Source organism: Pieris rapae, chromosome 22 (assembly GCF_905147795.1).
Source record: "Pieris rapae chromosome 22, ilPieRapa1.1, whole genome shotgun sequence".
NCBI classification, from domain to species: Eukaryota; Metazoa; Arthropoda; class Insecta; order Lepidoptera; family Pieridae; genus Pieris; species Pieris rapae.
In genome coordinates, this window is record NC_059530.1 from 3,310,064 (window position 1) to 3,364,442 (window position 54,379).

Consider the following 54,379-nt stretch of genomic DNA (forward strand, 5'->3'; position numbering starts at 1 on the left):
TTACTAAATGCAATAGCTGTTTCAATTTCTTGTATGCTCTCATAAATATAACGAAAGTTATTCAGAATCTGGTATAGACTATTCATAATACGAATAACATTACTAATTTTAACTTCTTTTTCAACCACTTTATCAAATTCATTTGATTTGAAATGTAAATTTTCTATATTATGATTCATTATCTCGGAGATATTGGCTAAAGTAGTAAATGCTTTTTGCATAGAAGATACTTTAATTTCCTTTACTTATCTTACTAATTTGCTCATTAAATCTAACAGCATCTTCCTCATCTAAATTTCCAGTTATTACTTTTACTATAGAACCTAAAGGACTAAAAATAATACGTTTCCTCATACTATATAGAAGTAACTGATGAAACTTATTCTCTACTTTTTTAATTAATGTATCTATTTGAACTCTTATTACAACTAATTCCTTATCTAAATGATTAACCATCATTAATTCATTAAATTTATTATATAGTTCTATATTATTATTTGTTTGTATACCTAAAGATTTCATGTCAACCGTTTTAAAAACTGTCCAATAACTACTCTTCATCACTGCTACTCCAAATTTCATTGGGATGATTCCTGGGTTCTGGTCTAACTTTCGAAGTTCCAGGCTTTGGACTTGGTTCCCTAGTATCAGGAGTACTAGCCACGACCTGAGGAGGACGTTTTATATTTTTAGCGGCTACTCTAGTTTTTCTTTTATTTAACTCTACCGGTACAATATTATGTTTTGATTTTCCCACTTCTTTTGCTTTCTCAAAACGCGGCATTTCTTTAGCTTTTCTCGTTCTAGTAGTTTTCATGAAAATAGTATCACCTTCTTTAATATTAGGTATTTCTTCATCACCTGTCATTTTAAATGATTTATACTTAACTAGCTGACCTGGCAAACGTCGTCTTGCCAAACTACTACCTTTAACTCAGCGCCATCTGTTAGAATTGTATCAAATAATAAACAAATGTTAATGTTATCGTAATTTTAGTAAGGATGCCTATTTTTTTGAAAATGAAATATAGCCTATGTCACTCAGGAATGATGTAGCTTTCCAACAGTGAAAGAATTTTTCAAATCTGCCAAGTAGTTTCGGAGCCTATTCAATTCATACAAACAAACAAACAAAAAATCAAACCTTTCCTCTTTATAATATTAGTATAGATATCACACCACACCAGTAATTACTCCTTTTTTTTTTACCTCCTCCCTTTTTCTCCTTTTTTTTTTTTCATTTATATACAGTCGTGGTCAACTAATTAGGGACACTATCACAAAAAGAGCAAGAGCTTCCTTCGACATCAATAAATGTTTCTAATCACGAAGCTTTGAAGTTTTATCATTATGAACAAGTTAAGGGATATTAATTTTAAATATTTAGTGGCCAAGAAAAGGAAAAGCTACTTGCCGCCACAAGTTTTTCTACCTAAACTACACTGCTACTTTCTCATACTGATTAATGACTGGCCAACTAATTAGGGACAGGAGGAAATTTGACTATTAATTTAAAAATAACGAGAAAATATTAAGTTTTAATAATGCAAAAAGTATACAAACAAAATTTTTATAACAAAGAAAATAAAAAACATAAGTTTTAATAACCTTTATGGTTGCCATTATTGGTAATCACCATTTGACAACGGCGAGGCATTGACGTAATTAAATTGTTGCATGTTTCTATTGAAATATTATTGCACACCTCTGTAAATCTCTCGTAGAGCTGATTTTGAGTGCCGGTACGTTGAGCCGCAACTTTTTTTTTAACTTCGTACCACAAATGCTCGATTGGGTTTAAATCTGGGCTGTTTGCAGGCCAATCTAGTACCGTCACAGACTGTTGTGCCAGGAAATATTTCACTGATTGAGCTGTATGTTTTGGGTCATTATCGTGTTGGAACGTCCAGGTCACCGGTAAAACTTCTTCAGCATATGGTATCATATTTTCTTCTAAGATTTGCTTATACTGATACTGATCCAGTTTGCCTTCAATTTTTTTTACGGGCCCTACTCCATGTCCAGAAAAACAGCCCCAGACTTGAATATTTCCGCCCCCATGTTTTACTTGTTTCTTGGTGTATTTAGGATTCATTTCTGTTTTTATAGGACGTCGCACGTATTGTCGGCCATCTGATGAAATTAAATTTATCTTAGTTTCATCTGAAAATAATACATTTTTCCACTGAGCTGGAGTCCAATGTCCATACTTTCGAGCAAACGCCAGCCTTGCTTGTTTGTGTTCCTTCTTCAGCAACGGAACTTTTCGTGCAACTCGTCCAAAAAGCTTTGCTTTAACTAGACGCCTTCTAACGGTTCTTGCTGATACGCCGACATTCGGTTCAGGTCCAAAAACTTCAGCCTTAATAACTGTAGAACCTTTAAAATCAGTCATCTTGTGGGGTAGTTTTTTTTGGCCTCTTCTTTCTAGGAACACTTTCAGTTGTATTGTGGGTTTTATAATGGCTCACTGCATTGCATATCATATTTTTGGAACAGTTCAGATGATCAGCTATTTTCCTGTAAGTTTTAATCCACGTTGATAAAAATTAATTATCACTTTTCTCATTGTTGCGTCACAACTCTTGGTTCGACCCATATTTTAAAAATTACTGTTATTGTATTGTACGTACGAAACTAATGTTACGATTGAGAATGGCGCCAAAATCAATTTTACGCAGAAAAAAAAGTTTTTTATTTTTATTTTTTTAAATTTAGAACATGGTAATTTTACTGTCCCTAATTAGGTGGCCAGGACGTAAATACCATAAATATCGATTCAAGTGATTTGATTGAAGTATTTATTAGTTTAGTCACGTATTATTTTTGTTTATTTTGTGTATTTTGGTAAGGTTTCATAATAGTTATTATCACTATATATAGTGTAATAGGTAGAAGTATTAATATTAATGAGTAATACAGAGGTATGAATATTTAATATTGTTTAGTGTTATATTTGTCCCTAATTAGTTGACCACGACTGTATATATATATTTTTTATTTATATATATATATATATTTATCATTCTCGGGCTCTCTCTGCTTCCTCCTTGTACCGCATAACCACGCCACAGTATTTTGATAAAACGGTCCACTTCTCCAAGTCGTCCACCGCCTTCTTTATTACTTCAGCCAAGCCCAGGTCCGTCACAAAGGCCGCAACCAGGCGGCGCCTTTCCTCCGCCCACGCCGGACAAGCCGCTAGAGTGTGCGCGGCATCATCGCTATCCTCTCGGCAGTGGTGGCACGCAGGGGTAGGTTCCCGTCTGATGCGGTGGAGGTATTTGCCAAAACAGCCATGACCTGATATGACCTGCACCAGACGAAAGGATAAAGGGCCGCGCTTCTTCTCCAGCCACTTGGTTAGGACGGGCAATATAGCACTTATTGTGTATCCACCCATCTCTGCCCTGTCTAACTCGGTTCTCCAGTTTTGTATCACGCGCTGGCAGGCATCCAGGCGCCAGGAGCGTATGGTCTCAGTGTCTAGTAGCCTCGAGGTGCCAGGGTGCGGAACCTGCGATCAAACACACGGCATCGTATGACACCGTGCGGTACGCTCGCGCAACCTTGATCATCATGAATTTTTGATATCGCCTGAGAAGCTGTTTGTTTTTGCGGGATAGCTTATCAGCCCATATTGGGCACCCGTACAGAGCTTGAGACTTAACGACGCCGGAGTAGAGTCGGCGACACCCCTCACTCGGCCCGCCTAGATTTGGCATAATCCGGCTAAGAGCCAGTGCAGTGGCGGTGAGCTTCGGGGCAAGTGCCGCAAAATGTGATCTAAACGTCCACCGGGAATCTAGTACCAGGCCCAGATATTTCAGGGATTTTCCTACCTCGATGGACACTCCCGCAACGACGATGTGCGCACCCGCTGGCGGCGCTCGCCCCGGACCGTGAAAACAGATTGCTTCGGACTTCTCCAGCGCGACACGCAGCCCGAGGTTTCTTATCTGTGCTACGACTTGAGCTACCCCAGCAGTTACGCGACGGCTCGCCTCGACGTACGAACTACCAGATGCCACAACCAAGGTATCGTCGGCGTAACATATGACCCTCACACCTATAGACAACGATGTTTTAATGATGCAATCTCAATATTTCCTACTGCAACGACATCTAACCTAGTTGAATCTCCTATCACAATTGGAATGGGCTCGTCCAGTTCGACAAGTTGAACAAACCACCTCGGTGAGACGTCATGTGTTGGCTGGCTCCACAGTCTTGATACCATGAAATGTTCCTGTCCTTGGAGAGGTCGTTGTCCATTGTTGAGAGTGCTGTAGTTAGGAAGGCTTTTCTGCGGGGATTTTTATTAGCTGGTTTGCTTCCTTCATTTCGAGCATTACATTCCTTTGCAAAGTGTCCCTTTTTCTTACAGATGTTGCATGAATACTTGTGTTTGCAGTATCCAATGTACTTTTGGCACGGTTTTCCTCTGCATTCTTTGATCCTTCTTCTTCTAAAACACAAGTCTATAGTGCGCTAAACACCTAGGATTCCATATCAATGAAGATTTACATATCTGAAAATTTAACGCCAAAAGCATCTAGACTCTTTTATCGTGGAAAAGAGTTACTGAGGCATATAAATATTGCTGGACTTCGTATGGTAAAGTATATTTAAGGAAAGATGATAATACACCAATACTTTTACTCAAGACTGAAGCTCAAATATAGCAAATAATGCAATCCTGCTGACTATTGCAGGTCTTAGGGAAATATAATAAAAGGATTATATTCATAATCACATTTTATTCATATCACATCTTGCAGTATATAACCAGTGATAATCAAAATCAAATCAAAATATTCATTTAGGTAAACATGTACACTTATGAATGTCAAGAAAAACAAATTAAATTAATCGTAAATTTAAATTACCAGTTCGCAGGTCAAGGGCGTAGAGTGGGTAAGAAGAACTGGCAAGTAACTTTCCGCCACTCTTTTCAATCGCCAAGTTTTTAATACAATAGTCACTATAGATAGATAGTCACTACAGATAGATAATAATGATTGGCATATAACAATATGCCAATAATAATTAACAACAAGGGTTTGTATTAACCGTAGTTTTAAATACACCAGTCACCATCAGTATATAATGACATTTACATAATAACATTATATAATTCATCAATATAACATAAATGTACAATATACATAATAACATTATATAATTTATCAACATAACATAAATGTACAATATACAACACCATCAATAAATAATCAAAATAATATCGTACCTTAGATGTTACCACCTTGAAAGTCAACGTGCCACTGAACTACGCCGTCTGGTAATTGCTACATCCTCCCTCGCGAGGGGGATGCTTAAACCCGTTCTGGGCGTATGCCCTTTTCGGGTGTTTTTTTGGTTCGCACCCTGCTGATACAGGGCGGTACGGGGTCGGGTTTATAGCCCTTGGTGGGGGCTGCTTCGCGCGAGGAATTGGGTGGTATTGGGCCAAGGAGTCTTATCATTATTATTCATTTATTATTATTATAAATTTTTTTTTGAACAACGCCACTGTAGCTCCGCTCTTTTAAACCCGTTAACAAACAAGTATGATTCACAAAATGACGGTAGGACAAAATAAGTTTGCTTAGAATAGGCATGATGACAAATTTTGAGAAACTGTTCTATAATATTTGGAAATATATATGAATTATAATAAACATAATATTTCTGTTTTTAAGTACTAAACCTAAATTATTAAACATGTACAGCAATATTTAAGAAAACAGGGAGTGAACTTAGTACGAACTCCAAGTGTTGCAACTGGTACAAAGCTATCAAAACATGAGGCAAGGGAAACAAAACATATTGCAAGCTTAAGGATTCATGTGGAGAGAGTGATTAGACACCTACGTGAATTCTGTATGTTAAAGTTGCATGCATGTGTAAATAAATGTTAATTTAGTCAAATTGCTAGATGATATTTAACCATTGCCTGTGGATTGATTAACTTACAAGATTCTTTGATCAAATAAATATACATGTTTGTTTGATCAAAGAATCTTGTAAGATCAAATCAATCAGCTTGATCAAGAATATATGTCAGTTCAGTTTCAGAATAATGTTAGTTTCAGTTTCTGAAATCCTGTTTGACTGTACAATTTTGAGTGCAAGTATTGTATTATGCAGATAATTAAACAAAGAATCAGTATTATTACGAAGTTCATTGTTACTTTGCTTAAACTCGTTTGTTTAATATGAGCTAGTCATAGAACATAAACATTGATATAAGTGAATGTAAATGAATATTTATTGAGTGTTGTAAATTAGTATATAATGTGTGAAGATCATCAGAGGTTTATCCTACAAATAAAAACATTTTTACATAGACTGGTTTTTATTTATAACATTACACTTTTATATAACACTGGATATACATTATCCTTCCACAAAGGGACTATTACCTTAAGAAAATCAGATACATTATATCTACTTTCTTATTGGCACTGTAGTCACAGTCACCTACACAGAAGTAGCCTTTTTTATGTCCTGTTAGTAACATTTGAAGTTGCATTTGCAAATAAATTTTTTTGGGTTGGCTTCCCATTCTTTACATATGCTTTAACTGTTTTTTGACTCATAGGACACTTAATTTCTATTATACTATTTTCACAGATCCCATCAGGTGAACCCGCTAGCATGGTATAATTTTGAGATAAGAATAACCCACATTTTCTAATTTTCTTTTCCAGGTTGGCACTTACAGTTTTCCTCACTTCATCCTCCAAAATTCTACCACGTTTCATAGCTGTTGCCATACCTTAATTCATACCAACCTAAGCTTACTTTTATGTTACTCCCTTGTTTCTACTTCTACATTGTTGATGTCAACATCAGAAAATATCACATTATCCAAAAATTTATTACAACAGTTTTCTTTATATTTCAACACTAAATTGTCCATTGATAGACTTAGAAGTCTATCAAAAACATAGTCCATTTTGGTATTTCATTAATTTAGAGTCGGTTAACCTTCTTCTACAAACTTTTCGAATACTTCGGTATCGATGGTAAGCTAGGGCAGGGCTACCCTTAGATAATTCCGTAGCAGTTATGTATTTAAGGGTACTCCCAACTCTAGAAAGTTTGGATTTCCTCCAATAACATTCTATGGATGTGCAAGATGGATCTTCACTTCTGCGATGAACCCACATTAAGTATGCCATGGCATGTTTGCAGCCTCCTTGAGAAGCCACACAATCATGACATTCTACTGACTTAACTGTTTCTTCTTGTTCGTCGACTACCAAAGACAATCCATACAACTTGGCATGCACTTATGTTCTGGGCAGATTTTAGCTTTTATTGTGCACAAATTTCCTTCACGTTTGACCTGAACATAGCTTATAGTATCATCACCATAAGATGCCTTGGCAGACCTGAAATAATTAAAGCAATGGTAATATTTAATTGCAAAAAGAAATATTTAACATAAACATAACCTCAAATTGTAATATTGAATGTTATACTGAAATAGGTACAATAGCTATGCTTTCAACGAATTATTTTTATGGTTTAAATAATTAATTAACTGTTTAATACACAATACTTACATGGAAGTTTTAACATTTGGGTCATTCCATGTAACGTCGTAACTGGTCGTACACTTTCAACTGGCAATTAAATCATGTTCTATAAGGGAAGCATATTAATTTTATAACTTTAATGATGGCCTTTTAGCCTATACCAAGTAAATAATAATTTAAGTTTTCTGTAAGTTTCATAGTTTTTGTTATAATTGGCCGCAAGTACCGTAACGGTCGTAACTTGATTTTGGCGCTCATTTCCGAGTAGTGTTATTGTACGTATATGTTAGTGTACGTTTTTTCGAAACTCTGCGAATTATCTTGGTTTTATGAATGAAAATTAACCCTAAGCTTTAGCCAAATTAATAACCTACTACCTACACCATTTATTAAAGAAAATCATGCGATAATTTAATATTTACGGAGACATTTTTTTGTAACGGTCGTAACAAGCTTCTGTAACGGTCGTAACGAGTACGAATCAAAAACATAATTATATGGTTAATCTTTAATTTCTTAAACATTTCAAATCATAAAACTAACTAAAATTATATAGGAACTTCCGTTATGTAATTAAATGTTTAATGTAAGGGTTTATTTCTCAAAAATATCAAGACTTTGATCAAAATTGTAATATGTGCGGTTGCCCCTATTTTGAAGTATTGGATCCGGTAAAATTTTTATAATATTTTCAAAAGGGACATCAGAAACGTCTTTCTTGTTGCTAATGAACGATTTTGCTTTTTTGTCAACCATTTTCAAAAATATTACGCGGACCTCGCCGTCTTCCTCACTGGCGTTACTCTGGAAAACGGCAGCATACTTGTATTCCGTTTTCTTTTTGCCCTCTGCAATAATTTTAACTAGGATAAACACTCCGGGTTTAATATTTTTTACAGATACTTCATGTAACTCTTCCCCGGAATCGCTGTACACTTCGCTGAAGCGCAATTTTCTTTTAACTGTCGTCGCTGCAGCTGATGTTGATGGTTAATTCAACAGTTCAATCTCTTCTTCCTTTTCCGCAACAAAGGCAGAAAGAGAAATGTCTTCCTTCTCGGCAACAAAGGCATAAAGAGGAATCCCGTCTTTATCGCTCCAGTCACTATTTTCATTGTGGTTGTTAACCTTCACAACAGTGTTTTCTGAATTAGATGTTTGTGCCACTGCAATTTCACTCTCATTTACAGCTCTGAATTTTGTGGATTGGAAGGATGTGTAACCAGACGCTGTCAAGAAAAGCTTTTTCATCATCAATGTCAGTTTTAGACACGAATGTGACATGTATGCCTTTGATTTCTTTTTCCACATACAAAAAGAAGTCTTCGGCAGAATTGAGAATAACTTTTCTTGATTTCACCCCTGTCCACGCAACTCGTTTGACTGTGCCGCCTAATCCATCTACCGCACCCTTCCCATGCGACGCAGCAAAAAAGATCCATTGCAGGTCATCCAGATCAGCATACATTTTCATTTCCGAGCTAAGTGACATTATGTACCGGTTTTTAAATTGCGCCGCGCAGTTGTCGCTGAATATTTTTACCCTCTTCACAGAATCTTTAACTTCTCGCAAGTAATCGAATATATTTTTCATGAAAGTCCAAACGGCCTCTTTTGTATGTGAAGTGTCGTCGCTAACTAGGACAAGTGGCTTTTTTTGTCCATTGGATAACCAAATAAAGCATGTGAATATAGAAACCTGGTCGTGGCTCCAGTGAGCGCTTTGTGTCTCATCTAGACTTATTAATTTGTAATTTTCTGCAAAATCTACCTGCACTACTGCCTCATCATCTTTTAAGCTGGCAATTGATTCCTGAAAGAAGTTTGATTGCACTCTTTTTAAGAAGTAGTGTAGTTTGAATTTCTGCATTATACCTTTCAGTTCTGTGATTGCATCTTTGCATGACATAGTTCTTGGCGGCGCTGGTTGCTAATTATATTATTTATATCTAATGAAATTTTAAGTGGACTGTATTTTTCTAAGTATGGTTGCTCAATATTTGGGTCTTATATTGGAGAAAGAAAGAAAGGACACGGCACAGTACCTTCAACCTTCTTGGCTTCCTTTCTTATGGCTGGATGTGGCTTCTTGCTGCTGGATTTGGCTTCTTCCACTAATTTTATCACAGACACCGAAAAAGTATGTAACGATATATATATCCCAAAACAATTATTACAATAGACAGTAAAAGATAAATAAGTAATAAGTTTAAATGAAACGATACGAGCGTGCGGAGTCCGAAACAAATATCAACACATTGCGAGGCGACCAAATTAAAACTACCCGCTGCTCAATTTCCCTTTTTCTTAAATATCGACACATTATTGTGCGTCACCTACAGCCCGTTCCGGTACTAGTGCCGTCATAGGGAAGGACATTAAGGATGGATATATTGAGCAACCATTAAGATAAAAAAAATGCGAATTTGGCGCAACCATTCCTCCGGGCTTGAAGGGTGGCCTTCAAAAAAAAACAATAAAATAAACTAGAATACAATAATCAAAAAATTCATTAAGCTTACTAATCTACCTAGTGATCTATTAATCTAATCTATACAAATGTAAACTAACTATTCTAGAGGTAAGGGACAGAGACGTACTACAGGACGTATGTAGGAACCTGTAGCCGTACGATCGCGGACCACACGTGTGACACCGTTTGAACCAGGGAAAACTTCCTCCACTATTCCTAACGGCCAGTGCAGCGGCGGTGCATTGTCAACCATAACAATAACAACATCACCGTTAGAAATTGGGTTAACTGGCGTGTTCCACTTGTTCCGCATTTGCAATGTATGAAGGTAGTCAGCCTTCCAGCGCTTCCAGAAGGACTGCACTAGCTTATCAACTAACTCATGGCGTGAAAGCAAATGTAAATCTTCTTCGATTTCTCTAGCTGGTAGATACTTAAGCGGTGTTAAGTTTAAAAAATGAGCGGGTGTTAACGCGAGAGGTTCCGAAGGATCATTGGATAGCGTGCGACACAGTGGCTAAAACAAAGGGTAGACCTATTTTCAGAACAGTTATGAGTCTTAATATATTTTTTTTTATTTTATCATGCTTAAGATTTGACGAAGAACGTACAAGAAAAGAACGAAAAAAGGTAGACCGGCTTGCTCTCATATCAGAACTGTTCAACAAGTTTTTAAATAATTGTATGGGTAACTACAGCTGTTCCGAGCACGTAACTATTGACGAAATGCTAGTTCCTTTCAGAGATCGTTGCATTTTCCGTATGTACATAAAATCGAAACCAGCGAAGTATGGCTTGAAAATAATGTGCTTATGTGACGCAAAAACGTATTATTTATACAATGCTTTTATTTATTCAGGAAAAGAACCAACCTCTCGAACAAATACAATGTTGATACCAACAAGGAACGTTTTGACACTGACTGAACCAATATATCAAACTAACCGAAATGTTACTGGCGACAATTGGTTTTCGTCAATTGAGCTGGTTGATGCTTTGAAACAAAAAGGCCTAACTTATGTTGGCACAATTCGTAAGAATAAAAGAGAAATTCCTCCGCAATTTCTTCCTCATAGAAGCAGGCCAGTTCTTTCTTCAGTCTATGGGTTCCAAAGAGATAAAACAGTTGTATCTTTTGTACCGAAAAAGAATAATTGTGTGGTGTTCATATCATCCATGCATCATGAACCTGCAACGGATCCTGAAACTAAGAAACCAGAAATCAATGAATTTTATAATTCTACAAAAGCTGGCGTAGATGCTCTTGACCAGAAGTGTGCAGCTTACAGTGTAAACAGAAGTCAAAGATGGCCAACAACAATATTCTGTGCGATGTTGAATATATCAGGAGTAAATAGTCATGTTCTTTATTGCGCGTAAAACCCCCAAAAACGCATGAGCCGTTACAAGTTTTTAGAAGAACTTGGATATGCTTTGGTAACTCCACATGTTATGAATAGAAGATCTATGAAAAATCTTTCAAAAGAGCTGAAAGATATGATTGACAAGTTTCTCCATGAAGTTGTTGTTGAGCTTCCTGAAGATCAACCTGCACAAGGATCGAGCCAAAATAAAAGACCAAAGGAAGCTCGCTGCCATTTATGCCCACGGATTAAAGACAGCAACACTCCAAGAGTGTGCTCAAAATGTATGAAAAATGTGTGTCGTGTTAATTCTGTAGACGTAAAAATATGTGCCGAATGTCAGGAGAAACATTAATTAGGCTATAATTATTATTTTGATAGAAAATATGGAGACTGAAATAATGTTCCTCAACTTGACTGATTTTTGATATTTGCTAGGTACTATGTGCATTCCTCTTGTGATTTTAGACGTTTGAGTATTTTCAAAGATTTAAATGCTTGTTTTGTAATTAATAAAATAAGAGTAACTACATAAAAAGACTCGATTTATTTTTGTCCCTAATTAAGTCACAATTTCTTTTTAAAGTTACCTCTTAAAATTTTGAGTAGTTTGTTAGTAGAGTAAGTTGTTTTGTTTGACACTAGAAATGTCTATTTTTTTGTTTAAATTTATAAATAAATACTTTTATAATATTCAGTAAATACATTTTATTTATTTCGTTAAAAAAAACTGGTATTGTGATAAAAATGGCACTGATATATAATTTTTCTTTTTGGGGGACCACACTCCCCCACGTGTGCAGTTGCGTGGCCAGAAATAGCGTGTGGTGCTAAGGGTTAATTTTGAAATCGGTAAAAGCAGGAAAAGCAACGTATTTCTTTTGTATATCATATAACGTACACAGTTCCAATCAGAAGTGTTAAGCCGCATGGTTCAAAAACGGGTCGTTTAGGTTTGCATTATTATTATTATATATAGATTCAGGCAATTTTTAAACATGCCAGATGACGCAGCATAATTGAAGAAAGTATTATTAAGATGACTCACCAATTTCTGCGACAATTACTCAAACCTTTAAAACAATTCTGGAGAAGAATCACGTGAATTCTTGCGCACGTGGTTATTTCGTCTTTGTTTTGGCGGCGGTTCTTCATCCTCTTCACTCGTGCTTTATGAGAAGGCTTTGTAAAGTGCGGGCTAGGTACGTTGGACCGCGTGGCCAACACCACCGATTTTAGCACTTTGATTAACAATTTTTCACCGATTTTAGCACTTTTATTAACCATTTTGTATTTATAACGTGAAAACCGAGTTCACCAATTTACGTATATATAAATATTTCCACTTTGAAAATAAATTTTAGGTCGATATAACTTTAAATATACTGATTCGTTTTTAAGTTTGCACTAGCGACTGTGCTAGACGAAAAAATGTGCTGTGCTTCGTACTACCTCATCAATAAATAAAAGACCTAATCTTTTGTATAAAATGATTTTAAAACAAACAAAATAATTATTAATGAAAAAGCATTTATTGAATAAAGCATGAAGTTTTATTATTATTTTCGATACATCATGTTGCTTACTTAGAAATCAGAGTTTTCCTGAAATACTGGCTATTTATAAGGTTTAAATTTGATATTCACAGACACACACTGTGAAAATACAGTCTTTTAATTAATTTAAAGGTTTCTCATAAACTATATTTTTTGTTTTGTTTTGTGGTGCGTAAATAAACAAAGAAGACGGTTTTCCGACGCGCGAACACGCGACGTATAATTGTCCATGCGCGAAACAGGGAAACTCCAAGTTGATTCCACAAACTTCTAAAGACTGTCCTTGCGATTTATTTATGGTCATCGCAAAGGCCAGACGTACTGGAAATTGTAAGCGTTTAAAATCGAATGGTAAGTCCGTTGGAATCATCGGTATCCGCGGGATCAAGACATCCTCTCCTTTGTATTTTCCTTTTATGATTGTCGCCTCAATGACGTTATTCATCAGTCTTTTCACAGCCAGTCTTGTTCCATTGCATAGTCGAGGTTGATTAATGTTACGCAGCATGATGACAACTGATCCTACTTTTAACTGCAAATTGTGAGGTGGTAATCCAGGCAATTCCAGTGAATTTAAAAACTCAGTGGGATAGTTGATTACGTCATCCTGGTTCATTACGGTGTCGACTGATTTGAAGGAAACCATAATTTAATTTGTCTTTATTATTATTGATTTATCTTTCGATTTCTATATAGTCTTATTAAAAAAATAATCGGACAGAGTAACAACTGAAGTTAGCTAAAATTGTGTTTATTTATGTACTATGTATTTTGAGACTATGCAATTTTGTCGCGTTCGCGATTCACTTTCACTTTTGTTGAGTTTCAGAACGCGATATTAGGTCCTCCAACGCGCACGCGAATTTGAACTTTATGCAGCGGTAATAAATTACAAATTGACTCTCCATTTTATTTAGAAAACGTTTGTATGGGAAATAGAAAAATGCTGTTTTGAGGATTTTCCCGGCAATTATTCGAATTTTTCTCACCTTTTAAACCTTCCCTAGACCTCCACAAATAATTCAAGACCAAGATAAATCCGTTCAGCCGTTCTCGAGTTTTAGCGAGACTAACGAACAGCAATTGATTTTTATATATATAGATAGGCATGTTCGATAAGGAGCTGGATCTGTATCGCATTAGATCAAAAGCATTTGTCCTGTTAGTCTTCATTGCGTTTTCGGTTTGTTGCTTTTTTGATTGATTGTTACCTGAAGAGGGTGAAGCGGATATTTCCCTTTTCCTTTTCTCTTGGCTGTAGTTGTTCTCTTTTACAATAAGTTTGTCGTATTTCAGATATGCTATATTGCCCTTTTGTCTCTCTTCAGTTAACTTGGCTTGCAGCTCCTTTCTTTTTTGTAACACATCCTTTGAGTAATCTTCCGCAATGTGTATAGTTTTTAGATTGTTTTTATTTTTCAAAATTTCAGTCTTTTTCCAGTTGCTTGTAAACGAGCACAGTATCGGTTTCGGTTTGTTGCTCTCTTTCTTTATTTTTCCTAAGCGAAAAGTTTTGTTGAAATCATATTCTTCCGTTTTAATATTTAAATCTTGATTGAAGGTATCTTTGAGCTTTAAGATTAATTCATAAGAGGATTTTTCGTTTTCGTCTAAGCCGAATATAATAATATTATTGTTTTTCTCAGACCTCTTAAGATAATCTATTTCTTTTTCTAGTTTTTCTACTTTAGTTTTCAGGTTCTTATTTTCTTCTATTATAGGGATTAGTTTATCATCTATTTTTTCCATAATACTATTTGTTATAGACTCCTTCAATTCAGCGTTTTGACTAGGCATCTCTAATTTAATTTTTTCAAATAATATTTGGAATTGACCTTCCATCTTATATTTGTTGTTTACGTGTAGCGGAACGTAATAGTAGAATATGGCTATATAATATTTCTCACAAATGGCAACACTGTTTGATATGTCAGATGACTTGACGTTTACGGCAAGTGTCACTGAGTAACAATTTGTTGTTTTTGTGTTTTCTAACCTCCAATACAATAGTTGATATTGTGGTTGTAGATTTACGGTGGATTCCAGTGATCACACTTCCCTGTTTGTTTTTTAGTCACTTCCAGAGGTCCCAGTACTGTATCGACGGATACTAGCAGCCACAAATTACGTTTACTATTTTATTTCACTTAATTTTACTCGGAGTTTATCACTACGGTGTTGACAGTTCTGATGCCGGAAACGGAAAAACTCCTAACGCTTACTTAACTAATTAAAATTAATATCTTCTTATTTTATTTATTTTCTATATTATTTACCTATAACTATTTTATTTACTGTTATTAATAAACTACTTATATAATATTTGCTACTTCATATATAATATTCAATACTACCCTCAAATACTGTATTTTTTCTACTTGGGGAAATGCGCAATGCATACCCTTCCGCGGCGCAGGTACGGCAGAAGGGTTATGTGGGACTCGCCATTGTGCATACCCACTAAAACCCCAAGGCCAACAACCACCAACAATCGCCTTATGCGGGATGCGGTAACAGCAACCAACTCCGCCTGCTCCTTGTTAAGACTCTTAAGTGCCCATTTTGGACCCAGTTCTGTCGAAACCGAAACAGGATTTGCCGACGGAGGGAGAATGCAGAAACGGATATACCGGTGGTCCGGAAGCGTCTCAACCTCCGTCAGGACCTCCCAGTCCTGGGTATAGCATGAAAGTTGGGGGCTCGTGAACGTGACATCCACTACCATACAGTGCGCTGCTGCCCAAACCATCAACGCATTTCCCCGTGGCCTAGTCACCGGCGAACCCCAGGCCACGGACTTTGCGTTCAGATCCCCAGCGATGACTAAACCCTCAAATACTGTATGACACAACATTTATTAATAAAACACCAATACCTTACAATTTTTCGATCAACACTGATTAGCGTCATATAAAAAGATATATAAATGCAAAAATACTTGTTATTACCCCCAACTACGGCATGACATGGAATTTATTACTGAATTACCAATACCTACTAATTCATTTAACATTGATTGTGGTCATATGAGAAAACATTTCTTCTTTCAAAATTTATTATGGATAGTACACTGATAACAATTAATGACTTAGACAAAACTGAAATGACTATATCCACCTGTTTATATGAGCTAGTTTGAAGAAGTCCAACAAGTCGAGTGTTAGCTGTCGCGTCGCGCGCGAGCTCTCGTAGCGTACGGACGTGTTTTGTGATCGCTGGAGCCCGCTCCAGCGATCTACACGCCGCCGCTCAGTTGCCGCCATCTTGGACTCGTATCAAGGTCGGCCGACGCAGCGATAAGGAAACATCATAGTGAATTATTTCATTATAACTGGTGTGTTTAATTAATTATGAACACACCACTGCCTCCACCACGGACCTCCATGGCCCCGGGGACTGGAGCCAGGGGCCATGGAGGTCCAAACCTTCGATCAAGAAGGCTTGGAAGATAGTGCGAAAATACCGGCGGGCCACGCCCTGACTACGGACAAAGGAAAAATCCTAGACTGTGCGATGGATGAGACAATATTCAGTAAAGCGTTTGCGTGCAGTGAACAATTAAAATAAAATAATTAATAGCAATTAAATAATTGCTTTTAATTATTTTATTCAATTAAATAATTGCTATAAAATAATTAATAGCAATGATGTTGGACTAAAGAAAATTATCTGGCAGGGCAGAGACAAAGAGCTTGGCATAGTGAAGTGTTATCATTGTAATAGCGAACTTAAACTAGGACCGGTGTCATGGGGCTCATCCCAAATGAATACGCCAGAGCTTAAGTGTGACAATTGTAAAAATGTGACAATAGTGAAAGCAGTGATAGCGATCTCGATAAAACCCACGGCCCATTCCATACTGCCGGTGGCTGAAATAACTATCATAACTGCTTCGCAGAACTCTCTAGTGGCGGCTGAGCGAAAATGTAGTAACTGTGGCAGAATAAAATTATTTAATATAATTAGCTTGTTGGACATCGGACACGATCTCCAAAGAGATCTACAAGTGTTGGAGTTGTGAAAAAGTAGCCTCGGTGAGAATAAACCCGAAAAATACTGTGGCTAAATCGAACAAAAAGAATCGACGTGGCAACCGCAGTGGCGCGAAAATCCAGCCAACGCCCATGATTGCGAGACATGACGCAACACTCGGGCCGCGTGGTGGGGGAGTCTCGACGTTTGCACACGGCACCATCGCGCCTGCGCGCGTCACCATTGGTAGTGGGGATAAAGTATCAGGGTCACAGACCGACGCGGGAGATATCGCGAGGCGTACGCCCCGCCCACAGTCTAGCGGTGGGGAGAACGCGTACCAGGCAAACACGGACTATGTGACTGTTGCCAAGCGAAACGGGGTCAAGCTTACCGCGAACCAACAAACGCTACAGCGCATCGAGAAATCAATACAATGGGCGAAAACACAACAAAGCAAATCTTTGCAACACAATTTCGTCTCGGAAAATAGATTCAATGCACTACAAATCGAAGAGGTGAAGGAATCGACATCTCAACCGGTAACGCAGCAATCGCCGAGTACGAATGGAAGCCCGGATTTGCAAACGAGGAAGCAAGGTAGACCCAACTCACCACCGACAGCTTTGCCGAATAAAAAGGCGAAACAAATAATCAACAATGCGCCGGCGATCATAGTTCGCGACGCGAATATCACTGCAAGTCAGGCAAAAATTACGGAAATAAGGAATATTGTCACCAAGGCGAAATCAAAATTATCCGTATTCAAGAGTCAGATAATCATACAGCCGGCTGATGTAGAAGCACGCAGAGGGATACTGGAAGAACTTCGCACGAGCATCACTCCCGAGAGAGTAATTGCACCAAAACCAAAGTCCGAAAGGATTTTGACAACGAAGGTGGTGTTCAAAAATGATGTATACGGAGAATCGGACACCGACATCGCTACGGAGGTGAGAGATGCATTGACATCAAACCAATATCAGCCAAGAGACTGGGAAACAACAGAACCACGCTACTGGTCTTCAGCAAGGAGATCTCACCGGAGCGCATCATAAATGCATTCGAAACGACACCCAAAACAGTATTTAGCTGCAGAAGGAACATCGTTGAAAAATATAAGGACAAAGGAGGGCGTGTAACTCAATGTAAGAACTGTTATGCTTTTGACCATACGAAGTTCTCGTGTCACGGAGAAAAACTGGAACCTACTATGTATATCACTGATGACAGCGGAGGATTGATCCAAGTATGCCGAAACTGTAGACAGCAAGGGCACGGAGCGAATCAGCTCCAGTGCCCGGCGTTCGTTAAGAGGCTTGACCTCAAGGCACAGACAATAAGAAATCCCGAGGAAAAGAAGCAGAGGGCCTTCGACAGCCGCAAAAAACGTGAGGGTGTGTCTTTCGCACAAGCACTCTCATCGGACGAGGAATACCCAGCGCTACCGACTAACAGCAACAGAGGACAACAAGCACCTAGCCCACAACAAGAGCGTAGTCAACCCGAACGGCGAGACGAAATCTTCAATCTAATAAACGAATTCAGAAATGAAATGAAAAGGGATCGAGATGAAAGAGATCGTGCAATGGATGAAAAATTCATGCGATTTGTACAAATTATCCAGAACAAACTTAATGGATAATAAGAGGGCTCAACGAAACACAGCCAGGAGAATTCACGTGTTGCATCTCAACGCGCAAAGTATGAAAGGGAAAATAGTGGAGAACAGAAATCTCGTAGTGAAATATAATCCAACGGTTGCGATCATCAACGAATGTCGGATCAACTTTGACGAAACAAGATACAACATCATGGGGTATGACAAGATTCACCATAGAATCGCGGATCACCTCGGCACGGCGATGTACATTCAGAGAGGCAGCAGATGGAGCGAGACACCGGTCACGCCGCTACGATACGAAGACGATCGAGCCATAGAAGGTGTTGCGATTAAACTATACACTGATCACAACACCGGGCAATACATAAAAATCAAGGGAATATACATCCGAGTTGAAAATCAGACGGCAGTCAAGGAGGAGCTCGAAGAAATTATCAGGGACGAGCCTTCGATAATACTCGGAGATATGAACTTGCGTATGAGACTGCTCGGGCACTCGGCGGACAGGGCGGCCGGAGTTGTGGTGAGGAGAATGATTGAAGACGGAGAGGGCTCGCTAATTCACACTGGGCTCCCCTCGAGACCGACGAGCAAAGGTGATGGAATTCTAGACGTTGCCATCATAACCAAAGAGAACTACGACACAGAGGTGAAACAACTAGAGGATGTTGGCTCGGATCACATGCCGTGGCTACTCGATATCAAAACATACTGCGACTACGAGAAAGCCATGGCAAGAAACATAGCCAAGATCGCCATGGATGAGACGGTGAGGGAAGCGTATAGGGAGAGAATCCAACAACAATGTTTCTCGCGCCTACCTCACAAAATCGAACAAAATGACCAATGCGAGGAGTACATCGAAACCCTGGAAAACATCCTGATAACGACACTGGACGAATTCGCACCACTGCACGTACTGGGAAGACACGAGACCCTACCAAAAGAAATCAACGACATACTCGATGAGCGAAGGAAACTGCAGCTGTTTTACAGCTGCAGATCGAGGACCTCATTCAACAGAATGATCGCTACCAGCGATATGGTCACAACAACCCGTTCAGGGACACGGAAAAGCTCGGGGAACTCGAGTATCGGCAAAAGACGTCCACGAAGCGTTTCACCAGGCTGACGGGCGAACGCGAGTACCTCGCGCCGCGCCCTCTCGCACGGCCGCCACCACGAAGACGAGTGTTGCGTTAAAACTGAACTGTCGGTAGTGAAGTGAAATGCGTAACGATCTATCATATCTCCATACATCCCAATCATACCCATTCTTTGTATAAATAAAGCATCCTCATCCCACATCGTATCATCCCACCTCATCTTAGCAGTAAGACTAACATTAGATATAAGTACGAATGAAATCGTGCCTGCGAGCACGATACACTCTACAGACTAACAAAATCTCAAAACCAGCGAACACAACACTACACAGTGCCCCTAAAGGCCTCACATAGTTTGTAATTAGCTGACACACCCTGCCGCTAATACCCATGTAAAGCGCAGGAAACCTGTAACAAACAAACAAGGCAAGTAAATGATTTTCTGATTTTAATTCTGTTTATATGATTATGAACTGATTGTATATCTTCATTAGTAAGTTTACAATGTTTGCCGTGTTTTCCACGTTTAACAGTAGAACACACACTCAAAGCATGAACAGATATACTTTCAATTACATTTCGTTAAGTTTTTTCACCAATAACCAATGTATTCAGCAAAAATGTCCTACAAACCTTAATTTCTTTTCCATCTATTATAAAATAGAAGCTCGAGTTTGGTTTTCTTGGTTGCTTACAGGTGTTATTAACAGTGATTGTGACTCTTCGGGTTGCAGGTTGAAATTGTTTGACACAGGACGCAAGAAAATCTTTTTGTCTTTGATGTGTTCCCAATTCCCAGTGCGATTTAAAAATGATGTTCCTCTTTTCAGAAGAAACTTTAGTGGAACACTATAGTCGGCATTTGTTAGTGCAAGGAGGAAGAATTGATTTAATTTAGAACTCTTTGTTATATACTCTAGTCCACTATTCTTTAAACGCTTCAATGTAACTTGTTTCCACTCATTCATATTTCTTTGACGTTTTCTAGACCATTTTTTATTCGATTCTAGCACAACATTATCCTCATTTGTGCGGAAAGTTTATTCTGTTTAAATATTACCTTCATCATTTTGAAAGTCAACCATATTAGGCTGAGGAGAACTGGTGCTGGAACTAGAATAGCTACTGCTGGAACTGGATGAGCTGCTGCTGGTACTAGAAGAACTGGACAAGTTTCTGGGTTAAGAAGATCTACTGTTGCGTTCAATGACAATGACTTGGAGGCTTATGTTCTGAACCTTCTGATGGTGAAAAATCTTCATTATTTGAGGAATCGGAAGCCTTGTTACCTTAAAAGTTAAAACATAAATATTAATTTAATCAGTAATTTACAATAGCAAGTAAAACAGTATTAGCTTCTAATTGATTCAATTACCATCTTTGTAGTTTGTCAATTAATATGAATAATAAACCACTACATTAATATTTGTTTTGTATTCATACCCGAGGTTGTATTTATAATGGGTGGGTTTTTTCCATCCGAAATATCCACTAATAGAGGATTCTGAATTTTATAGTCATTGCTGTCTATGCATTTCTCAACCATAATATCATCTTTTTCCGATGCAGTTATCATGGGTGTATTAACTGCTTCTGAAGTCTCAGTTTAACAGCATAGTATCTTGATTTTCAAAGTCATTACAATCTATCCATTTTTCAACCATTGTTCTCTTTGACAAATCTTAAAATAAATATCAACATTAATCTATTCTGATTATAAATGTTAAATAAAAGTTAATTTAAATAGTGTAGTTTGTATAGATAATCGAAGGTCAGCAAAAATAATAAAATTTTCATACCCGTAAATGTATTAATGTTTGGAGTAGTTATTGCCGTATTGTGATCATTTTCATTGCCAGTATTGCCATACTCAGCAATCTGAGGGTCATCAATTGCCTTGGTATGCCTATTGGCTTAATCATCAAGAACCATACTTAAAAAAATTCTTCCTCGTGATTCCATTTTGTTCTAAAAAAATATAATAATTCATTTTGTAAATATTGGAATGAAACTTATTAACTTTGATTTCTCAACAAAAAGTTCAAAAATAATACAAAAATATAAACATAATAACAATATCATACGCTACTATTACAAAAATAAAAGAAAAGCATACAAAATAATAATAGATAAGCAATTTGGAATGACAAAGTCATAAATATAAAAAAATATCACTTATTCAACAATAAGTAATATTTTTTTCGTTTCAATATGCTGTAGCAATTTTCGACCTTGTATGTAGGTAAGACCATAATTCATTTTGGACATTTTTAAAAAGTACCTTTCCAGCATAAGTTCCTCATCATTAGTGAAAACTTGATACAGTGTGTTTGCTGCTATAGTTAATATTTTTCGGCGTTATATTCTCTTTATATTTCTTTATTCTTTAGTACAAAGTGATTGGTTTTATATTGTATATAGCAGCAGCGGTCCTCAGTTTCATGTTATTATTGACAACACACAATACGGCTCTCTCCGCGTCTTCTTCGTTACCATCATTTTCTTTTTTCTTTTTGTAATTTCTTACCAATATGATTTTTAACTGTAAAAGAATATAAAGTGAAAATGTTTTGAGTTATATTTATCAATTATTAAAAAACATCATTTGTTCAAACAGCCGGGGGCACTTTTGAACATTTTATTAATAACTGCCCCACAGACTTTTTTCAAATCTGCCCCAATACCATCGTTCAGAAACAAAATTATCTAGACGACCAAGAAGCTTGTATTTAATTAACATAATATATTAGTGATACACTTGCTATAATATACACAACACTATAAAATAGTAAAAACTCGAAAATAATACTTACGCTTTCAGTAATCCGCTTATAATAAAAAGTAAAAATGTTTGCTTTGGTTACGTCTCCGTAAAGTAACCGACCAATTTTATTCTGTTTGACATTGACGTGAATTGGCAATTGACAGACGTGTAGTTCGGTGTTACCAGTATTAAAAAGATATTGGAGGTTAGGAAAGACAAACGATGCGTTCATAAATCAAATAATTCAAAACTGCCTCTGTTCTAAATTGCCCCCCTCTCCCCTACTAATTTGCTGACATTCTTGATATTTTCATATTTATCGGCGTCTATTATTTTAATCCCGCATTGATGCATTTAAAACTAAAACTCTTAACTTGAAAATATTAACTATAGTTTAAATCATAATTACTCGAGTTGGTTTTAAGAAGTTACATAAAATTTTAAATTAAAATAATTCATAACTGAAAATCTTAACAAAAAAAGTGTAAGAACGTCCAAAATATTAACATTTTAGACGTTTTGACGACGTTTTTTGAAACTTAAACTTTAACCATTAAAGATGGCGATAGCTGTATTGAATTAATGCAAACAGCTTTTGAGATCACGCAAAAACATGGCGGATACACGCCGTATTTTCTACACTGCCGAAACATTCCTTGGCCGTTAACTACCAAAAAGCGTGAGCGTTAATGTGTGTCTTAGTAGCCACTGTCATGGCGGCGCTTATTGTATCCTGATTCCTGACACACGCCTCTAGGCTCTAAGGCCTAAGCTACCAATTGTCGTCATTTTCATACAAATTTAGTTTTCGACTTTCTACATACACTACTGAGCAGTCTTGACTAGACCCCCTGGAAAAAACAGTCAATGTCAGCATCGGACCGCCATTTTGTATAAAATGCAAGGGTTTTGGGCATAAAAAAATTAAGATCATAAAAGTGATGTTTTATTTATATAACTGTATATAAGGTTATCAATCAGATGTTTAATATTTATGTAGTCATTATTTATTTGTACAACGAGTGTTTTAAACTTGTATCTTTTTATTATTAACAATTTACGTGACGTGTAAATTTTCGCAAATATCACTCAACAGTCAACAGTCATCTTGTCAGTAGGGAAAATGGAGATTTCCAATCAGCTGAGACACCAGTGACAATTTCGAAAATAATCAATGGTTATTTATCTCTATCTTCCAATTAGTGTCTAAATTATTACATAAAAGATTTTCAGTTGCTATAAGACTTGTGATGTTTAGAGTGATAATGTTTTAAACTAAAATAATTACGTGAGTACACAGAACCTATTTTCTAATAATTAATTACAATTGATTTGCCCTTATGTTGGGCAATAGATAACGTAAAAGCTAAGCAGAAACGTTTCCGGACTTGACATCACCCTTTTCGCCAAACTTTGATCTTATATGTGTTTTAAATAACCATGGACATTTTTTAATATCCAGTCATAATGTTTCTTTGAATACAGAAATATAATTAGATTGATTTCTTAATTATACTTAAAATTTAAATTATCAAAGCAAGAGTGTAATTTGGAAACTAAACTATAAAACTATACTAAAATCCTATATTGTCCCATGTTGGATGTATGGCTATCTAAATCTATCACCATTAGACTATTTTTGTATGGTTATTCATAGTTTTTATGTAAAAAAATAATACAAATGTATTATGCCATGTTATTTTAACAACTAACCTTATTTAGTTTCTTTTTCTTAATTTTAACATCAAACAAACATGACAAATAAGTGGTGAAATTATTACAACAAATAAATTGATTCTAACAATCTGATAGCGATCCAGGTTAGAATCTATTTTTGTGTTTATTCATTAACATCATCAAATAATCTTTGCAAAAACCAATTACTATGAAGCACCAGGCAATTGAGTTGTATCCAAACCTGCTAGATGTTTTAACTTTTTTGATCTCATACAAAATATTGAAATTTATTTCAGATTCAACACATCTTTTTAAGAAACATGGAAGAACCTGATTCGATACAAATAAGAGTAAATAAAAAAATATCATAATTGCTATTTAGTTCTAGTCAAATTTTATTTAATTTATTTAATCAATAATTTTATTCCATATTTAATTGTTTATAAAACAATGCTGTAAAGTTACCAAAGTATATAATACAATATTATTAAATATAAATGTTATTGAGTATATGGGACTGCTGGAAGGGGGACCAAGATAGTGACAAAAGAGAGAGAAAAGATAAAATGGCAGCTACTATGGTTGAAACCCCACCCCCTCAGCTAATCACGACAATTGAATGGGGTATGATGGATAAAAGCAAATTCTTTCCACTGTACACATTGAGTAGTTTTACAGGTATGGGTAATTCTTCATATACATACTTGTGGCAAGAGTAATGCAGTAGGCAATTTTTATAAAATTAAATACAATTTTTTAAATAGATTAATAGATAAAGAATGTTCTGTTGTACATATAATTTTTATGGATACATTTTTTTCTAAAAGCCTCAAGACGGAACTCTACTGACTTATTATTAAAATTATTCCACATTGGAAGTAAATTCCAATTGTTTTACTCTAACAATGACTTGTTCTTCTCTATGTATAATGTACATATGTAATTAAAACTATAAGTAGTGGGTAGCATATATTAAAGATTTAAATGATTTTTGTATTTAAATGTATTAGTGTAAAATTACCATTTTATACATTATACACTAATAAACTCAGTAATTAAGTTTATGTTATTGGCTAAATTTTTTTTTTTCATTTCAGTACGTTGTGCCCTCTACCCCTTAACACTTGTGAAAACTCAAATACAAGTACAGCGCAAAAAGGAGGCTTACAAAGGTGTATCAGATGCTATATCAAAGATATACAGGGCTGAGGGTGTTACAGGCCTTTATAGAGGCTTTTGGCTATCCAGTGTAAGTAAATTGTATAGGTCATAAATTGTTTCTAATAGCGATATTTAATAATGTAATAGTAACATTATCAAAATGAATTATTTTGAAATTCAATAATTTTGATATTTTTTTATTTTTCTTTTGCGACTTTTGTGGTTGTTAATAAATTTATTATTTTGCTACGTCGACGATGCGTATGATATAAAAATACTACTGTTTTATAAAAATAACATATACATTTTTTAGTACAGTGTATAGCTCATAAATTGTTTTGAATAATTCATTTTCTTAGTAAGTGGTTGCTAATAAATTTATTAGTACCTGGATGACCGACCTCAGCTTGATATTTTTTTTTATAAATTGTGCTTTTTGGAAATTATATTTTAAAGTACGAATATCATACTAATAAAATGATGAAATATGAATATAATTATCGTTATTCGTAATTAAGTTTTTATTTGACTGACATCTTTAAACGAGCAATTCTATGTTTAAGTTGATAAACACGAATAAAATGGCATTATCTTGATATGATTCCTAACTACATCGATTTATCGCCCCCGAAACCCCCCGTATACTAAGTTTCATATATATATATGTATATACAAGAATTGCTCGTTTAAAGATATAAGATTTTGCTACGTCGACGATTCGTACGATTTAAGAACACTAAGTCGAAATCGCCATTGAAATTATTGGTCAGTGGCTTGGCTTGGCATATATGATAACAATATAAAACAATAAAAATCCAATTAGTGTAACTAACACAACAAAAAACAGTTTCAGATAATCTCAGGTGTATTTTACATTTCTACATATGAAGGTGTAAGACACGAACTAGGCAACTATGAAGTCTCCCCGAGGGCGAAGTCCTTTATAGCGGGAGGCTGTGCATCATTGGTGGGACAGACTGTCATAGTGCCGTTTGATGTTCTCAGTCAGCATCTGATGGTGCTGGGTCTGGTTAAAGGGTCGCCGGGTGGCGTACATAACTCAGTAAGTTAATTGGATAACAGGCATGTATAAACTTTGAACTTGTGTGTTTTGTCTGTTTGTATGTATGCAACTTTTGGAGCGTTCAAGAAATACGTCACGCAATTTTTGAAACCCCCCCCCCCCATGTAACGCGCCGTAACGTTTTTCTGTTATACCCAATAGTAAAACGTTTCGTTACCACTGTGTGAGTGACTCATTACCATTTCTGTAGTAGAAAGTATCGGAAAGTCGACAATAATCTATACTTATAATATAATAATAATAATATATATATAATATTATAAAGAGGAAAGGTTTGATTTTTTGTTTGTTTGTATGAATTGAATAGGCTCCGAAACTACTTGGCAGATTTGAAAAATTCTTTCACTGTTGGAAAGCTACATCATTCCTGAGTGACATAGGCTATATTTCATTTTCAAAAAAAATAGGCATCCTTACTAAAATTACGATAACATTAACATTTGTTTATTATTTGATACAATTCTAACAGATGGCGCTGAGTTAAAGGTAGTTTAGTTTAGGTCCGTGTCGTGGTACCAACGTTTCACATAAGTTCTCCTACGGTTTCCCTTGATTAATTTACTACTATGTAATATAACAAAAACCTTAGCCACAGCAACGCTTGGCCGAGTCTGCTAGTATTAACAATAACGTATCATTCACTTCCCGCTCCGCATCGTAATGTTTTACCCCAAATCGAGAGGGGTTTCGTTCCGTAAACATTATAATGTGAATGGCCATGGGCGGCGGTATCACTTAACATCAAGTGAGCCTCCTGCCCGTTTGACCCCTGTTTCAAAAAAATAAGGAAAGAGATACATACACCTTCTTGCCTATAATATAAAGCTTTTAATTTGAGAATAAGATCCCGATAGGAGGGGAGCTTGGATTATTTAGATTTGTATCAAATACCTATTTATTATTACTTTGGTTACCCTTTGCTCTAAACTTTATATATATAACTATTCAAAAACAATAAATTTTAAAGTGAATCTTTTGTCTTTGTTTTATGCGAGCATAATGAAACAAAACTGCGATATATCATTCCTATTTGCTATGCGTCATTTCATTTATGCTTTCAAAAATGATAGACTTAATTGTTTATGTCAGCATATACTTACTCTGTATTTTAATTCCGTAGAATTCTGACATTTCATAAGTGTTGCTACTTAAAGATTTTTACCCATTTAAGGGTAAATAAAAATGAAATACTACGTAAGTATTTTAAGTTTTACCTACAAGCTTAATCTTAATATTTACTTACTACAGTGACTTAAAACAAAAATAAGAAATATTTCAATATCACGACCAATATATCGAATAAACTTTAATTACTTTATTTTATTTATTTAGTTGGCGTCACTGCCTACTAATTCCAGGTTTACTAAACCTTAAAAAATGTTTTCTTTACTTGTGCTTTTTTACTATTTGTGAAAAAAAGGGATATAACTATCAGTATTTATATTTTATTATTTTTTTATTCTTTATTACTCAATATGTCATATGGAACATGGTGTAGTGGTTGCAGCTCCTTACAAACATTGTGTAAAAAAAAACTTGGCGATTAAAAAGAGTGGCGGAGAGTTTATTGCCAGTTCTTCTCTTCCGTTCTACGCCCTTGATTTGAGAACTGGCAGTAAATGTAAAATTAAATTCATTTAATATTTCTTTTTTTGACGTGTACATTGTTACCTACATGAATAAATAAATTTTGATTTATTTGACTAACCGTTAAATGTTTAAGTTAATACCTTTAATGTGGAGCGCCGTACTTAATAAAATGGATACATTCGCTAACAAATAAAATGTATGGTCTCAGATGTTCAGACTCGTATTGAAATTGAAAATTGTGCCCGGCGAAAAAAAAATTGCCATCTCTGACATGTCAAAAAATGATAGCTGTCAGAATTCTACGGAATTAAATTCAGATTATAACTAAAAAGCGACAGACGGTTCTATCTCAATAGACATTATTTTTTTCTATTAAATATTTAAAAATACCTACCCAACTTAATCCGATTTAAGAAAGGTATTTTTTTTAATAATTCAAAGTCTTCAAAGTCAAAAATTGTATTAAATACTTTGTTTGTTTGTTTGTTCCCTTTTGTAAATCTTTTTGTTATAATGTATCATGTATTCCATCTGTGGCTATGTTCTCGGTGTATTTGTTTGCTATTATATGTATTTTGTGTTAGCTGTAGGAGTACAAAATAAATAAATAAAGTCAATTTTCAATTGAATTTGACAGAAAGTGAACCCGTTAGGCCTCGACTTGGAGCGTCGCTGGTCTAAAAGCGCTTTGGCCCGTGAGGTGGCCATTCGCGTTTATCGGCTTCACGGTCCTTTGGGATACTACCGTGGCTACGCGGCCTCGCTCGCAGCCTATGTTCCCAATTCAGCCCTATGGTGGGCGCTTTATACTGCGTACCAGGGTGAGTGAGATGAAGTTTATTTTACAAGAAATTGCGCTGTGCGAACTAATGGAGATGTTTTTATTTTATTTGCTTGCATTTGGAGAGAAATTGATTAAAGAAATTACTAAGTGCCACATTTTATAAATTAAAAATAATTTACAGGGAAATAACCACTAGTCCATAGAATTACTTTCTTTTGACAGATGACATTAGAGACTTTTACAATTTAATTACTAATTCTGCGACTGATACCTCTTAGGGCCTGTTTCACAATGTATGGATAAAGTGCCAAATAGCTATGCAACACATGAATTATTCGAAAGATAAAAGTTCCAAATAAGATACTTCGCAATTCATGACGTTTAGCGCTATCTGAAAGTCGTGAAACGCAAAAATACTGTTTATCCTTAATATATTATATTAAGGATATACAGTATTATATTAATAATAGCTTATTTGGAACTTATCCGGACATTGTGAAACAGGCCCTTAGAATGTTAACTGTATTCTGTTAAACGGTTTGAATTTAAACTCATTTCATCTCGGTAATTTAGTCAATATTTTTAATTTTATTAGATAACTTCATGATTAATTTATTAAATGAGTTTGATGACGATTTTATGTATTGATAAAAAATATGAGGTGGTAAAGATACTGGCATACATCTTGAACAAATATCCTTGCGCAAAAGAGATTTGTAGGTATTACTTAGATAGTGACGTATCGATCACGTGATTAGTAAATCAGGTGACGTTTGTGTTCTGCGTTAAGATGCGAACTTTCCCCCACTCCCTTGTTTATGCTCAAGAAGTTTGCCGGTATCTGTACACATATTAAATTACTTGAAACGACAGAAATAGAATTAAAAAAAACAACAATATACACTTTTTTTATATATACATATATAGGTTAAATGTCATTATTTTAAGTAATTAAGTTTGTTTATGGAAGAGCTGGAAACCCTAACACAGGTATTTTTTATTTAAAAGGGTTTCCAAAGACTTTTTATTATTATTAATGTCTATATATAAATTAAATATTAATTTACAGATGAACTGCTCAAAGTAAGTCCGTCCTGGGTGTCGTACTTGTTAATACAATGCGTTGCGGGTACTCTCGGAGGCTTTACCACAACAATACTGACGAATCCCTTAGACATCGTACGCGCTAGGCTACAGGTATTGTAGTAAATGCATTAAAAAGGTTTAAATAAAAATTAAATTACAGTTAATCTGCTTACGTAATTCTTAAACGGCCAATATATATAAATAAGCCCGTCATTTCAAATAGAATCAACTAAAATATAATTACTATATTAATATATATATTTCTTGTGTGCGTGTGTATGTGACTGAACTCCTCCTAAACGACTGGACCAATTTTGATGAAATTTTTTGTGTGTGTTCGTGGAGATTCGAGAATGGTTTAGATTCACAATTTTGTCCGCTGGACAATGTTTCTTTTAATTAATTAGTAGTTGTTGATTTTGGAATGTTTTACATTGGATCCGACAGACGGCGCTACCATCGCACTGTCAAATTTTAAATAATATTCGAATTTTAATTTTAGTCTGTCCCGACAGTTAGCGCTGCGATCAAATTAAAAAAAAGTTTTGTTATCATTGTGTTATTGTAGACCATGTGCTGGATCGTTAGATATTGTCATAACATTTGAATAATAATTTTCATCAAAATGGTCCAGAATGTTTTAGCTTATTAAAAAAAGTTTGAAATTTTCAAATTAAAGACGTATAGACAGGACAACGTCTGTCGGATCCGCTAGTTACTATATAATTTTTTTCAATCAAAATTAATTAATAACTAAATATATAAAATACTTTTACCTGTTACCAAACTTATCATTCCTGTTTGGTATTTATTTAAAATTTACAAAAGAATTACGTTAGCAGACCCCAAAAACCAATATTTTATTTAAAATTAAACGAAGGAATTAATAACAAGGAACATCTTTAGGTTGAAGGCGTTAGCTCGATGCGAGAAGTAGTGAAAGAACTGTGGAAAGAAGAAGGACTAATTGGTCTATACATGAAGGGACTATCGGCAAGACTAGTCCAGTCCGCCTGTTTCTCCTTCTCCATAATACTAGGTTATGAGACCATAAAACGAGTTAGCGTCAGCGATGAGTATAGAACAAGAGTGCGCTGGTGAAATAAATGTGATCTATACTAGATTTTGTTGTTTGAATTACTGTAAAACCCATATTATGAACTTTATTGTAGCTTGCACAAAGCGTGCAAGTTAAAATTATTATTGTCGATGTTAAATAATGTGAAATGATGTTAAAAAAACTTGGCGATTGAAAAGAGTGGCGGAAAGTTTCTTGCCCGTTCTTCTTACCCGCTCTACGCCCTTGACTTGCGAACTAGTTGTAAATTTACAATTAATTTAATTTGTTTTTTTTGACCTTCATAAGTGTACATGTTTACCTATATGAATAAAGATATTTTTACCGCGCTACTCGTTACACGTCACCGTTTCCATAGCAACACACTTTTACTTAATATTTTGTATATTTGCCTTATCATAAATAGTAGCTGATACATATTTTCAGGATTTACGTTGTTACGTCGTATGATAAGTATAGAAAAAGTTGGTGAAGAAATAATCTCAACTTTGACTTCTTTGATATAATGGATGATATATTAATTATAAACAGTCTATTAACTTATATAATATATATAAATTATAAACAGTCTAGTAAAAGAAGTGGCGGAGAGTTTATTGTTATCAGTTCTTCTCTTCCGTTCGAAGCCCTTGATTTTATAACTGGCAGTAAATGTAAAATTAGAAGCAAGTAAATACATATATTAAATTTCTTTTTTTGACGTTCACACGTACATTATGTTACCAACATGAATAAATGATTTTGAATTTGAAAAAAAATGAAATTAATAAGTTTCCATATCTACTTAGAAATTATCGATTATGATGGTGAAATAAAAGCTAGCATTTGTGGTTTTCAATAATTTACTTACGTAAATTATTAAAAACTTCACAAAAAATGACCTAATAGATAACCTATTTTTCTTAATCTTAAAATTAGGAATTATCTATGTTTATTCTTGAATCATACGATGTTTGATAATTTTATCATATTAAAAAATTATACGGAAATTTAATAAAACTAAAGACAAAACCGCATATCAAATCGTAGCGGCACTGCTGCACATGTTGTTAAAATTACTTATAATAATTTAACGGATGTTTTTAAAATAGACATAAACGATGTCAATTGTCAACTATTGCCTTAATTCGGCTATTTCACAGATAATAGTCATATACATAATTCATAACGAATTCGTTACTATGTAATAGATATTTACGAATGTAATGTAAGTTGATTTAGTTAATTTATACCACGCTTCATCGTTGTGTAGAAAGACATTAAGTAATTTGAATGCCATAATTAATATTTATAATTATGGTATTTTTTTTCGAATTTCGATTTGCGTTCCCTTAACAGTCTCATTCGTAAAACCGCTACGCATAAAACTGAATATTATCATTCCTCCTTTGCTGCGCAAAGTATTCTGCTTTGTAACTCCTTACCTCTTGATATCAGAGCGTAGTCTCATTCTAAGATCTTTGTGAGCATTTATCATCTGCCCTGTAATTAGCTACCTATACTTATATCTTATACATTTTTGTTTATACAATTATTTTCATTTATTTATGTATAGTTTGTGTTACATGTAATATTATGTTCTTATTATTACGTATGCACTTCTTGTACGTTACGTCACGTTTATTTTTTTTATATTTTTCCATACTAGGGTTGTCCGTTGCCTAATATCTTGTTTCCTGCTTTTTTATATTTTTGTGTATGGTACCGAAGTGTAAATAAATATTTTTATGATATGATTAGGTGCTACTAAGGCATATCCAAAGGCAAATCCATAAAACACATAAACATATATGTATCTCGAATTGAATTATAAAGGTGCTAAAACACACTTAAACTTCCAACATAATTTAGATAATTAAGAAGTATTTCAGATTTGTCTGAAGTCTGAACTCGTGTTACCAGACCATACGATATATCATCAAGACATACGTCTTGATGGTATATCAGATAATCTGTCACTACTCACTTCATTAGTCTAATAGACCTGGGGTGATTGAGTAGATAAAATCCAACCAATCGAAAAACCACGTTTTAGTAATGAATTTTAGATTTTTTTCTGAGGAAAGCTATTCAATTGGTAGAAGTTAAAATCCTGAACTTAATGTTTTATTATATTTTTGTAAAGCTTAGTTGCTAATCCGAGAAAAAAAATTGACGAGTTATACGTTCAGTAATTATTAGTAAACATTCCGGAGATTACAAAAAGTTGGTTTCCTCACCGTTCGAGCAAATGTTAAATGCCCAAAGAAACATAATACAAAAAATATAATAACAAAAAATAAGCAAATGGAACACGAGAAATATATATTCGTTGAAAATATTATATCGGATAGTAAACGAGACGCAAGCGAGGATGCAAAAAAACGGAGTTGCCCTTGATCTTAAAAGCGTTCTTGTAGCAGATTTATTCTAAAATGTCTATGTATATTTAACTGTTAAACGCCATGCGTAAAGCCTGAACGGCCTTGAACCGCAAAATAATCATTCGTGATTTAGAATTTTGTAATGCATGTATAAAAATGGTCTATCAAATTGGCTATCTCAATTTATCTAATCATAACATGTTGATAAAATTGCGGAGAATAATTATATAGGCATTCAATTATAAAAAAAAATGAATACAACAATAATGCCATAATTAGTATCCATTTAATTGAAATCCTTTGTTTAATTAAAGACAACAAAAAAACATTAAAAGACAATGAATAAAAACGACACATTTATTAACCCTGAATTCAATGTCATACTATTTTTCCCCAAAGCAAATATATTATAGCATATTTAACAGTTCACTGAAAGCGTCACACCACTAATACAATAATAGCCGTAAGAAAATTGCATGAATATACAAATGATTAAATTACAAATACGTAACTATTATATGCGTAATCCAGAATACGACCAACGCCCATAATGTAACTTCCTATAACGAGAGCGATAGTCGGTTTTGTATATTTGAGAGTTCGATGTTGTAATCAATATCCCCAGTAGCGCTAATGCCACAACCTTGGAATCCCGCGGAACTAAATTCCATTCTTGGGATTGGTGTCGGTGTCGGTATCGTTAATGGCAGTTCCTGAGTAAGGGCACTGGACCAATACCTAGACAAAATCATCTTATTGCTGTGATTTCTGTAACAAGTACTTTTACCACTTTGTATTAACAATTAATAATTATCGAAAATGTATCGATTATTTGTACCCAAAATAAAACAAAATAATTACAATTGTAAATTTGAACCTTAAATTGTTAATCCTTGTTCAAGATTTTACCTCTCAAATCCTGTCTGGTTACAAATTGACAATCTATCTATTGTTTAATTGTTTTAATGCAATAGCAGGGTATTTAATTAAAATTTAAATAAAACTTGCCAAAAGCATTATACATGTAAAAATACATTTTAGTTTCATAAAGTGCGGCAATATATGTATGCAAAATACAAAAATACAATTAGTTTTCTATTAATATTTAATTCATTTTTTGGAGTTTTTGTACATTTGAGTTCTAAATCACACTTTAAGACTAGGTTTATCTAAATATAAAAGCTACTGGATGCAAGCTTCATACATAATGAGTATCTAGCCTGAGAGAATTAATCTGCTACAAGTCAAAATATTTGTTTATTGGTTTTATACATAAAATATCCTAGTAATTTTTTATATTATCTCTGAATTATGTTTGTGATATATATAAACACTAATCAACTATTATTTTTCCTTGTACCTCCAATTTCATACCCTAAGTATAGTAAAAATGATAAAAACCTACATAAATATGTAAAAAGTGCTTTACAGATTATTATGTTGATTCTTTGTCATTATAATACTTAATTTACATCCCTTCATCTAACTGAGAGCACTACAATAACTGTGTTGGGTTCTTTGTAGTAAATAATCTGTCTTACTATCTATCTAGTATCTAAGCAACCAGAGACCACTTTATATGCTAAATTACACTGACTACACATAATACTTAAAGCATTAGCGTCATTATATATAACATCAATATCATCTGAGCCGCATAGAGAATGTCTTCATAAACCAGTCATCTAGAGTGTTCTTTACTCATTTCTGTTAATGCTTGGCCAACAAGAACTTTATCGCCACCTTTTAAGTCAAATTTGAAGTCTGCTGGTGCCTCAAAAAGTAATATTATCGTACTACCCATATTGAATTGTCCAAATAATTCTCCTTTTTTAAAAGAAATCTTTTCCATAACTGTTTCATCTACTCTGTTTCTCCTTCCTTTTGTATTTGTTCTTAAATCTGGATCCTTGTAAATTTCTATAGAACCTACATTGGTAGCACCAACAGCTGTCATACTAAAGAACCCATGTTTCCATTCTCCAATATAAACCGCTCGCTCATTCATTGTAAATAGCCCTGGTATCAAGCTAGCCATCCAAGGGTTTACAGACAAAAGTTTTCCTGAAAAATGTCTTCTGAAAGAAGAATTCCAGTCACAGGGAGAATGAAATCTATGGTAGTCACCAGGTGCTAAATATATAATACACTGATGCAGTATATTCTTCTTATCTTGAAGTAATGAGTCATAGTAGCTCCTACCATTTCCAGACCATTTATTTTCCCCCAAAAATTCTTCCAAACTATAAGTAACACCTTTTACTTGTTCTATTCTATCAGTTTTAGCTGGTCCACAATTTAAAACAACACCGTCACATGGTGAAACGCATGGAGCTGGTGATATATATCGCGCGCCATCACGTAAGGCTCGGGTGAAAAATGCTGATAAACTTTTATAATATGTTAAATCAGATATCGCAGCTTCACTCAGATTTACGCTAAACATTCGTGCATACGTACCATACACAAAGCTACGAAGCGGTACTGGGAGTTCGTACGCCGCAATCTTACCCCACAATCTACTCGTAATTCTAAATGGAAACATTTCGTAGAACTTGATTTCCACTTTCGATATCTCGTAGTTGATTGTAGCTCGAATGTAACACCATCCTACGTACATAACACTGCCAAGAGGAACCCATCTTGTGAATATAGCACGAACGTTTGTCCATTTAGATTTCTGAAGTTGCGCCGTTGTATTAACACTCTTTGTCTGGTAAAGATTTGCTTGACGAAATGGCCTGTGGGGCTTCAATCGCTTGAACATCGGGTTTATGACTGGAAGGCAGCTTCGAATGCGCGTCGGCGGAAACATTTCGCACTCGGCCACCTTCAGTAAATTTTTTTTTTTATTAATATAATTTAAAATAGTTTTGCGTAAGTATTAACGACCGATTCCATCACGACCAAATACCAATCGTTAATAGTTTGAAGTCGAATTAAAATAATAAAATACATAAAAAGTGACATTGACAACAAATCGATTTAAGCAATCGATATTATAAACTTAAGATGATTTTAAAATGTTATTTTTATGACATTCTACTAATGAATGTAAAAAGCTAATTCCAGTCTATAAGGCATTAGGAATAATATGAACATTTATATTTGTATATTATTTTGTAATAATAAATAGAGAGAGAAAAGTCATATTACTTTTTCATCTCTACTTGATTTATGATAATATTATAGTTCATGCTATGAAGCACAAAGTAAAGGATTAGCGAAGTTAATTTAAATTTTTCAAGAACATCACTCGATTTTATTATTTAATTAACTATTTAAACCTCATTACCGATTTTTTATTTTCGACTAGTACTCGAGAGTAGTACGACTGTGATGTCAATCAAGTGACAAGTCTGAAGTCACATTGACGTTTTGGTTTCGAATGTTGTGTTTATCAAAATCTAAAAATACATTCCTGATTCCAGAAGTTAGTTTATTGCTTACATTTTATTTATTTAATAATCAAAACTTAAAATTTCAGCTGGTTAAGTGTCTTTCTTATAAATCAATCACTTATGTCTTTAGGCAATAATGGATACTACGAAAGTACAAAAATGCCAGGAACTGTTAGCAGAATTCACCAGAAATTGCTCAGTACGACTGGTTCGCGATGATTTATATGCTTTAAGGGACTTATTGTTAAAAAACTTGCAGAATCTGAAATGTGACATTTGTTATAAGGTTTACTTTAGTGAAAAAAAGTTAAAAAAGCATAAAGAAAAAAAACATTTGCTTGTTCATGATGAGACAGCTCTGAAGCGAGTCTCATTTTCAGACAAAGTTATAGTTCATGAAATTAATGAATATCACCGGTGTAGAAAGTGTTCCAAGATATTTGAACTATATTCAACTTTAAAAGTTCATATGAGGCGTGAACACAAAAAGCGTAAGTGCTACATTTGTTATTATTGTGCTAAGAAATTTGTTGATCGCATGTTCTTTAAAGTACATATTAAACTACACTGTGATGTTTGTGGTTGTTTTGTGCCAAATAAACACAAATTGATGGAACATAAACACAATGTTTGTAAAATGGTTAAAGAATACAAATGTAAAAGATGTGAGGATATATATTATTCATTTCTGGCTCTCCAAGATCATATGTCCAGTCATGGCACTGCATTTGTTTGTGATATTTGTAAAGAAAAATTTGAAAGTAAATGCGGACTTGCATACCATATAAAATTCTTTCATTCAAAATATTTGATGGACTTATATACATTTAATTTGGGGAAATATCAATGTAACTTTTGCCATGAGACTGCAGTTGAACGAGATATAATAGAAAAACATGTTTTACATCTTACAGAATTAAATAAATCTCTATCCCAGAAAAAGTTCATCTGCAATCACTGCCTAGCCATATTTTTATCAGAAACTGAATTATTAAAACATAAATTGACTCATTACTGTGATTCACCTGAAGAAGAGCCCAATTGTGAATCAAGCATCAAATTTAAGTTTAAAGTAGGTGACCCGTTGCCAGAACACTTTAAGCCTATAATAGTTTTAAATAGAATCCAAATTCCTGAAAAAAAGGCAGATGAACCACTGGATTATATAGAAATACCAAATGGCTTGGATGTGGATCTTAAAAAGGCTGTTATTGATCCAAAATCCAAGAAAACACTTTTATCAAAATATCAATGCACAGTAAGTAATAGATTTCATAATTTGAAAATAGAATTTTGCTTATCATCTGGTTTTACTATTGTTTGTCCCTTATGGCTTATATTATGTATTTCAAATAGCCTTAAATTTTGTTTGTTTTTTATTTTAATATAAGTAAGTAATTGAAATTCGGCATTTAATATTTAAAACTTTTTTAGTTTCATTCTCATTATATTTCATTTATAAACACATTCAATTTAGTTGATGAATAATTTTTCTAGTCCGTGCTTATTTAGTGCAATCGCAATGCTCGAATGTGCTATATTATCAAAAGCCTTTTTGAAGTCAATAAAAGTGACTTAAAAATCTCGATGTTTCTCCTGTTACTTATGGTATGAATATAATCATGTTAGTATTATTTGTAATGTATATATAATTTAGCGTTCAACCAACTATTTTGTTGTTTATATACACTTACTCATACGTTTTTTTCTAGATCTGCACGAGGTACCTCTCAAATAGCTATGGTCTAAAACGCCACATGGCAACAGTACATAAAGACCCAGAAGAGAACTATACAGATGATCTAAAATGTTATAGCTGCGAAGAGGTGTTTGCGTGGCCGTCGCTACTACAGACACACAATTGCATTCGGAATAATATACCAGATCCACCGTTTGGTGATGCGAGGCCAGAAATTGAACTAGAAGAGAGTGACGATTATTATGAAATCCCACCACCCATTGTGGAATTAACAGTTTACGATGAATGCGTTATTCTGCCTATGAAAATGTCTCATGGTAGCTCATACAAAATTGTCACGAAGGAAGTGCCTATAGAATTCTAATAATCTCATAAACTACCAATGAACATTCTGTCTTTTTGATTCTTAGAATACACCTGAGATTTTGTCACAACTTTCTAAAGCCCAACAAGGATAGTTCCTAGAAAGTGGATATATTTCTACGTCCTAACAAACATACCATACATAACATACAAATCGGAAATTCCCGATTGGTATAAACGAAAATATGTAAATAATATTTAATAATTTAAGTACATTGTAATATAGTATAAATTCAGTTGGAAACTTGTTGCTTTTTATTCCCTTTTTAAAAAAAACTATATCTCAAGAAAACATTTTAATGTAAATAAAAATACATAGTTAATTATTGAAAATCTCAGAATTATTCTTCCTTAGAATTTGCAGATTTGGTTTGGTTCTTCAAGTCTTCGTAGGATATCTGGTTCTGAAATAAATAGATAAATATTTCAGCATCTGTTCTATGTATCTTGAAATACTCGCTGGGAATGGAACCTGGGAGTAACACTTCGAGTAGAAATAGATTTCTTATTATACATTTTAAAACAACTCTAATATTTTACCCATAAACAAGAATACAAATTCATGAATATTACATAATTACATAAATATATCATTTAATTACAAAAATAATGAATTGTATTGTAGACAAACTATGACAAAACCTCTTATTTCTGCAATTGCTATATTTAAAAATAGGGGTTGATCGTAGAGGGTTGAAAATTTAGGGTTGTATGTATTTTTTTAATGCTGTTGATACTGTTGATAAAAAAATAAAAATTTATCTAAAAATTAAAAATAAATATTTAGCGTGGACTACCACTGGTGTTAACATTTAGGGGGATGAAAAATAGATGTTGTCCGATTCTCAGACATACCCAATATGAACACAAAATTTCATGAGAATCGGTCAAGCCGTTTCGGAGGAGTTTAACCACAAACACCGCGACACGAGAATTTTATATATAAGATTACATTTTGGACTCATACCTCCCACATATCATCTTCCCACTCCGGGAAGTGCTTCTTGAAGTTGGCAGGCTCGCGTCCCTGCTTCACAGTTACCACAATTGCCGAGTCCACTGTGCGCTCCAAGCCATCGTCTGAGATGTATTTCTGATAATATAAGTATATAACGGTTGAAAAGATGTATATACTATTTATTAATAAATTATAAATAAAATATAATATTATTATAAATAAATAATATTAGTATACAATCGAAATATTGCAACAATCTTACGAATAAAATAATGAAAAATAATAATATATTAAAAAATCGTTTATTTTGGAACATAAGATCATCAAGGTATCACTTATTCCACGTCATTAAATTTGAACCTGTTGGCATCCCTATTCATCAGCAAAGAAGACAAAGAAAAAGCCGGCGCGGCGTAAAAAACTCGGTACTCAGGAGGCAACCGGGTAGAAGGCTCATTTGATGTTAAGTTATACCGCCGCCCATGGACACTCAATGCCAGATATCTCGCGAGTGCGTTGCCGGCCTTTAAAGAATTGATACGCTCTTTTCTAGAAGGACCCTAAGTCGAATTGGTTCGTAAATATTTCAGTGGGCAGCTGGTTCCACAAAGTGGTGGTGCTTCCAGACTTATTAATAATATAAAAATCCTATGTTTCATTTAAATTAAAACCACATAGAGGTAAGATTACTTACCGTATTTAAAAAAATAATAATCTCAAAGCATGAGAAGTTACTAAATGATTGCAAGCTCAATACCTCAATAATCTTATCCTTGGCGAGTCTAGCTCTCACGGGTATCTTGTTTCCTCTCCACATGTATAACTCTTCACCGCCATCTAATATGTACACTCCATCATCGGACAAGTCCTGAAATATAAAAAAAATATATTTTAGCGAAACTTCAATCCTCGACTGTGTGTTTGCGATTAACACATTCTCGTAGAAAACATCAATAAGGTATTCGAATCTTACATAGACCCTGGATTCATAGTTGCACCTTTGACAAAATCAAACGTTTTCTATACTATAATAATATTATAAAGAGGAAAGGTTTGATTTTTTGTTTGTTTGTATGAATTGAATAGGCTCCGAAACTACTTGGCAGATTTGAAAAATTCTTTCACTATTGGAAAGCTACATCATTCCTGAGTGACATAGGCTATATTTCATTTTCAAAAAAAATAGTACTTAATAAAACGTGCTTCTCATCAGCATTGCACCCGTGCGAAGCCGGGGCGAATCATTGTTCATATGGGAGTGAGATGTGAGTTAGCTCTAAGTGTCAACTGTTTCGCTAAGAATCGAACCCTGGTCCTGGATGTGACGTTATAAATAAGTCTCCTGTCTCGAAAAATGTTGGCTATGTCATATCATATTATAATATGACATTTGATAATTCATAATTCGCAATACGTTTTTCAAAATACGAGCGCATCAGCTTATTTCCTAGCTGCTAGTGTGTTTTAATACATAATAATAATAATAATGATTTTTGACGGACCTCATACGTGTTTTACATGATCTTTAAATTCTGATTGTGACTAAATATTCTTACCTTTTGAGTAAAGTCAGGCGGTAGTTCTTCCAACTTGACCCTTCCTGAATTGGAGACTGTCACAGCAGTAAGAGTCATAGGTGTCGTCACCCGACGGCTTAAGGCCTGTTGCCAACCAGACCTGCTTTCCAGCTCTTCAGGCGCGCCACCTGGAACCAAAACAATATGACACTGACAAAATTTAATGAATTTAGGGTCAATTCAAAAATCGTAATAGATATATTTTAACACTGACAGGATTTCTAACCGTAATAACAAATAATTTGACAAAAATCTGTTCCTTTTTTTAGGCTCTAAAAAACTATATTCAAGGAAATACATGACAATAATCGTTAAAGTTAAAAGTAGATAAACTATTTTAAAACCGCTGATCGACGTCGGCCTTTAGCCTTTTATTCAGGTTTAAATATTTTTTTGTTTCTAAAATTATAATTTATTAATGAGTAAGCAGGTACTTATTAGAGAAATTTGAAAATTATACAATTAAGTAAGTACATTTTGCAAAAAATACTCTTAGTGTCGTGCGATTATTTGCAGTCCGGGTTTCAGGTTTGCCTACTCCTCTGTAATTTGAAGTGTTTACCATAGACAGATGTCTATGATAAACACTTCATAGTTCTCTATCAATTGTTTATTAAAATGTTTTGGACAAATGACAAAGATCAAGGCGTTTTCTCAAAAATAAAATTACGGCCTTATTTTCGATATAATATAATTTGTGCATATAATTGTAATTCATTTTTATCATCTTTACATAATAATAATATGGAAATTATAAATGAATACTTTTGATCGAACTCTCGAAAGTTATCTCTGGTCCCTTGAGGTTTAAATTATCTATAGTCGACTACAGAATATTACCATTTTTATGAATCAATATTTTCTTAAACCGTACCAAGAGCCTCCCAGAATTCCTCAGGTTCCTCGCCCTGATTAACAGGAGTCACCTCTCTCTCATCTTTGACAACTTGTTTGGTGAATTCCAAAGCCACTTCTTGTTCGTTTTCATTTGATTCCTAAAAAAGTCATAAATAAAATAATACTCAACCGGCAAAATACTATATTTTCTATAAGATATCTTTTGATGTAAAAACATTACGTTTCGTTGTTAACTTATATAGTAAAAATCCGCTTAAGCCGATATTTCAGCCGAAGCCCGCAGGCGGTGGCAAAAATCAAATTATACTTCTCTAACGCATACATATATTAAAGGTATTAGTCTAATTTTGAATACACGTATGTAATACACGGTAATGTCTGTTTATTAAGTGTTAGGTATTCTTAATACCATCAGGTGAGCCTCCTGCCCGTTTGTTCTATAAAAGAAATAAAAAAATACCAGCGGAGTTCTAAACAAATATTAGTCAACAAACAAATGTAAGTATTACATTATTAATCTTCTTAATTGAGACTGTGATGAAATTTATATTGCCACACCTGGGAAGTTACGAGTGGAATTACAGTTTTTACTTTGGGAAGTGTGTGTGTATAACCATGGGTTCAGCTTTCATCTGTGTCTTTGATTGTTTTATATACAAAGGAGGGATTAGTACGCACATGCATAGATATAGAAAATCCATTCGTGCATAGTCAGGGATTGAACGACAAATTAAAGTTTCACTCAAGCCACTGGACTTGACTGGAAGTTTTTTTATTATTTATAGAACAGGGGGCAAACGGGCAGGAGGATACAAAGTATCTGTTGTATTGATGATAATAAAAAATATACCTTTCCATTCCAGACATAAATAGCGGATGATGTCTCTAAAATAAAGACAGCGTCATCTTGCAGCGATTTTTCACATTCACGCACTTGAATTATTCTCATGTCGTCAAAGTCGGCTCCTTCCACCTTAAAACATAGTTTAAGTAATTGTTTCATAGCTAGTTCTAAAGAAATACGTACTGTATATATAATAATAATAAATATTATTAGGTATATATATGTATTGATCAATGTTATCTCAATGGCTTGGTAATAATGCACCTTTGTTATGGCCACTATTCAACTTTTAAAAGAAAGCAGATCAAATAAATGAAAAACGGGTGAAAGCCAAAAATGTATGCATTTCAATAAAATCCAAATTATATGTCCTACTGTATGACAGTCAAACGTGGGCACCAACAGCATCCGATTAACAAACTTATAACATGGGAAAATACAATGAAAATGAGCAAAGTTGGAATAATAAAAGACAGACTTGGACAGATTGTAAGAAGGACATTGGAACGACTAATAAAAAGCTGAAATGAATGAATGGACTGGGCAAGCTATAAGAGGTAAGTAAGGGAAAATGGGCCAGTAATCTGACACAATGGTCTACGTTCTGTAAAGCGTGGTAAACTGCATAAGCAATGGTATGATGGGAAATTTATGAGGTTGCGTCGCGACTAATCGACAGCGAATAGATTAGTATACCTTTGCCACTTAGCAAGCGGATGAGGACCTGGTGTTGTCTATTAGACCAGGACCTGCTTGTAAATACTCTAATATTCGAAGAATGAATGGGTTTTTTTTATATTGGTTTTAGTTTTTTGGGTCATAAACAAATTAGAATAATGATTAAAAACACACCCTGAAGAGTCGCAAGCCATCGTCGTCGTATGAGTTGTTGAAATTGTCTGGTTTATATTCGTCATCTTTGTTGCCATACAAAATGGCTACTTTTCCTGTAAAGACAAAACTTTGTTAGACGAGAGTAATTGAACCGATTTCAAGAAATATAAATTAATTGGGAGTTTTCGTCCATAGCTCTTATATTTTCGCGCAGGCTTTTTGAGTTTCATAAGCGGGCATTATCTAAATCGCCGGTGTCCCGGTGACCCGAGTCGCTGACAGTTTTTAGACTAGCATTTTCATAGTATTTCACTAAGATGTAATTGTTTAATACATATTAATTATTCTTAAATGATTCTGAACAATCGTAGCGATATTAATAGTTAATACTATGATAAAATCACATGATTTTACAGTAAAGGAACATCAGAAGACTCGAATATACAATACCTTTCAATATCTTTAAGAAATGTTTTGTCTCTTTCCCCTGCGGTACTCTCACAACGTTGACCTCTCCCTCTAAATCTTCTTCCAGTTTCGACACTAAATCGATTCCAGCTAATTTGCTTTCGGCAGTTGCATTTTCACCCTTCAAGCAATTAAATTGATATATTATGTAGAAATTTTCTACGATATGGACAAATGTACGCATTGGCTATTTTCGTCAGCGAAAGAAACAATTTTTTTTAGAACAAAAGCAATCATGCAGGGAAGGCTTAAAGATATTGTTTAATTATATAAGATTAAGAATTAAAGAAACAATTCTTTGGCGTTATTGTATTGTTGGCGTATGTATGGCGTGTGATCAGCCTCCAGTGCCTGACACACGCCGTCGACTTTTTGGGTCTAAGACATGTCAGTTTCGTCACGATGTTTTCCTTCACCCTTCGAGCAAATGTTAAATGCGCACATAGAAAGAAAGTCCATTGCTACACAGCCGGGGATCGAACCTACGACCTCAGATATGAGAGTCGCACGCTGAAGTCACTAGGCTAACACTGCTCTTGCCATTTTTCACTTACTTTACTTTACTATCTTCAATAATTCCATAAAAAAGATATTATGAGCAATTTTCCTTCAAACTTACAATCCACAAATAGATGACCTGTGTTTGTCCATCTGCTTCATACTCATACACAACGACATAGACATCGTTCTGGTATAGAACTGAGAATTCTGCCAATTGTTCAGTTATGTCTTCGGGCTCCTCTGATGCTCTGGAAGATAAAATAATATATACCAATACTAAATACATTTTTTCTTATGATTTTGAATTTTACTGTCCAATGGAATTTTATTTCTATGTACACTACCTATTAGTACAAACTAAGTGCTAAAAACAAGCAGTTTACCTACTTGTTTATAACATAAATAGTTCTAATTCCAAAAGTTATTAGGTCACACCTCATTTATAGAAAGTTGGTTCTAGGGTGGTTGTCTATGAAGAATACCGTTCGTTGGTTTAATGCTTATAGCTATCTGCTTTGAAGTAATACCCTTGGATAACATGGCCTTCATTGCTAAAAGAGTGGCGCTTATCTCGCCACGTGGCGGTCAACGACATGGCCATACCCTTGTCAATGTTCCAGCCATTTTGGAGCCAACAGACATTGCTATAGACCATGACATGTGACTGATGTGTTTGATCCCTTGGAGAACAGGGCTGGCTCTGGTATAGGACGCTACTTGTATGGAAACGTTTCCCGTCTCAACTCAAGCAACTCGAGCAAGCGGCATAACCTTTCCTTCAACTTTGATTTGGTTCCCTTTGGAGTAGAGACTCTTGGTGGGGTTCAAGTGCATGTTAGCGCCCCCACTATACTACAGGGTAAGTATCATCTCTGGGGTCAGTGGTATACCACCTGATGCATTCCTCGCTGAACGAATAAGTATCGCAATACAGCGAGGAAATGTAACCAGCGTTAAAATTATCTATTTATTAATGTCACATTATTATTATAAAGGCGAAGAACATTGTAAATGCTGTATATTTGTGTGTTGGATATAAATATAAGAATAATAACAAATTTAAACCTAAAGATGGTCACTTGTCCACTTCCATCGTCCGGCATATATCCGCGGGCGGTTGCACTCTTCCCGATATATTTTGCAGCATTTGCTGATTCATCAGCATCACTTGAGAAGTATCCAGCATCTGTACCATAGCAAACATTATTTTATTTTAAATATTCCATATAATTTTGTATACAACATTTTTGGGTAATTATTACCATGGAAATGTCATATTAATTTATATAAATTAAGGAATGTTTGATGCAGACTTAATTTGAAATTAGCAGTAAAGTAGTATTGCATTTGAATTTTACAACGTTGGTACAGAAGGTATAGTACGGACGCGGAGCACGAAGAATTTCGTACAATGACCCCTCATCTTATGTCTTTGTCGCTCGCGCATAAACATATTGCCGTTGCGCTCACACAGATGCAGTGACCGCCGAATTCAGAGATTGTAAACCTAAAGTCATAACCATAAAGACATGCGGTGGTGCACATGTACTTTAGTTTGTTTTGTTATAAGTAGTATATATGTTATAGTATAGTATATAACTAGTAACGTATCTGGCGAAACATCTGATAGTTCATCAGAAATAGATGCCTCTGACTAAAATTAAATGTTTTTTTTAAGAGTATTTCTGTTTTTTTTACAAAATCTTAGTCGCAATCTTAACTTTTCCTTTTTATAAATCCATCAAGCCGTTTAGTCTAAATAAAAATCAAACCTACCGTTTTTAATATTCGTACTTATAAAAAAAATGTTTTTAACCACTGGCAGTAGGCCCAAAGGTCATTGTACGAAATTCTTCGTGCTCCGCGTCCATACTATAAAGACCCTAAATATATCTAGAACGTGCAGCCTTCCATGAAAGCTGATACCAGATACAACATACCAAACTCTGAAATCCTGGCCCTGACTGATGATGCGGAGGATATGGTCTGCCAGCTGTGGAAGTACTGCTTGAAGGTGTTGCTTTCTACACCCTCGGATATACGAGTTACATTCAACTGCAAGTAAATTTTATTTCATTTAAATAAAAATACATAATAGTCAACAGTGGTTTAAAAAATGAAAATTTTCAACGAACGCTCACGAAATATCTCTGGATAGGTAATACATATGTATGTGTGCATAGTTAGTTGAATATATATGTGAATACTTACCCAGGAAGGATACTCCTTAACATCAAGATACTTTTGTGCTATATCGTTGTAGTTCCTCCTTACTTCGATGTCCACATCGCGTCCAAGCCAAATAAATACGCCCGCGTCTGGAGTGTCCAAAATGAAGATTCCCTAAAATATTGAATATATTACGAAAATGCATTTAGTAATTTACGTTCCATATCCATTTTCCATCCAAACATTCGTTTAGCGCTAGTTGAATCTGAAATAGACGCTGTCGCAAAATCTTTAATACACTGTTTGAATCTGTCCTTTTTTTTACCGAAACAACTATTTTTCAGAGACTTCACGAAAGGGAAGACCTGGGAAAAGATTGAGGCCGTAATGGCGCGTACTTAATAAATTTTGCATAGATACAATAAAAATCTAATATATAAAGTACTTTATAAAGTACTACGAAATAACAAACACAAATCTAAAATTCTAAGGGCCTGTTTCACAATACATGGTTAAAGTGCCAAATAGCTATGCAACACATAAATTATTCGAAAGATAAAAGTTCCAAATAAGATACTTCACATTTCATGACGTATAGCGCTATCTGACAGTCGTGAAACGCAAAAATACTATTTATCCTACCAATAAGTAATAAATAGCTTATTTGGAACTTATCCGGACATTGTGAAACAGGCCCTTCATATAATATTGCAAATCTAGTCATACAAATAACAACCTTGTGACAAACCAACTATTTAAATAAAATAATTAATATAAACACGGGCCCTGATATATCGCCGAGCATACTTCTAGGATAGTAAATAAGGTCTTTAAATAGAATTTCAAACTGTTAACCTCCTATTGAGCCTCACTATTCTAGACACAAGGGAGTATCGAGCGATCTCTTCGGTGGGTAAAACTTTAAATGGCTTTGAAGAATTTATTTTGTGCTGTACCCACATACATCTAACACGACAATCTATTTTCTATTCTTTATAGACAATGTTTATACTTACATCTGATTCAAGCTGATTTTGCTTGAAGGGTTTCCTTAGTGCATCCAGCTCTATGTCTTCATCATAGAGCACCTTGTATAAGTAGACAGAAGATACGCTGTCTCTTGTGTAGGGCTGAAAAGAAACGTTTGTTATGCTTTCAAATCAATGAAAAATCATTTATTCGTATAGGTAACATAATGAACACTTATGAATTTGAAAAAAATAAATATACATTAAATGATTCTAATTTTACATTTACTACCAGTTCTCATTCAAGGGCGTAGAACGGAAGAAATGAACTGGCAATAAACTCTCCGCTACTCTTTTTAATCGCCAAGTTTTTTACACAATGTTTGTAAGGAGCTGCAACCATTACACCATGTTCCATGTAACATCTTGAGTAATAAAGAAAATAAATTAAAATCAAAGATTCGTCCTCTCTATAGCATGAAAAACAAAAATGAATCAAACTTACAACAATAGATTCAGTGTCTTCATCAACAAGATCATCAAGGGAACCAGAGCCAAGGGCGTCGAAGAACTGATTGTAGTCTGAACTTGAAGAGAACTCATCTGTGAATTATAAAAAATCTTCCTAAACTGATAAAAATGAATTTATATGTAAATTCATTTTTATTAGTTTAATAATCTATTCCGAATATAATTGCTTGGTTTTCCTACCACATTTCACAGAACGCATCCAAATTGGGTTTCGTCATTAGTTGTACAGATAATTCGAATAACATTTATAACTGTGTTAATTTATACCAAATCTTCAGACATACGTTATTTTTCCAATAGAGTTGCTGATACTTTTCTATTAATATGAAATATATTTGGCTTCTTCGTTAAGGGCAATACTTTTTACTGTGTTTTAGTGACTCGAATGTGCTATTTTCGTTTAATGTATGTGTAGGAAGCATGCTGTGCGATTTCTGCAACCTAAAGGGCAAGCTTGCCCAGTCTGCCTGGTCCGAAGGCCCCAATGGCTAAGGTCAAAAAGTTGTTTATTTCCTTAGCGGCTGGAATAACGATTGAAAAGAGATGATTAAGATGGCGATTAAAAAGAGTAACGGAGAGTTTATTGCCAGTTCTTCTCTTCCGTTTTACGCCCTTGATTTGAGAATGTGTATTTCTTTTTTGACGTTCATAAGTGTACCTTCATAATAAAAAATAACTTTGTTGGCGCATTTTAGGATATGTATCGCAGTAATTGCGAGGCGTAGGTTATTTATTGAATACATAATCTTACATAGAAAGATGTTGGCGTGATGGAAACACAAACTGGACACAGTTTATTTGTCTACCAGGACGTCGAACATATTTAAATAATTAATTTATATACATACTAAGGCCAGTGACATAATATACAATATAACATTTTTACCACTAAACCATCAAAAATCGCACGAACAATGTAAGGTAGAATGTTAATTTTTTTTATAGAACAGGGGGCAAACGGGCAAAATTTGTTTATGTACTTAAATAATATAATAGCCTGACAGAATTGTGTATTTTTCTTTAGTTCATATTTGCCCAAAGTGCGCAGCGCTTGAAGAAGGGTCTACAATATTGGAAAATTCAAGTGTAATATTTTAAAAACCATTTTATTTACCAATTATTACGTACCAAGAATTTCAATAGTGGCCCGTCCATTATGCTCCTCATCTCTCAGGTTATTGGCGACACTTATGATCTTTCGCCTCTGGGTAGCACGTGCCCCTTCGGGTACCAGCACATAGATATCATGTTCCACTTCCAGAATGAAGCAGTTGTCTCTAGTCAAAGACGAGATGTCGGCTGGTACCTTGAAATCCATTATTCATATTAACAATGACACCTATATTGTTACGCAAGACATTAGAGAAACTTGTTTTATCTACGTATATATATGTATATATATATATATATATATAAACAGGAAATTATTACATTACCTACGTTTCATATAATCATTACGAATGCAGCAACGGTTACTCTGTAATTAGCAACATCGACTGCGTTACTCAATGACGGAGCGACCTATCTAGCAGCCTACAATCTTCGGCTACACACAGTATGATGACATACTCGGAATCGCGCTAACATAGTATCTCTGACGGCACACCATATCAACCTCTGCAATTGGGGCTTTGAGCTTGTCTTTGATTAAAATGTTCGAGGTCAATCGAGTGTTCGATGAGGATCCTATATTCCTCCACAGAAACATCACCGCTATGGATATTAATACATCAACAATGTATACGTCGCGATTGATTTTATTAGAAATTACAGAGTACCGGCGCAGTTTCTGAAATTAGCGTAATCAACTGAACAAACGCTTGGCTTTGTACCGCGCATATGTATGTATGGTTTATCGTGATAAGGCACAGTTCGCAGGCGAACTTTTACAAGCAAGTGACCTAAAATTAAACTACGCAGCTAACGAGACTTGTTATTTGCCGTAACAATACAAATGCCATCAAAACATAACTTGTAAAAAAACAAGTCTCGCAACTTATCTACTATAATAAGTTGTGAGATTCATGTAATATTAAGCCGGTTATATTATTCAGTCACTACTAAGATACCTTCTGTGTAATTAGCTAACCTAATTTCTTATACTGATCATATCGTTATTATTATTATTAAAGCTTTAATAATCCATACAACAATTGGTTAGTTTACATTCTTTAATATTACCTAGTATTAGTTAAGTTAGTATAAGTTTTAAACAAATTTTAAGTGAGATGTCTTTTTTATTTTTCAGTGGTCTTGACTTTGTTTAGGGTATAAGCCTAAAGGGATGAAAGATGGACACTAGAAATAACGAAATGGACTGGACCTTCTGCAAAGAGATGTTTAGGATGGCAAAAGAAAAGATGGACAAGACAAGACACAAATGACATTTTAGAACTAGCACGGGAAAACCGGAAAGACAGAGAAATGGAAAAATATGGAGGAGGCTTTTACCTATATCATTATAGCAAATCTTATATATTTTAAATAAATATGAAAACACAATGTATCTCACAACTTATACATATTATAAAACATTAGATTGTTCAGTAAAAATAAAAATGCCGGGTTTTAATTTTATCCACATCAAAGGATCGAAATGGCCTAAACTGCTTCAAGAAAAGGATTACGGCCGTGCCAATTTTTTAATTTAAAATTATTTTAAAATTTTAATTTTAATTTATTTTTAATTAAAAAGATAATTATTTGGCATCATATTTATATCGAACGATATCTTAGAGGTAAAGAAGACGCACAGAACTACCTTCGCGTGACGTAATTTACAATGTATTTCTTTCTAAATTGTCACACTCAATAATTAGTTTTACCTCTGTGATCCTCATATTTTCGCAGCCTGACAACTTGAGCAATCTCTTTTCTGCGCCCGCGTTGATCTCCACTTCATTGAAGCCCGACTCGTTGCCGCCTTCAAGATATCTGATAGCTGAAAATTTTTATTGCTTAGATTCATAGAACTACCTATGATTCCCACATTTAATACAATTTATTTTTATAATTTACTAGCAGACTCGGCCAAGTGTTGCCGTGGCTAAGGTACTACATACTTAGTAATTAACTGTTTAAGGGAAACGGTAGGAGAACTTATGTGAAAGGTAGATAGCTTACGTAAAACGTTGGTACTTTTTACACTGCGCCATCTGTTCAAATATAAAAATAATAATAATATTTGCAATAAAATAATATTGCTTAAGTTGGACCAGAATGCTCGCGGTGTGCCAATTTAATTTACAGTCGGTTAAGTAGTTTAGGAGTCCATCGCGGACAAACATCGTGATAGGAGATTTATGTATACATATTAAGATGAATCGATTTCTATTTATCTTCGTGATGTTTACACATAAATGCTTGTTTAATGAGACAAGTAATTTATGTTTACCTATGTGTACCAATGTCTCAGTGTGCCAAGTTTTGGAAACCTTTTGTAAATAAAATACATTAAAATCATGAGAGTAAGATTTCGTCTGTCATTACTCTGAATCTCAGTTTGTTTCATTTGTTTAATTAAAATTACATGAAAAACTGCTTTGAATTACCGCGTTTTGTGTTTCAAGATAGTTCTCAATAGCTCCATAATTGAAGAATAACTTACTACTAACCGTATCATGATTGAAAAATGTTTTTCCCCTCATAATGTACAATAACTGTTAAGGCAGGGAGCAAACCTCGAACCGATATGCGTTCAAAACATGGAGGCTACAATAAGAATTATTACATATGTACGTACCGGGCTTAAAATACCCCACAAATTGACTGGACTCATGTCCCTGGACCTCTCTATGCTGAATCGCTCGTCCGCCGAGCTGGTCATCCAGGGTCACTGTAAGAATGGCAGCGGCCCCACACTTGTCTTGAGTGGCATTGACGCCAAGCCAGAAGTGAGCATCATAGTTTAATGTTGAAGTGTTGTCGCCAGATGTCTAAACCGTAATTTTGAAATTTAAATCGTATGAATTTCGTATATTTTTTTAATAATGATCATCAATGATGATATATAAGATACGTACAAAGCATGATATAAAATTGTGTTTAAATGGATGGAATTATAATACCGATTTTTTTTTATTATTATTAAAATTAAATTTCAAAAATTAAGCTGTAGACAGCCTATACTCATACATAGCCGACATAGAGTTCCTTGAACTCAAGCCCCAACCATGATATGAACTGTAGCTTCAGGCACTGCGGACCTAGAAATAATCCGCTGCCGCCACCGGCGTCAGTAACTATAGTGTCTGCACGTATCTATTTGGTATGTATTATTTTAATTTTTTTTTTGTAGTATTTATTATAAGGTTTTAAATGACTTTAAGACCACACAAACCTTTAACACGATGTAAGCATCTCCATTGTAGAATTTTCCATATTTTGCGCGCTCAATCAAAACGGGTTCGAATTTCTGTAATGTATTAAGTTATAAATAATATCAGAATACTAGATAAGAGGACAAAATATTATAAATATGAAGTTTTAAGAAACTCGTAACTCGTAGTGATATTATTATAATTTTTTTCGTAAAAACTACTGAATTGTAATATAAATACAAGAAAATTGTACTTGGCTTGAGGAAATATTCAAATAATGTATCAAGAAATTTAAAATTTCCTCCAAATTAAAACAATTTACTAATAGCGTCAAATCTGCGTGTATGAATTTCACCACGCCAATCTCTTAAATGTAAGCCACTATGTAAGAAAACGATGCCATAAAAATTGCAGGCCATTGATGATATCTATGACGTAGATGCGTTGATCAAAATTATTCACAACACCTTCTTAGTTTTAATAGCTATATTGTTTTGTCTGTGATTCTTTTTTTAAAATTCACTGTCATATTTTGAAATGTAGTTTGTGTTTTAACGTGTTTTAGATTATGCAATATAATTTTTTAGCTATATAATAGTTAATTACTAATGTATATTCTAATCTGCGTTTTTTATCAATTTGTACGATAAAGATTGCAATCAGTGATAATTTACAGAGCAGTTACCTGTTAGTTAAAATCAACTATGCGAAAGTAACATTGTTTAGGTATATATGAAAACAACAACTTTAAAAGACTTTTACCTTTTTGTATTAGCCGCTCCTTATAATTCTTTGGTGTTTAATTAATGTTTTAATCTAAAGTACTCATACTAATTATTTTTTTGCACGAGTAGACGATTATACACTTTTGTTGCAAATTACTGTTTACATTATCAAGACCAGAATACAAAACAAATGAGCAACTTACGTCTATGGTCCATATTTCCAAGCCCGGTTCCGCTCCCGCATCAGCAAAAGCCGGATGTTCCATTTTCAAATTTTACCGCGAGAACTTTTTTAGTTCAAAATCGAATAAAAAATAATTCAAACGATTGAAATACTAAATAATGAAATCTCATTAATATTTTTACATTTAACACGACGGCGTCCTATCGAAGATACTGAGTTAGTACTAGTGACTCATAATAGATAATAAAATCGATGCTTATCGCTTATCGTCCATTCGGAGAATAGTTTTGTAAAAACAAGGTATATACTAATTTTCCTGGACACCTTTACTAAGAAAAATTTTAGTCACACTACTATGTTATAATTAATTATTTTTTAAACTATCTACCCCTGTTTTTTTTAGAATGAATTTAAGGAGTTTAAAGTTAAGTTGCATGATAGTGATATGATTGTAAAATTGTGTTTAAATACGAATTCTTAGGTTCAAAATCATTCATCAGTCATTCTTCTTTTGAGGGATAATTATTGTTTATGTGAAAGTGATGCCTGCTAAAGGAGAGTGTTACTGGTCATCAGGCCTCCACCACTTCGGATCGACAAAAGATAATACATAATAGAGAATAGACAATTGAGGTTATACATAGTAGGTTGTAACGTTAACAAAATAATAATAGTAACAAGAGGGTATAATTTGAATATATAATTTATCTAATCTCATACATTGTACTATATTGAACTTCAAAACAATTGA

General features: G+C 34.4%; 5 protein-coding genes, 1 long non-coding RNA gene and 1 pseudogene across 7 annotated transcripts; 3 read left to right on the forward strand and 4 right to left on the reverse strand.

Moving 5' to 3' along the window:
- Window positions 1-6,448: 6,448 nt before the first annotated feature.
- On the reverse strand, window positions 6,449-7,426 carry LOC123690153 (annotated as a pseudogene).
- Window positions 7,427-16,322: 8,896 nt separating this feature from the next.
- Window positions 16,323-21,067, forward strand: LOC123690150. The gene is made up of 2 exons (XM_045633136.1): window positions 16,323-17,987; window positions 20,389-21,067. Exon 1 carries the CDS (start codon window positions 17,065-17,067, stop codon window positions 17,968-17,970), a length of 906 nt encoding a protein of 301 aa, XP_045489092.1. The 5' UTR covers window positions 16,323-17,064; the 3' UTR covers window positions 17,971-17,987; window positions 20,389-21,067.
- On the reverse strand, window positions 20,812-22,738 carry LOC110997811. The gene is made up of 5 exons (XR_002600347.2): window positions 22,456-22,738; window positions 21,924-22,184; window positions 21,442-21,610; window positions 21,086-21,323; window positions 20,812-20,931 (listed from the first exon to the last, which is right to left on the reverse strand). It is a non-coding gene; the product is annotated as an uncharacterized LOC110997811 (long non-coding RNA).
- Window positions 22,739-23,513: 775 nt separating this feature from the next.
- Window positions 23,514-30,911, forward strand: LOC110997807 (solute carrier family 25 member 44). The gene is made up of 7 exons (XM_022266128.2): window positions 23,514-23,694; window positions 24,380-24,761; window positions 25,181-25,332; window positions 26,092-26,307; window positions 28,556-28,739; window positions 29,772-29,899; window positions 30,695-30,911. Exons 2-7 carry the CDS (start codon window positions 24,581-24,583, stop codon window positions 30,887-30,889), a joined length of 1,056 nt encoding a protein of 351 aa, XP_022121820.1. The 5' UTR covers window positions 23,514-23,694; window positions 24,380-24,580; the 3' UTR covers window positions 30,890-30,911.
- Window positions 30,912-33,572: 2,661 nt separating this feature from the next.
- On the reverse strand, window positions 33,573-36,169 carry LOC110997801 (phosphatidylserine decarboxylase proenzyme, mitochondrial). Its single transcript, XM_022266122.2, has one exon. The coding sequence runs from the start codon at window positions 36,042-36,044 to the stop codon at window positions 34,911-34,913; it is 1,134 nt and encodes a 377-aa protein (XP_022121814.1). The 5' UTR covers window positions 36,045-36,169; the 3' UTR covers window positions 33,573-34,910.
- Window positions 36,170-36,593: 424 nt separating this feature from the next.
- On the forward strand, window positions 36,594-38,937 carry LOC110997795 (zinc finger protein 62 homolog). Of its 2 annotated transcripts, XM_022266109.2 has the most exons (3): window positions 36,600-37,121; window positions 37,545-37,888; window positions 38,343-38,934. In XM_022266109.2, exons 1-3 carry the CDS (start codon window positions 36,767-36,769, stop codon window positions 38,691-38,693), a joined length of 1,050 nt encoding a protein of 349 aa, XP_022121801.2. In that variant the 5' UTR covers window positions 36,600-36,766; the 3' UTR covers window positions 38,694-38,934. The 2 variants fall into 2 exon arrangements, with proteins under 2 accessions (XP_045489088.1, XP_022121801.2); XM_045633132.1 differs by having other exon boundaries at window positions 36,594-37,888; window positions 38,343-38,937.
- Window positions 38,938-38,975: 38 nt separating this feature from the next.
- LOC110997794 (gelsolin, cytoplasmic) lies at window positions 38,976-53,866 on the reverse strand. Its single transcript, XM_022266108.2, has 19 exons — window positions 53,648-53,866; window positions 52,740-52,814; window positions 52,143-52,335; window positions 51,226-51,341; window positions 49,529-49,706; window positions 48,375-48,472; window positions 47,918-48,031; window positions 46,944-47,075; window positions 46,673-46,787; window positions 45,798-45,918; window positions 44,851-44,980; window positions 44,214-44,352; window positions 43,782-43,876; window positions 42,936-43,058; window positions 42,102-42,222; window positions 41,207-41,355; window positions 40,408-40,518; window positions 39,660-39,785; window positions 38,976-39,096 (listed from the first exon to the last, which is right to left on the reverse strand). Exons 1-19 carry the CDS (start codon window positions 53,708-53,710, stop codon window positions 39,034-39,036), a joined length of 2,262 nt encoding a protein of 753 aa, XP_022121800.2. The 5' UTR covers window positions 53,711-53,866; the 3' UTR covers window positions 38,976-39,033.
- Between the last annotated feature and the right edge of the window lie 513 nt (window positions 53,867-54,379).

Excerpts from the sequence above, each read along its gene's own strand:
- LOC123690150 (XM_045633136.1), top strand. The coding sequence starts at position 17,065 with ATGATTGCGAGACATGACGCAACACTCGGGCCGCGTGGTGGGGGAGTC.
- LOC110997807 (XM_022266128.2), top strand. The coding sequence starts at position 24,581 with ATGTTATTGAGTATATGGGACTGCTGGAAGGGGGACCAAGATAGTGAC. Across the intron at positions 24,762-25,180 it reads CACATTGAGTAGTTTTACAG|TACGTTGTGCCCTCTACCCC; the intron begins GTATGGGTAATT and ends TTTTCATTTCAG. Across the intron at positions 29,900-30,694 it reads TCGTACGCGCTAGGCTACAG|GTTGAAGGCGTTAGCTCGAT; the intron begins GTATTGTAGTAA and ends GAACATCTTTAG.
- LOC110997801 (XM_022266122.2), bottom strand. The coding sequence starts at position 36,044 with ATGTTTCCGCCGACGCGCATTCGAAGCTGCCTTCCAGTCATAAACCCG.
- LOC110997795 (XM_045633132.1), top strand. The coding sequence starts at position 36,767 with ATGGATACTACGAAAGTACAAAAATGCCAGGAACTGTTAGCAGAATTC. Across the intron at positions 37,889-38,342 it reads TATCAAAATATCAATGCACA|ATCTGCACGAGGTACCTCTC; the intron begins GTAAGTAATAGA and ends GTTTTTTTCTAG.
- LOC110997794 (XM_022266108.2), bottom strand. The coding sequence starts at position 53,710 with ATGGAACATCCGGCTTTTGCTGATGCGGGAGCGGAACCGGGCTTGGAA. Across the intron at positions 41,356-42,101 it reads GGAATTCTGGGAGGCTCTTG|GTGGCGCGCCTGAAGAGCTG; the intron begins GTACGGTTTAAG and ends TTTTGGTTCCAG. Across the intron at positions 39,786-40,407 it reads CCAAGGATAAGATTATTGAG|AAATACATCTCAGACGATGG; the intron begins GTATTGAGCTTG and ends TTATATTATCAG.